The 59,075-nt window shown below is 54.2% G+C and overlaps 5 protein-coding genes across 6 annotated transcripts; 1 reads left to right on the top strand and 4 right to left on the bottom strand.

Annotated features, from left to right (window-relative positions):
* Positions 1-15,295: 15,295 nt before the first annotated feature.
* OSBPL7 (oxysterol binding protein like 7) lies at positions 15,296-25,865 on the bottom strand (the record flags this gene model as incomplete). The annotated part of the gene is made up of 22 exons (XM_079726130.1): positions 15,296-16,302; positions 16,469-16,591; positions 16,802-16,928; positions 17,015-17,159; positions 17,245-17,389; positions 18,285-18,363; positions 18,453-18,516; positions 19,365-19,502; positions 19,646-19,893; positions 20,542-20,635; positions 21,201-21,338; positions 22,015-22,110; positions 22,293-22,387; positions 22,488-22,620; positions 22,705-22,797; positions 23,154-23,257; positions 23,947-24,064; positions 24,160-24,270; positions 24,626-24,739; positions 25,352-25,405; positions 25,557-25,682; positions 25,791-25,865. 22 exons carry the CDS (start codon positions 25,863-25,865, stop codon positions 16,194-16,196), a joined length of 2,529 nt encoding a protein of 842 aa, XP_079582256.1. The 3' UTR covers positions 15,296-16,193.
* Positions 25,866-29,390: 3,525 nt separating this feature from the next.
* On the bottom strand, positions 29,391-35,028 carry MRPL10 (mitochondrial ribosomal protein L10; the record flags this gene model as incomplete). 2 transcript variants are annotated; one of them, XM_079725973.1, is made up of 5 exons in its annotated part: positions 29,391-30,325; positions 31,142-31,286; positions 31,541-31,705; positions 32,941-33,110; positions 34,977-35,028. In XM_079725973.1, 5 exons carry the CDS (start codon positions 35,026-35,028, stop codon positions 30,069-30,071), a joined length of 789 nt encoding a protein of 262 aa, XP_079582099.1. In that variant the 3' UTR covers positions 29,391-30,068. The 2 variants fall into 2 exon arrangements, with proteins under 2 accessions (XP_079582099.1, XP_079582100.1); XM_079725974.1 differs by having other exon boundaries at positions 30,100-30,325; positions 31,182-31,286.
* Positions 35,029-35,510: 482 nt separating this feature from the next.
* Positions 35,511-39,761, top strand: LRRC46 (leucine rich repeat containing 46; the record flags this gene model as incomplete). The annotated part of the gene is made up of 8 exons (XM_079724910.1): positions 35,511-35,520; positions 35,616-35,721; positions 37,043-37,151; positions 37,994-38,040; positions 38,327-38,436; positions 38,626-38,695; positions 38,995-39,143; positions 39,391-39,761. The coding sequence occupies 8 exons, from the start codon at positions 35,511-35,513 to the stop codon at positions 39,759-39,761; spliced, it is 972 nt and encodes a 323-aa protein (XP_079581036.1).
* A 587-nt stretch (positions 39,762-40,348) lies between these two features.
* SCRN2 (secernin 2) lies at positions 40,349-43,555 on the bottom strand. The gene is made up of 7 exons (XM_079725708.1): positions 43,367-43,555; positions 42,882-43,063; positions 42,088-42,287; positions 41,428-41,643; positions 41,166-41,331; positions 40,890-41,070; positions 40,349-40,660 (listed from the first exon to the last, which is right to left on the bottom strand). The coding sequence occupies exons 1-7, from the start codon at positions 43,538-43,540 to the stop codon at positions 40,502-40,504; spliced, it is 1,278 nt and encodes a 425-aa protein (XP_079581834.1). The 5' UTR covers positions 43,541-43,555; the 3' UTR covers positions 40,349-40,501.
* Positions 43,556-50,550: 6,995 nt separating this feature from the next.
* Positions 50,551-51,678, bottom strand: SP6 (Sp6 transcription factor; the record flags this gene model as incomplete). The annotated part of the gene is made up of 1 exon (XM_079725209.1): positions 50,551-51,678. The coding sequence occupies one exon, from the start codon at positions 51,676-51,678 to the stop codon at positions 50,551-50,553; it is 1,128 nt and encodes a 375-aa protein (XP_079581335.1).
* Positions 51,679-59,075: the final 7,397 nt, after the last annotated feature.

Below are 59,075 nucleotides of genomic sequence, written 5' to 3'. Positions count from 1 at the left end.
CACTGCTGTGACCTCTCCCGTTGCAGAGCACAGGCCCCCGACGCGCAGGCTCAGCGGCCATGGCTCACGGGCCCAGCCGCTCCGCGGCATGTGGGATCTTCCCGGACCGGGGCACGAACCCGTGTCCCCTGCATCGGCAGGCGGACTCCCAACCACTGCGCCACCAGGGAAGCCCCACAGAGACTATTTATTTTAATCTCTCCACATAATAAACCTCCATTCTTCTTTGGGCAATTGGAAGGGGAAGTTGTTCAGCTGTGTTGAGTATGGAGAAAATTAGAGGACTTACATGTTTCTTAAACAGGCTTTTAAACAATCCTCCTTTTTCTTTTTCCAAACTTACCTTCTCCCCTACTTCCAGAAGTACCTGGTAACTTCTATACCAAGAGCCTTTAGGGAATTACATAGAAATCAGGGTCGTTACTGGGCTTTTCCCACTGCTAGCTGCATGGTATTATCACTGATCATTTGTTTCCAGTTTCCAAAATTTTGTTGATACTGTCTCCTACCTCAATTGCTATGTTTTCCTTTTAATGTCTATAAATATCTTTTAAAAATAACCCATGGATATGATAAGCAGACTCCACTAAAGAAATGAAGAGTGGTAAGAATTAAAGTAACAATAAGGCTATTTTTTCTTATTTTTAATCACTCTAAAAGAGAATTTACTAAAAAAAAAAAATAGCTCAAAATAGATCACAGACCTCAATGTAAAACTATAAAACTTCTAGAAGACATAGAAGAAAATATTTTTGACATTAGATTAGGCAAAAATCTGCTAAATACTATACAAAAAGCAGAGAAAAATTGATAAAATTGGAGTTCATCAAAATTAAGAACTTATGCTCTTCAAATGATACTGTTAAGAGAATAAAACGACAAGCCACAGGCTGGGAGAAAATATTTGCAAAATACTTATCTGATTAAGGACTTGGACATAGAATATATAAAGAATTCTAAAAATACAATAATAAGAAAACAATTCAATGATAAAGGGGCAAAAGATTCAAACAGATGCTTCAGCAAAGGAGATATATTAATGACAAGCACATGAAAAGATGCTAAGAGCATTACTCTTTAGAGAAATGCAAATTAAAACCACAATGAGATAGCTCTACACATCTATTAAAATAGCTCAAAACAGGGAATTCCCTGGCGGTGCAGTGGTTAGGACTTGGCGCTTTCACTGCTGTGGCCCTAGATGGGGAACTAAGATCCTGCAAACCGTCTGGCAGCCAAAGATAAATAAAATAAAATAAAATAGCTCAAAACAACAACAAAAAAACAAATTTAAAAATCCCTAATAATACAAGTGGTGTTGAGAATGTGGAACCAATAAAGATTTCATCCATTCCTAGTGGGAATGCAAATGACACAGCCACTTTGGGAAACAATTTGCGGTCTCTCATAAAGTTAAAGATATGCTCAACAATTTTTTTTTTTTTTTTCAGAACGCAGGCCTCTCCCTGTTGTGGTCTCTCCCGCTGCGGAGCACAGGCTCCGGATGCGCAGGCTCAGCGGCCATGGCTCACGGGCCCAGCCGCTCAGCGGCATGTGGGATCTTCCCGGACCGGGGCATGAACCTGTGTCCCCTGCATCGGCAGGCGGATTCTCAACCACTGCGCCACCAGGGAAGCCCTTGCTTAACAATTTTTTATAAAGAAGTTAAACATACACTTAAGACTCAGCGATTCCACCCCTCTATATCTATCCAAGTGAAAAGAAAACTTAAGTTCACACAAAAATCTGTACATGGATATTTATAGTGGCTTTATTCATAATTGCTAAGAACTGGAAATAGTCCAAATGTCCTTCAACTGGTGAATGAATAAACTATGATACATCCATATGATGGAAAATGAGTCAGCAATACAAAGAAATGAAATGTTGATACACCCAACTATGTGAATCTCAAATGTCTTATGGTAAGTGAAAGAAGCTGGATTCAAAAGGCTATATATTCTATTTTGCCGTTTATATGACATGTGGAATAGGCAAAACTACAGGGACAGAAAACAGATCAGTGGTTTTAGGGGATGGGGTGTGGGAAGGAGTTGACAACACAAAGGCACAAGAGAAATTTTGGGAGATATGCATTTGTTAAAATGCATAGAAAAAATTAAAATGCATAGAAAATTTAAAAAATGGAACTTTAAAAAGGGTGAATTTTACTGTATGATTACACTGCAATTAAATATTGCTAAAATGATGTTATTTGATTTTATTAGTTACATATTTTATACATTTAGTGGGTGATATGGCAGAGAGAAAAATTATGTATATATGTTCAATCTGTAGTATGTACCTGAAAACCATTTCGTATGTATCTGAAAAGTAGCTTTTTAATTTCTATTTTGTTGGGTCTTAATTCATTTGTTCCCATGTGGGATGGTAAGGTTTTTGCTATCCAAACCAGTGCTGCAATAAACATCTGCTCCTTGTTTGTGCTTTTATTATATGGATACAACTTTAAAATTAGGATGTCAAAATCAAAGGGCACTTCTCTCTATGAGTAGGTGAAAGCAGGGAGTGAAGCTTCTAAGCCTGAGGGACCTGGGGCAGAGAATCTGCTCCCCGACACCGCAGAGTTCTGCATGTCACCACCAACCCCACTCACCCTGGAGGAAATCAAGCTTCTTTCCCATTGCTTGCCAGCCCTACCCTACACTGGCTCAGAAGTTTTAGTAACAACCAACAATTAGTGCATTGCTGCAACTAAACTGATGGTCATAAAGTTTTAATAACACCTGTAAGTACTTTAGTGGTATTATAAAAATACCTTATAAAAATGTACACTAATATGACCACAGTGAGGAAAAATGAATGCATTACATGGAAGCAAATGATCTAAAAAGCAGAATTTATCATTGCCTTTGGAAGTAGGAACATGAGTGATTATTTTCTCCTCTCTATGTTTGCATTTTTCTATATATTAAGAGGATGGTGTTATTTTTAAAATCATGGAATAAATGAAAGGTTGATGAGCAACTTTACAGTGGAGGCCTCAAGTTGTTACCTACTGATCAATATTGGCATCACTAAGAATGGGACACCCTGACATTATGTGCCTTCTGGGGACATGTGATGTGAAGGACTTAGCACCACCTCTGAAATGTTCTTATCCAAGAGAAAATTAAACCTGAATCGAATCAAGCCTTTAGACCTAACTTCTTGTTCACAGGAAATGCAGAGGATAAAGCAACAAGTTAACTGCCACCCCAAAGGCACAGAGAAATCTGGAATATGGGATATTCTACAAGGAAACAGGCCTGGTTTCTTCAACAACATCATAGTAGAAGAAAGGTGAGAAGAGGGTGGACTACTCTAGATTAAAAGAGATTTAAGGGACTTCCCTGGTGGCACAGTGGTTAAGAATCCATTTGCCAGTTCAGGGGACACTAGAGAAAGCCCGTGCACAGCAACGAAGACCCAATGCAGCCAAAAATAAATTAATTAATTAACTTTAAAAAAATAAGAGATTTAAGAGACATCATCAAGTGTAGTGTGTGGACCTTGACTGAATCCAGATTCAAACCAACTATAAAAAAACATTCTTGGAACACTTGGAAAATTTGAAAATGGACTAGATGTTAGATGACACCAAAGAAATTATTATTTTTTAAAGGCATGATAATGGCTGGAGTTTTGAAGAAAATATCCATATATCAGAGATGTATACTGAAATCTATAGGATTGAAAAATATGTGAGGTCCAGAGTTTAAAACAATAATAACAGAAAGAATAGATTAGGCAAGTGTGGGAAAAGTTTGATAATCGCTAATTCTGGAGGATGAGAATATGGGGGTCATTGTGTTTTGTAATGATTTCATAATAAAAATTAAAAATGTATATAATAGGGGCTTCCCTGGTGGCGCAGTGGTTGAGAGTCCACCTGCCGATGCAGGGCACACAGGTTCGCGCCCCGGTCTGGGAAGATCCCACATGCCGCGGAGCGGCTGGGCCCATGAGCCATGGCCGCTGGGCCTGCGCGTCCGGAGCCTGTGCTCCGCAACGGGAGAGGCCACAGCGGTGAGAGGCCCACCTCCTGCAAAAAAAAAAAAAAAAAAGTATATAATAGGTTGTTCTGTTGTGAAGATCACGAATAGTGAATGGGTATCTTGGGATAACATTTCCAGGGACACCATCATACGTGATGCAAAAATTGCTTATCCTCAAGTAGCTTGGATGGAAGTGCTCAAACAGTCCCAGTAGTGAAAACAAGTATAATGATATCAAAGGAGCAATTTGGATCAATAAGTTTCATAAAATGGGAGAGTGACAAAGCAATATTTCTAAACTAGTCTGTAATATATTGCATAATTTTATATAATGACATTTTCAATATAAAAGTGCAAAATTAACAATTTAAATGTTTTCAGTTGTAACAAACAATGTCCGAAATGAAAAAAACAAAAACTTTCATTTCTTTGGGTGGCCCAGTTCTTTCAGCACCTGGTAAACACATCCCTAGGCTTAATTTTTTTTCAAGATTCTTTTAAGGAATATTCTTAATCTTCATTATCTTTTATATCGCATTTTTGGTTCATGTAAAAAAATACATGTGGCATATACCTAGGACTTAAAGTGTAATATTAAAATAAATGCCTATGAATCAAACACTCAAATTAAGAACCAAAACAATACCAATAACTTTGCATCTATCTGTGTCCTCTTTCCCTACCCAGCTGCCTTAGTCTCCCCGGAGTTTACCATTATCCTGAGTTGCGAGTTTATTACTTTTTTGTTTAAAAATTATAATCCAATGTTCATATATTCTTAAACAAGATATTATTTAGTTGTACTTCTTTTTGAGCTTTGTAACTCTTTTCAAGGCTCCTTGGGATTCTAGTCTATTTGGTTCAGGACACGATGTCTCTGACTTAATTTTCTCCAGGGTTGGGGGAAGGGAGGATTCTGGACCCTCCTTGAGACTGGAAGCCATAAAAACACTGGAGTTAATTTCATAATTAGCATCAAATCTTTCCAACGTGTTTGGCAGGATGGCTTGTGAGTTGTCAGCACCCTGGACAGATCAGGGTCGTCTCAAGTGTTCTGCTGCCTTCCCTTCTCCTGAGACAAAAATAACTTCTCCTCTCACCCCTTGGGGTTTTGCAATGCTATCCTAAGTCATCAGTGTTCTCAACTCTGAATCTGTTGACTCTTCTGGTTCTGGATTTTGCCCAAGGCAGGAGCCAAAGAATTTGTGCTGGGTCCAGGCTTGGAGTTAAGATGATTAAGGCTTCCGTCTCTTCCACCTGATATTTTTCTTATATATAAAAATATGTAAGAAAATATTTTTCTTTTCTTTTAGTGTTGACAAGATGATTCTCTAGTGCCTGAAAACATACTTTTCCCCATGTAACATTCACATCATATTTCAGGCAGCAACTGACCTCTTCAAAATCCTGTCAAATCACAATGTGCAAAATTAACCTGATTCAAAAATATTACTGTTTGCTGACCTCACACCCATTAAAATGGTTATTATAACCAAAACAGAATAAAACAAAAAATAGCAAGTGCTGGGGAGGATGTGGAGAAAGTGGAACTCTTGTGTAATGTTGGTGGGAATATAAAATGGTGAAGTCACTAGGGAAACCAGTATGGCAGTTCCTCAAAAATTAAAAATAGAATTGCCATATGATCCAGCAGTTCCACTTCTGGATATATACTCGAAAGAGTTGAAAGCAAGATCTCAGAGAGGGACGTCCCTGGTGGCTCAGTGGTTAAGAATCCATCTGCCAGTGCAGGGGACATGGGTTCGAGCCCTGGTCTGGGAAGATCCCACATTCCACAGAGCAACTAAGCCCATGAGCCACAACTACTGAGCCCACGTGCCACAACTACTGAAGCCGCACGACTAGAGCCCATGCTCCACAACAAGAGAAGCCAGCACAATGAGAAGCCCGCATACCCCAACGAAGAGTAGCCCCTGCTCGTTGCAACTAGAGAAAGCCCACATGCAGCAACGAAGACCCAATGCAGCCAAAAATAATTAATAATAATAAAAAAAATTTCAGAGAGACATTTGTACACACTTGTTCAGAGCAGCATTATTCACAATAGCCAAAAAGGTGGAAGCAACTTAGGCATCCACTCATGGATGAATGGATAAACAAAATGTGGTGTATACACAAAATGAAATATTATTCAGCCCTAAAAAGGAAAGAACTTCTGACACTTGCTACAACATGGATAAACTTTGAGGACATTATGCTAAGTGAAATGGGCCAGTCAAAAAGGACAAATAGTGTATAATTCCACTAATGTAAGGTACTTAGAATTGTCAAATTCATAGAGACAGAAAGTGGAATGGTGATTGTCAAGGGCTGAGGGAAGGGGAGAATGGGGAGTTATTAATCAATGAGTACAGAGTTTTAGTTTGGGAAGATGAAAAAAGTTCTCAGAATGGATGGTAGTGATGGTTGCACAACAATGTGAGTGTACTTAATGTCACTGAACTGTACACTTAAAAATGGTAAGATGGTAAAAAAAAAAAATGGTAAGATGGTAAATTTTATGTTATGTGCATTTTACCACAATTAAAATTAATATAATAAAATTACTATTTGCATTTTTAAAACTTAGAGGGGAGGATCACAGCAATCCTCAAGTAATGATTTATAAAACCTTAGGAAAAGCCAGCCATGACAATCCTGGGCATATAGCATATGTGTTATTCAATTATGCTCACTCTAGAAATATTAACATTTTATTTTTTATTTTTTAAAAATATTTATTTATTTGGCTGCATTGTGTCACGCAGGCTCTTCGTTGCAGCACACGGGCTTCTCTCCAGTTGTGGCACGCAGGCTCTAGAGCACGTAGGCTTAGTTGCCCCGTGGCATGTGGGATCTTAGTTCCCTGACCAGGGGTCGACCCCGTGTCCCCTGCATTGGAAGGTAGATTCTTTTTGTTTGTTTGTTTGTTTTTTATTTATTTATGGCTGCGTTGGGTCTTCGTTGCTGTGCGTGGGCTTTCTCTAGTTGCGGCGAGCAGGGGCTACTCTTCATTGCGGTGTGCGGGCTTCTCATTGAGATGGCTTCTCTTTTGGAGCACGGGCTCCAGGCATATGGGCTTCAGTAGTTGTGGCACGTGGGCTCAGTAGTTGTGGCTCGCGGGCTTAATTGCTCCATGGCATGTGGGATCTTCCAGACCAGGGCTCAAACCCGTGTTCCCTGCACTGGCAGGCATATTCTTAACCACTGTGCCACCAGGGAAGCCCCTGGAAGGCAGACTCTTAATCACTGGACCACCAGGGAAGTCCCTAGAAATAATAAACTTTTAAAAATAAACAAATGGTATCCATTAATAAAATGTGAAACAAGAAGGAAATGAACAGCTCCCGGAAGAGGAAATTCACATTTGGGGAAAATATTGCAAAACAGAAGTACTCTTTCCTTTTTCTTTTTTACTTTGTGTTGAGGTACAATTATACACACAGTCAAGTGCACAGATTTAAAATGTATAGCTTGGTGAATTTAGAACATTTTCATGGGAATCCCTCTCAGCCAATCCTCTCTCTGTAAAGGTCATCACCAATTGGTTTTTATTTTTTTTATTTATTTATTTGTGTGTGTGTGTGTGTGTGTGGTACGCGGGCCTCTCACTGTTGTGGCCTCTCCCGTTGTGGAGCACAGGCTCCGGACGCGCAGGCCCAGCGGCTATGGCTCACAGGCCCAGCGGCTCCGCGGCATGTGGGATCTTCCCGGACCGGGGCACGAACCCGTGTCCCCTGCATCGGCAGGCAGACTCTCAACCACTGCGCCACCAGGGAAGCCCACCAATTGGTTTTTAACACCATAGAACTTTCCATAAATGATGTCATTCAGTACATAGTATGGCTTCCTTTGCGCAATATTATGTCTGTGATATTCATTCATGTTATTGTAAGTAGTGATACATTCCTTTTTCATTGTTCTATTGTTTTGTTTTCCACTGTATAGGCATACCACAATTTATTTATCCATTTTCCTCTTGATGGACATCTGGAATTTATCCACCATTTTGGTAATAATGAATAATTAATGTTAGGAACATTCTTATACATGTCTTTTAGGGAAGACATGCATTCATTTCTGTTGGGACTATGGCTAGGAGTGGCATTGTTGGTCCTAGAGTATATATATGCATTTTTAGCTTTAGTTAATATTGACAGTTTCCCTAGTGATTGTATCAATTTACATTCCCACCAGTAATGTAAGGGTGGTCTACTGTTCTATTTCCTTTCCAGCACTTTGTATTATCAGTCTTTTTTTTTTTTTTTTGCGGTACGCGGGCCTCTCACTGTTGTGGCCTCTCCCGTTGCAGAGCACAGGCTCCGGACACGCAGGCTCAGTGGCCATGGCTCACGGTGGGCTATATTTTTTAACAATTTTTTTAGGACTTTTAAAAATTGAGGTGTAGTTGATTTACAATATGATATAAGTTTCAGGTGTACAACATAGTGAGTCACAATTTTTAAAGATTGTACTCCATTTATAGTTATTATAAAATATTCGTTCTAAAGCAACTATACTCCAATAAAAAAATAAAATAAAATAAAGGCAATTTGGCAGGAATAAAGATAGATAAATGGATAAATGGACTGAATAGAAAGCTCAGAAATAAATCAACACTTACATGGGCAATTGATTTTCATTTCAAGTCTTTTCCACACATATTGCTAAAATAATTGGCTGTCCATACATAAAAAATCAACTCCTATTTTATGTAATACTCAAATGTTAATATAAGATGGATAATATACTTAAATATACATACCAAAACTATAAGGCTTCTAGAAGAAAATGAAAAAAAAATATTCACTATATTCCCTGTGCTTTACAGTATATCCTTGTAGCTTATTTACTTTATACATAGTAGTTTGTACCTCTTAGTTCCCTACCCCTATCTTGCCCTTCTCCAATTCCCTCTCCCCACTGGTAACCACTAGTTGTTTCCCTCTATCTGTGAGTCAGTTTCTGTTTTGTTATATTCATTCATTTGTATTATTTTTTAGATTCTACATATAAATGATAATATACAGTATTTGTCTTTCTCTATCTCACTTATTGCACTAAGCATAATACCCTCTAGGTCCATCCATGTTGTTGCAAATGGCAGAATTTCATTCTTTTTTATGGCTGAAGAGTATTCAATTGTGTATATATATATACCACATCTTCTTTATCCATTCATCGGTTGATAGACGTTTAGGTTGCTTCCATGTCTTGGTTATTGTAAATTGTGCGGCTATGAACATTGGGGAGCATGTACCCTTTAGAATCAGTGTCTTTGTTTTCTTTGGATATATACTCAGGAGTGGAATTGCTGGATCATATGGTAGATCTATTTTTAGCTTTTTGAGAAACCTGCATACTATTTTCCACAGAGGCTGCACCAATTTACATTCCTACCAACCCTATAGGGTTCCCTTTTCTCCACATCCTCACCAACATTTATTTGTGGTCTTTTTGGTGATAGCCATTCTGACAGGTGTGAGGTGACATCTCATTGTGGTTTTGATTTGCATTTCCCTGATGATTAGTGTTGCTGAGCATCTTTCATGTTTCTCTTGGCCATCTGTGTGTCTTCTTCGGAAAAATGTCTATTCAGGTCTTCTGCCCTTTTTTTTTTAATTTTTTTTAATTTTTATTAGTTTCTGCTTTATAACAAAGTGAATCAGTCATACATATACATCTGTTCCCACATCCCTTCTTCTGCCCATTTTAAAATCCAATTGTTTGTTTTTGAAATTGAGTTGTATGAGCCGTTTATATATTTTGGATATTAACCCCTTATGAGTCATATCATTTACAAATATTTTCTCCCATTCAGTAGGTTCTCTTTTCGTTTTGTGGATGGTTTCCTTTGCTGTGCAAAAGCTTTTACACTAGGTCCCATTTGTTTATTTTTGCTTTTTGTTTCCTTTGCTTTAGGAGACAGATCTTTATTCTTTTTGTATTTTCTAACTGTCCAACAATGAACATGCATTATTTTTAACAGGGGCGGAGAGGGGGTAAAAACAAGCAAACAAACAAAACACCAAAAAACAAAACAAACACACAAAAAGACGAAAAAACCCACGCGCTATATTGCTGTCGTTTTAAAGAAATAAAAGGAAAACCCGACGACCTAGAAAGGGAACTTGGTCTCTACTCCTCTCCATGACAGGGGCTCTAGATTATTCTACCTTCAGACACCTCTGCCTCCCCGCCTCTTGTCCTCACCCCTCGCGGCTCTTCCGGCCCGCGCTGCCCCTTCTCTGTCCTCCCCTCGGGCAGGACTTCCTTTTCCAGGTGATCATCCCCGGGACGCACCTCATACTCGTTGAGGTGGGGAGGATGAGTGGTGAGGCTGCTGGGGGAGGCCGTCCGGGACTGGGCTCCCGGGCCTGCCCTCTCTGCAGAGGGAGCGCCGCAGGCGGGGGCCCGGGTCCCGCAGCGCCCGGTGCGCGTGTTGGGCGAGGCGACCGGCGTTCGTGCGCGCGGAGGGAGGGCACGGAGACTCCGGCCGCCCCCGCGGACCCCGCGCCTCCCCGGCGCCCCGAGCCCCGCAGCCCCCGGGGAAGCGCAGAGGCGACCGAGGACGCGGCGCACCGCTCCTTCCCGCCCGGCCCGGGTCCCGCGCTCGGGCGTCTCCGGTCCTCGGGCTCCGCCCCGCGGTCACCGGGCCAGCTGCACCCGAGCGGCCGGGTTGGGAGGCGCGGCTCTGTCCCCGGGTCTCCTGTGAAGCTGGGTGTCCACACGCGCCCGGGCCACCCGACACCCCGACCACCCCGTGTCGGTGCCACAGGTGAAGGTGAAGGTGAAGGTGAGGCCTGGGGCAGGTGCCCACTTCCGTCCCTTAACCCTCATCTTTGTCAGCCAGGGGCTGACTGCCCTTCCAGGACTTTCTGGCCCCTTTTAGCTTGGAGTGTCTGACTCAGGTGGGACAGGAGTTTCTCAGAGCCCGAGGCTCCTTAACTGGCGAGGGAGGATCAGTCAGCTAACAGTCACAGGGATGCCGTGTTCCGTCCCAGGCACTGATGGTGAGGGGCCCACAGAGGTGGGGGTGGTGGCCCTTCCCCTTGACCAGTGCCTGAACCACCCACCTTTTGGGGAAGATGCTTTGTATCTTCCTTTTCTTGGAAAAAGTATTGGGAAACTTAGGGCACTGACTGGTGTCTGCATGCCCACCCTTGAACTCTGCATCTTTCTGTCTCAGGGAGGACTAGCGCTGCACTGGGAGGCCCCAGGTGTTGGGGCAGCAGAGCCGGTGGTGACTCTGGTCCAGGTCATCTGAAGCCACCCTTGTCCAGTGCCCCACTGCTGTGTCCCACAATCTCCTTTGACAAAGGAGAGAAACTGGGCCATTATCATTATACCCCCCCCTACAGAGGGAAAAACGGAGGAAGGGAATAAATGGCAGAGCCAGACCCAGAACTCAGACCTCCTGGTTCTTAGTCCAGTGCTCTCCCCTGCCCACCTTGCCTCGCAGGTGGTGGAAGGGGAGTGTGCCAGCCTCTGATGGACTAGCTTGGAGGAGAGAAGCTGCCCTAGGCCTGGAGTATCTTGCTCGGTGATAGAGAAGGGAGCTAATGGGACCAGCCCTCCCTATCTCCCACTCTCTAGCTCTCTCGAGGGGTCCTAGGCAAGATGGCTTCCCACAGCAGCCAAGACTTCTCTGCTAAACTGGCACTGACCTAGCTCCCTTCGCATCCCCAGTCTCATCCTTCCCAGGAGGGCACACGGATGCCCCTCACACCCCACACCCTCCCACACATGCATACACCCTTGAAAAACACAACACAAGGAGTCTTTCCAGGCCCAGAACAGGAGTACAAATGCAGGCCTATATATCATGTGTTAAACACTTAAACATTATAAACCAAGCTAACAAATATGTTCTATTTTCCAAACTTGACAAAATATAACTTCATTATGACCTGAAAGGTCAGGTTCGAATTTAGAATTTCCAGACTCTTCCAAGTTCCTCGCCAGTGTAGGGAGACCTGGCACTAGGCCAACAGCAGATCCTCATTTCTGTCATGGGTGGGACTGCTCACACTGGTGGGCAGTTAACCCTTGATAGGGTGTGCCTGGAAAAGATACCTGCTCCGTGGCCTAGAAGCCAATTGGTCAGGAATTCCGTCCACCCCACAGATCTGCAGCCCTGTGGGAGGGGCGCTGTCAGAGGAAAGCCAGAACCAGACTTTTCAAAGCTGAGGGCCCTGACAGGGGCACCTCTTGTCTGGACTTAAGGATGGCCCTCTTCCTACTCTACATTCTACCTGCCTTTCTCTTTGGAAGTTCAAAGTTAGGGTAGAAGACTAATTCAGAGTTTCCTGACCCAGTGTATGATGGGTCTGGGGGCTACAGAAGCAGGAGAGGTGTTAGTAGAAACTTAGTGGAAACTTAGCAGAAAGTTCTCTCATAGGGGCTCTGTGTGGTGGAGGGGTCTTGAAACAGCCCCCGGGGACACTGTTACCTGGCAGTGAGGAGGCACCAGCAGAGTGCCTCCCCCAGACCACCTGGGCCATTTCTGGGAGTGGTTGGGACACCTGGGTCTCCCAGAAAAGGGGGTTTCTTGGCCCAGTGAGTGTTCTCTGAAGAGTAAAGGTGAACAGCGGCTGGATGAACTGCTGATAAATGGTGTCTGTGCTCTCATTTGTCACTGATGAGCAGGGAGCCAGCCACTGAAGATTCTTGGGGGCCTGATACTCTGAGCGAACAGTGGATGCAGCCAGCCACTCACCAGGTGGGTTCAGGATGTGCCTGAATGGGTCCTTTCAGGAGACCCAGGCGCCCTCTTGAGGATACTTGACGAATCTCACTACCTCCATCCTGCATTACAGGGACTCTGAAGCCAACTCTCCTCCCCATTCTCTCTCCTTCTGGCTCCTGTCCAGACCCTTCCAATTTCTTCTTCCACCTACAGCCTCCCCATAGTCCAGCCCACCCATCATTCTGAGAGGCCTCTTATGTTAGGAACCAGCAAGGCCCAGCATCCCCAGTGCCCTGGTATCATGGGGCATAGTGCCATCGGACTTACCCATAGGAAAGCACCCCTCCAAATACTTTAGGGCCTGGAAGCATCTTCTAGCAACCTGAGGATTTTGTACCATGTGATGACATATGTTAATGAGACATGGGTAGTCTCATTAACCCCAACTCCTAGGGCCAAGCTCACCCTGCCCCAGAGCCCCAAGCTGAGCTGACTCTGGTGTGTTGGGGATCTCAAGAGCTCTCAGTGACCCCTCTCTGCATGGGGGCAGGTGAGGAGAGGATGAGGCAAGAATCAGGGTGGAACAGTCCCTGAACTCTTCAGGCCAGGTGGCCGGGTTAAGAGTCTGTACCAGGGGCTTCCCTGGTGGCACAGTGGTTAAGAATCCTCCTGCCAATGCAGGGGACATGGGTTCAAGCCCTGGCCTGGGAAGATTGCTGCAGAGCAACTAAGCCCCGTGCGCCACAACTACTGAGCCTGCGCTCTAGAGCCCACGAGCCACAACTACTGAGCCCATGTGCCTAGAGTCCGTGCTCTGCAACAAGAGAAGCCGCCGCAGTGAGAAGCCTGCGCCCCGCAACGAAGAGTAGCCCCCGCTCACCGCAACTAGAGAAAGCCCGTGCACAGCAACAAAGACCCAACGCAGCCATAAATAAATAAATAAATAAATAAATAAATAAATAAATAAATAAAAATATAATCTGATCCTGCCTGCAATCTATTCTGAGTTCATATTCGGGAAAATTCTAAAAAAAAAAAAAAGAGTCTGTACCAGGAATAGGTGAGCAAGACTTAGCCCAGAGCAGCCTGTGAGGGTCCCTCTGAAGTCTCTGCTGCCCTCCCTGACCCCCTAAGGGGCACAGAGACAGGTCCCAGGGGGAGAGCACTAAGCCTCACCTCCTTTTCTGCCCATGTGGGAACCAGAGGGTCTCTGAAGGGGGAAGTCACTTGTGCAGTGGGTCCTTTCCAGGAAGAGGGCATCGTTAAGCTAATGACCAGCCACAAGGGGCCCCCTGAGCTTTCCCTAAAGAGGATCCCAGGCAATGTGACCAGGGATCTTTAAGGTGCCTGTGAAGAAGGGGAATAGTGGGGCCTTTCGAGGACAGACCAAAACCAGCGGACTTGAAGTCAGGCATCAACACCTTTGCATCCTGAGCAGGCGTTGGTCAGACCCTGAGGGTAGCCTCATCACTGCCCCGATGCTGCTTTCCTTCTCCCTGTAGCAGAGCCAGTGGGAAAACCCCACTCACAGCCACCTGGGCTGCATGCCATTGGGGAGCAGGGAGGTGGGTGCCTCCAGCTTCAGGGGATCAGGTCCGGACCCTGTCCTCCAGGAGAGGAAGTGAGGTGTCCCCTGAGAGCTGCAAATAGCACATAACGACTCCGCCCAAACCCCTGCACTAGGAGATGACCAAACTCTAGCACAGCTTCCAGCAGCCTGTGTCCCTAGGATGACCCCAGTCCCCTCAGATGCCTGCCTGAGAAAGCTCAACACTGCCAGCAGAATTCACTGCTTGTTCTAGCCAACACCTGACACAGGGCCCTGACTTCCTTTTCTTCCTTTTCTTAGAGCAGGGCCTGTGTGTGCAGTGCGGTGGGCTGAGGGGCTAGGAGACAACTAATGAAATCAGGAGCCTGGACATACGTTCTCCTCTAAGACACAAAAGCAGCCAAATGAAGGACCACGGGGTCCCTGAACAGAAAGGCAAGGCACTTGAGCAAGATCAGAACAGCTTTGGAATAACAGAGCCAAGGCAGTGCGGGAGGGGGGAAGTGCCGCTCGCCCTGTTCTCCCATCCCGTCTAGTCCCTCCCCCCTCCCCCCTTCCCTTGAAAAGTCACTGAGGGCGTGAGAGGGTGAGCACAGACCTGACCGAGGATGCTGGCGGTGGGGGCAGCTTCTGTGCCAGAGGGGGACAGGGACCACGCAGGTTTCTGCCTGGTTAAGGAGTCTGGGTTTTCCCCTGAGGCGCTCAGAAGCAATGGATGTATTTGAAGCAGGTACGAGGTGCCATATTTCTCTTTTAAAATATCACCCTGAAAGCCAGCATTAGAATGGAAGTGACTGGAGGCTCCAAGGATACTGCAGTAGTCCAGGCAAAGGTTGATAAGGGCCCAGCCTAAGCCAGGTGCAATCACGAGAAGGGGCCAGGGAGACACTGAGGTGGAATTGACAGGGGGGGCCAGAGAGACACTGAGGCAGAACTGACAGGAGGTGAGGATTAAGGGAGAGAGATGACATTGGGTCTTTAGCCCAGGTGAGTGGGGAGCTATGGGCCTTCACCGGGCTTCGGCGCACGTGTTTTTCAATGAATGGTCACAGGCCAAAGTTTGGGACAGTCTTTACTGGAGTTTGGAATGTCATAGCAATTCACCTTAATCACAGGCAGACTGGTACAATGAGCAGCAATGCTGGCGGACCCCCGGCAGGGGACATCCGGCCTACACGAAGAATCCTGCTCGCCCGCAAGCAGTACACAGGCACACGCACACACTCTTCTACACAAACCAACACTCTCATGAGTGCCCGCTCACTCCGGGTGGGTCAGAGGCCAGGCGCCCCTCCTGCCCTGTCTGCTCTGGGGGATCCACTGAGCTGAGACTGAAGGGAACCACTTGAGGACCAGGGACGAAGGAGCTGGCAGCTGCAGGCGTTTTGCAGTTTGGGAGAAGGGGATCCAGGAGGATAGGAGAGATTGCCGGGGCCAAGCGAAGGGAGCCCCTCTGGGCCAGGGCATGGGGAGAAGATGCTGGGGATGGGGCACGGGAGGGACGGGCGTGGGAGAAAAGGCCATCCGCTCTCCTTCACTCACTCCAGCCTCACAGCTGGGGCCAGAGTCCTGGGCATAGGAATCCTGGGGAATGTCGAGGGGTCCCCTGTGTCCTAGGAAGGCACTGAAATGGGGAACAGATCCTGGAGGGCCTGGAGTCTCCCCCAAGTACCCCAGGGGGTAAGGAAGGGGGGTGACAGAGCAAGGAGGGTCTTACATGCTGGTTGTCTGGGGCAACAAGACTGGGGAAGCACGAACACTGCTTCCCACCCCAAACAAGGGGTGGGGGATGGGCTGAGATGCAGCCCCTCTGGCCGGCAGAGGGGATAGGGCCAGAGCCAGGGCTTCCCCTTTGCTCTCCAGGGCAGTGAGTGGGAGAGCCTGGCCTCGCCCATGTGTCCGTGGGGGGGTGGGGGCAGGAGGGGGGGACCGGGGCCTCCTGCCCCTGGGGCCTGGGCTACCAGAGCACGGCCCCGTCCAGGTTCCCGTAGCCCGGCTCGGCCCGCAGCCGCCAGTATGTGTTGTTAGTCACCCACCACTCCTTCCCGCTGCTGTCTGTCTGCCGCCTGGGGGAAGGGGGCCGTGGAAGAAGAGGGGTGAACATCCAGCACTGAGGCCGGGGTCCCGAGACGCTGCCTTACACTGCCGGCCCCACTCAAAGCAGGAAGGGGCTAGTGGGGAGGAGGAGGGGGCCTGGGCTGCAGAGAGACCTGCCGAGGGGGGCAGAGGCACCTGAAGAAGCGAGCCTGGTGGACAATGCTGTTCTCCTCCATCACTTTGCGCCTGTCTCGCTGAAGCTGCTCAATCCTTCTCTTCTGGGCCTCGGCGGCCTGTATGTTCCCCTCCTCCAGGTACCTGAGCATCCAGACTGCAGTCAGCGGAACTGCCTACTCTCAGAAGCCCCCAAATCCAAGGCCACTGTGCCTGCCCGGTTCTGCCCCCAAACGGGTCCCATCTCCCTGAGGCAACTCAAGGAAGGAAGGACACAGTCCCAGGTCTGGGTGGAAACCCACGTGGGGAGGGAGGAGCCCGGAGCTTCCGGAGCGGCACCCGCCCGGCACTGACCTCTGGTCTGGCCGGAGCCGCGTGTCTGTGGAAGGCAGGGACCGCTTCAGCTCTGCCGTCAGCTCATTCAGCTCCAAAGCAAACTGAGTGAAGCCGAAGTTTCGCTCATAGTTTGGGGGCATTGAGTCTAGGGGGAAGGCAGGGGGCTGGGGCAGGTGGACTGTGCACAGCTGCCCTCACCTCTGCCCAGCCCGCCCCAAGCACCCCGCTTACTGGGTTTCCAGATGCACTGACCGCCCGGCGGGGGCCCCCGGTACAGCCCCTCGGGCCACTTCCCGAAGAGTCGGTGGAGGACGCGGCCGCTCCGGCTGAACACGGCGCCCTGCACCTCGTGGACGTTGGAGCTCCAGTACTTGGCCTGGGGTGGGGGTGGGACAGGGGGCTTAGGGAGGTGTCCCCTCCCCTTCCCCGGGGCGGACAGGTGGGGCAGGGAGGCCACCCACCTTGCAGAAGGTGATCTTGCAGTGGCAGGAGCTGTCCTGCGTGTTCCGGATGAGCACCTCCCCGTAGTGCTCAATCCAGCGCTGGCCGCTCAGGATGTTGTGAATGCAGGACGTCACCTTGTTCCACTCAAAGTGGTCCCCAAACCTGAGAGAGACAGAACATGGCGGGGGGCAGCTGGCCGGCCCTGGGGAACGAGTGCCACCCTGAGCCGGGTCTCATCAGAGCAGGTCGTGCGGGTCTGGGAAAGGAACCCTGGGGTCCTGGTTCCAGCTCACGGTCCTTCCGTGAAGGCCGACATATTTACGAAGCAAAGCAGCTTCACAGAAAGTATTCAACTAACATGTCTCCATCTGCTGAGAAAGCTCCCGAGTGCCTAAGTCACAGGGGTAAAAACATAGGCGGGGTCCATGTCCCCGGGATGTATGTCTGTTCACATATATCAGCCTGTTTACTCCCCACTTCTGTCGAATATTACTTATTACTCTTATTTTATAGACGAGCAGACTCAAGGCTCTGAGGCGTCAAGTCTTTTTGCCGCTTGTCTAACTATTAAGTAGCAGAACCAAGACTCCCACCCAGGACTTCTGACCCCACCCCTGCACTGGCCTCTGGCTGCAGTTCCCCACCTATAACGTGGCTAGATGAGGGTGCTTCAAATGTGGTTTGTGAGCCGTCCTGAAATCACTTCAGAATCATTTTAGGCTTGTGTGTGTGTGTGTGTGTGTGTGTGTGTGTGTGTGTGTGTGTGTGTGAGAATGGGTTACAGTGCACTGGCTTGAAGTCTCAAATGCATTCCTTCCTGTGAGTCATGGTCAAAAAGTGTGAAAGTCACTTGATCAGATGGCCTTGATGAGCCCTTGCAGCTCTAAGACTTTTCACCTTTCTTTATTGACAACTGCTGTTAACCCAGGTATAAATGTACAGACACTGCCCCACCCTGAGCAGCTTCACACCAGGCCTCTCTCTCCTGTCCCTCCCACCTCCCCATCCCAGCCCGGGGAGGAGGGCCTGTAGGCTGGGCCTGGCTGCCCGCACTCACCTGGGCAGGCTCACGTTGACCATCCCCACAGGCACAATCTCCAGGGATTTGCCCCAGAACTTGTTCTTCCACTTCATGTCTGGAGTAGGGTGGGGGAAGGAGAGGTAAGACCAGAGAGTGTTCCAGCCCCTCCCCCTTCTGCGCTTCACCCCCAGCCCCATCCTTTACCTTGCCAGAATATGAAGTTCTCAGACTCCGCATGGCACGCCGAGATGGGGGGGTGGTGGGAGACCTTGATGAGCAAGGAAGTTTTCTAGAGGCTGCTCCTGAGGACCCTGGGGTCTGCTCCTGACCCCAGGCCCCCAACATCCCTCACCCCATCCCCAGTTACCCAAGGAACCAGAAGACCAGTTCGTTCCAGGTCTCTTGTCTAGGTGTCCTTGGCCACCACCCAAATTCCATCTCCCTCTCCTTTCCCACGAGGCCCCTACGTTCTCCCTTCTCCCTCCCTCCCCTCTAGGGCCCTCCATGCCGACCCTGTGCATGGTGCCCTCCAGGGACCCTGCCCAGCCCTCTAGCAGTGACAGGTGGGGCCTCCACCCATGCCCTGCCTGAAAGCCAGCCCTCCCATGAGGACCCTCTTCCTTAATCATCTTCTCCCCCAGAGCTGATCATCACCCTGCGATCTCCACAACACACCCTTGGAAAACCTCGGCCTTGCCCTCGTTAGAGCAGCTCCCCACGTGGGACCTTGAACTCAGGGACCCCACAGCCTGCCCTCCGTGCCTCTCCCCATCCCCTGGTGCCCACCACTGCCTGAGTGTTCTCTACAAAGTGCAATTCTAAGCATGTCACTCTACTGCTTAAAACTCTCCCGTGACTCCCCGTGGCCTTCAGGATTTAAAAACCAAGCAACCAATAGAGCTGAATAACCTCCTGTGAGCTTCCACAATCCCAGCTCTAGAACACGGTACAGTACCTCCTTGTTTGAAGTCTGTCTCCCCAAGGAGCGGGGAGCTCCCCCCTTGACTGCCCGACTGTCGGGTGTTCTCGCCCACGACCTGGCCCCTCGAAACCCGGGTGTTCCCCGGCCTTGGCCACATGGCTGCCCCGACCAGCCCACTCCTTCCAGGGCCTCACCTGCTCACTGATGAAGCGGAAACCTCGGTCAGGCCGCTCGCACTCGTAGGTCTCCCCCAGGACAGGGTTGAAGGGCTTGCAGCCCGCCCGGTGGTACGTGGAGGAGTAGGCTGACACTGCGAAGGCTGCGATGTACACCTGCGGGGGGCGGGGCGCCGGGGGGTCAGAGATGCCGCCCCGCCCCCCCCCTACCATGAGCCAGGAAGGGGGGCCTGGGGTCGGCCCGCTAGACCGGATCCTGGGAGGGGGCGGCAGCCTGGGCGGGGGCGGGGCGGACCCACCATGCGCTCGCAGGGGTCGGTGGTACGGCTGGCCTGGTCCAGAAGGCTGCTGTACTCCAGCTCCTCGCAGAGCCGCTGCAGGGTGCTGAGCGGCTCATTGAGCTGCACGGGCATCGACACCTTGGACAGGTCCTTGCCGATGTTGTTCCGCAGGATGTTCCACAGGCTCACGTCGGCCCCGGGCCCACTGGCTGCAGGTAGGCATCGGCGGCGGGGTGGTCCCACGGCTCCTGCTGGAACACAACCCCGGGGCCAACCCGCCTGTCACTCTGCCTTGGGCACCTTGCATCCAGGCCCATGGCCTCCCGAGCTCCTGAGGTGCTCCTAGGTCTGCTCGCTCCCAGGCCCCAGGCTCGACTCACTATGGGGCAGGCGGCTGGGGGCTAATTCTTTTTTCGGCGGGGGGGGCGATGGGGCCCGGTGGGGAGTGGTTAATTCTTGATGAGCTCCTGGGGATTCAGGTGAGCCGCAGAGTTAAGGGCCAGAGGACAGTTCCCACTGTTGGAGACAGAATCCCTGCACCCCAGAAGCCCTTCCTGAGTCTCACCCTTGGCTTCTGCTCCGTTTCATATGCACAGAAACCAGTGTCAAAATTATTCAGCCCATTTTATAGATGAGGAGACAGGCTCCAAGAAGGAAAATGACATGTACAAAGCCACACTGCTAAAAAGCGGGCCCTTCTGCTTATCAGGCCCATGCAAGCCTTCGCAGAAGCCCAGAGCGGAGGCTAGCCCCAGGCTGAACCTGCCCCACCCCCAGGGCCGCCCCTGGAGTCAGCACCTGAAGCCATTAGCCCACCAGTACTACAAGGGACTACTTCCCAAGGGGCCTGGGCCTGGACAAACCCCGTTGCTGTGCCCATCTCCAGCCCTCCCTCCCGCCCGTCTGGCTGGCACCTTTCTGATAGCGCTCAGCTCCCCTGAGGTCGAGGACCTCCTCGGACAGGCTGGTGGTGACTTCACTGGTGCACGACTCCTCCTCCTCTGAGCCCTGGGCCAGGGACAGATGACAGGCTGGGCAGACTAGGCCTCCCCCAGGCAGCTGGACAGTGCCCAGGGCCTGGCAAGAATCTGCCCAGCTAGCCCTTTGGTGGGAAGGGGAAGAGAATATATTTGGGAGGGTCTGAGCCCTAAGACACTGTCCTGGGAGGCCTGGAATCATGGTGTGCCCTGCCACCTCGGGAGGGAGAGGGCCTGGCCTTACAACTAGCAGGGAGACAGCTCAGGGACTTGGCGGGACACTAAGGGAAGGGAAGCTGGGGATTACTGGGATTCAGAGTCAGGAGGGTGAGCGTCAAGGGAGTGCTAAGGCTGAAACGAGGTCACAGAAAGATGGCGGGGTGCAGCTGAAGGCAGCAGGTTCAGTAGAACCCATGGGGATGGAGCACATCAAACTGGAAGAAGGGTCCCCAGCAGAGATTTCTAAGCAGGGCCACACAAACCCAGCAGATCTGGACGTGTTCCCAGGGAAGTGGCCGAGGTGGTCAGAAAGGACTTGGGAATCTACAGGTTCCAGTCTCCCGGGACCCCACCCCTCTATTCCCAGGGTCCCTCACCTCATTCTCAGAAGAGCTGGCAGAGAGGAGAACCTCACAGGCATCAAAGAACTCCGTGTGGGAATCAGCGAGGGAAAGGACGCTGCTCTGGGACAGCTGGGGGGTCAGCTCTCGCCCCTTCATGTACAGAGCTTCTTGCTGTGGGAGCGGGACAGGTGTCAGGCCCAAGGCCCAGCCGGGAGAGTCAGGCAGGGCTCCCCTGGCCTGACAGCTCCCTTGTGAGGGAAGTGTGACTGGGGACTTTTTCTATCTGAGTCTGAGACCTGCTGAGCAGAAGATGCGGAGGCGAGCGAGTGTAGTGGGGTAGGAAGGCCTGGTGGAAAGATCCTGGCCTGGAAGTGAGGAGACACAGGTTCCATAATAACTGCTTACACTGTCTGGGCACTGACTCTGAGCCTGGCTCCAAGCCCTTTGCGTGTAGCAACTCCGTCAATCCCAACATTCACCCTACCAGGCAGATGCAATTATCACCCCCACTTTGCAGATTAGGACACTGAGGCTCTGGGTCATGAAGCCAGCATACAGTGGAGCCAGATCCAAACCCATGTAGTACGGGAGCCTGGGCCCATCAGTTAGATCCTTTGAGTCTCAGTCTCCTCATCTGTGAACTTGAGGGTAACAATCACTGCCTCACGGGACTCTGACTTAAAAGTAAAAGCACTCTGCACGCTGTTAAGAAATGACCCACATGTGGCTGCTGCCTGCGTTCCGTGAAAGGGGCTGGAGTTTCAGGTCTGAAAGCCAACCACGCCTTCACTTCTGCTGAGAAAGAAGGCCCAGAGGAATGGTCCCCACAGCCCACCCCGGCTCCCACCTCCTCGGGGTTGAGGGAGCTGAAGGAGTCTGCAGTGGTGTCGGAAGACACGGACAGCGAATGGAGGCGCCTCGGGCCGGCTGCGGCCTCAGAGACCTGCAGGGAGAGGGTGAGGGCACAGGTGCCGGGATGGGGCGGGTGAAGCCCTCCCCAGCCTGCCAGGCACAGCCTGCCTCCTCCAACCTCCCTTCCCGGCCCAGGTCCGCGACCACCCCCAGGCCTGCAGTCCTCGGGCTCGGGCCCGCTCCTCCCACTGGCCACCCTGCCCCCAGCCTCACCCCCAGCCTGGACGGCTCCGAACTCTGGTGCAGGTCCCTCAGTCGGTCCCGTTCAGTGGTGAGGGCGGCCAGGACACTGCTGAGCGAGCTGTGCACTGTGGGGGCAGGCCGGCCATCAGACTCCCTTCCTCTCCCTCTCCCTCTCCCCCTCCCTCTCCCCGCCTGCCCCCAGCCACCCCCAGGGCACGCACTCACCCTTCTGAGCCAGGGCCCAGAAACTGCGCTGCACGTGGGCATAGTCTGGGGGTGGCAGCCCGCGGGGGCCCGAGGGGTCCCGGGACTCCCGGTAGCGAGACAGGTTGGGAACAGAGCCGTGGAGACGACCCACCTGTAGGCGAAGGGGAGGGTTTGAAGGGCGCAGCCTCCTTCAGAGCCTCCCACCCGGCATCTCGGGGCCCACACCCCAGCTCACCCGCCCGATGGTGTCGTCCTTGGCAAAGCTCTGTGTGCACCATATGCGGCTGGTCCGCTTCCCCTTCTTGGGTCTCTCGGTCGTCACCGAGGCCTGGCAAGTCGAGGTGAGGGAGTTTCAGTCTCAGGGTGGGGAAGACCACCAGAGCCGGGAGAGAGGCAGACGGTCATGGAGGAGGGCGCACAGACACCAGCATCCCGGAGGCAGAAGACCGACAGCCTGGCAGCCGCCCGGGCACAGGAGGAAGGAGGGGTCGCTCCAAAGGGGCAGAAAGACAACCCTGAGGCGGTCTGGACACGGTGGGGAGGGGCAACGGGGAGATGGTGGCTCTCCAGGAAACCGCAGCATATAAGGGGGACTGGGGACCTGTCCGGGGAAGTGACGGAGATGAAGACAGCGAGAGCGGAGAGAGCCCTGGGCGGGCCCCTGCCTCCTCCCCTGGACCTTACCTGGTGTGTGGGGATAACAGGGGCTGAGGGGATCCGGGGCAGGGACTCCAGGCTCTGGAGGAGTCTGTGGAGTTCCTGGAGCTTCCCCTGACACTCAGAGAGCTCTGTGGGAAGGATGAATGAGGAAGTCCCTCTCCCAACACTGGCCAGGCACCCCCCCCCCACCCCGAGTCTGCCCCTTAGCTTCCCTTCCCCCTCCAAAGACGTCACCGGCAGCCACGGAAATCCCGACACTGGCTGCCCTCCCCCCCACTCACGAGCCCAAAGCAGTTCCCAGCTCCCACCCTTTGGTCTGGCCTCACGGGAGTGCCCGCACCCCAATCTGCACTCTGTCCCCAGACCACACCTTACCTCGGCCGCCTCCACACAGGCCAGGGGGCTCCCACTCTTGCTCTCCCCCCTTGGTTTGCATTTCCCTCTCCCAGGCCAGCAGCGCAGCCTGCAACTCCAGGAATCCGGTTCTAGTCCACACCCCTTGCCTGGCACTACTCCTCAGGACCCCTCCCTGCGTTGGCATTCTGGATCTTCTTTTTCATGAGTCCTGGCCCTGTGTCCGGGTCTGTCTATATGCCTAGAGCACGAGCCCCACCATTCTCTGTAAGCCTGAGGCTCCCCAGGGCAGGGCCCTAGGAGACCTGATCAGCCTAGAGGAGGAGGCTGCCTCCCCCATCAGACTGGGGCTCCCAGAGGCAGGGATGGAGGTAACATTTTCTCCTCCTTGTGACTGCTGATGCCACCTAGATGCAATAGCATGGGCCCTCCCCACGGAGGCGCAGTGCCAGGGGCCCCTCACCATGAGAGCAGCGGTCTAACCCATCACTGTCCCTCAGCCAGGAAGACACCTTCTCCCGAGGTCCAACCCCTGGCAGAGCTGAGGCACTACCCGCTGCCGGAAGCTGGGCACCAGGAACCTGTGGGGTGAGTCAAGGGTCAGGAAGGTGCCTGCCTCCCTGAGTCTCATCCTGAATCCCCACATCACCTGTCGCTGACCCAGGGCCCGTCTTACCTTCCGGTGAGTGGTGCTGGGCAGCAGGCTTCGGGGCACATCCAGGTGCTGGGCCAGGCGGTGGGCACGCAGCTGAGCCACCCAGCTCTGGAACAGGTCCTGGGATTTGATCTGCAGAGGTGATGGAGAAGGGGAGGGATGCATGAAAGGAAGGATTCCTTTCTAGGGGCAAGAAGTTGGGGCTCCGGTCCACAGGCAGGCAGGGTCTCTCCCTATAGCACACAGCTTGTGCAAAGGTCCCTCGCGGGGAGGCAGGAACAGCTTCTGCAGGTGTCCAAGCCTTCAGCTCTGTTCCTGTTCACACAACAACCAACAGGGCCAGTTTGCCATTGGCTATTGTACATGGTAGGGACTCCCTTCTGGTCAAACTCAGACAGACCCTCGACTCCTGTCCCTCTCTCCTGCGTGCCCCAGTGCCTCTGACAGGCTGGGGGCCAAGCCACCACCTGGCTCCCAGGGATGTCACCTTGAGGTGGTAGATGTTGTCTTCAGTGTCAAGGTCAATGCGCTGGGCCTTTTTGTTGATGGACATGACCGACAGTCGGACATCAATGGAGCCATGGAGCTTCCCCTTGGTGATCTGGGGTGGAGAGATCGGAGGGGGAAGGGGGGACTGGTTTCAGGCCACCAGGGCCACCATCACTGAGGTCATGCTAGGCTCAAGGGCCAGGGAGCAGGTTCACCCTCATGCCCAAGTCACAGTATCAGCAGGACTTGTCAGTGGTCCTCCTGCGCGCAGGACACCCCGCTACGTCAAGTCACAATCTGAGCTCTAGGCAGTCACAGACTGAGGAAAACTTTTCCCACCCTCAGGAGTCTGCGAGGCTGAGAAAGGAGCACCTCCTTGGAGAGAGCCTGGGTGTCTAGGCCTTTCGTTCCTTGTTCCTGCAAGAGCAGAGGACAAGGACGAGGATGATAAGGCTCCCATGTCTTGGGTACTTATTTTATGCCCGGCACTGTCCTGAGAGCCCTCACCAAGACAAAGACTCTATAAATGGGTGGCTGCACTCTGTCCACCGTAGAGATGAGGAGCTGAGGCCCGGGGAGGTAACCTGCCCGAGACCCCACACCCAATAATTGGTGTCCCTGGGATTCAGACCCTGCTCTGGGGGGATTCCAGAAGCCCCCTGCTCGCGCAGGGCACTCTGGGGCCAAACTCCTCCCTCGTCCCCCAGCCGAGGCCCTGACTCACATCTTGCCGAGTCGTTGCATAGTGAAGGATCCCATCCTCGAGCACAAAGTATCTCTGTGACGTTGCCCAGAAGGGACCGGGCCCGGGGGGCAGAGAGGAAAGGATGTGGGGAGAGAGCAACCGTACAGACGTTTCTTCCGACACACGAACACCCTGTACCGCCCGGCGCCCCCATCCGGCCCTTCCCTTTGCCCTGCCTCCTTACCTTGTGCCAGCCCTTCAGAGGCCACTTCCTCTTCTTGAGCAGGTGGCCTTCCTGCCTCTCGGGTATGATACCCTCCGCCCCCAGCCGGCCCCGAGGCTCCTCCACTACCTCCCACAGCTCGGAGGTCTGCAGTCCAGGACAGAGTTGGGGAGCGGCCAGTGAAGCGACCACCTCTGCCTTTTTCCCCTGGGGGCCGAGCTCGGCGCGCCCACTGCCTGCTCCCCACCCTCAGACCTGCTGGGCATTGCTGGGCTTGGCGGACTGTGTGCTCTCAGCCAGGGAGGGAGGGTCCCGCTCTTGGAAGTCCATGGGGAAGGGAGTGGCCACTCCCTGCTGAGGACGTGGAGAAGAGTGGAAGGGGAAAGATGTCACCTTGTCCTGAGGGGGCCCTTGAAGCAGAGAGAGACCCTGTTAGCACAGACTCGGCTCTCACCTCCCCCGCCGCCAGCCCCTCTTGCACCCTCTGGGGTGAGAGCCCCTGAGCGCATCTTCTGTTCACCTGCCACGCCTCTCCCGAGCCTGTCCCCATCCCACTCTGGGCAGGTCTCCGCGCCCGCTGCCCAGAGAGGTGGAGCGCGCAGCAGGCCGGCCGGCGCCAAAAGAAAACCTCTGAAAAGTCAGCCCTGCCCCACCTGAGGCGCTCACACAGTCCCCAGCTCCAGGAAACACTCCTGTGCTCCCTCTGGAGGATTCCCGGGCGGGTAATCAGGGGTGAGGCAGGGGAGGGAAGGAAGAGGCTCCAAAATACGACAGAGGGATCCAGAGACTGGACAGTGAGATCTCAGCCCAGCTCCTCTCCCGCCAGGACCCCTGACCCCAGCACCACGGCATGGAGACTCCTCTGCAATCATCCCTTTACAGAGCCCCCCAGCCTCTTGACCCCAGCGCCCCACCAATTGGCCTCCATATCCTCTAGTTCCTGGGCTCCCATTTTTCTGCCTGAGGAAACTGAGGCCTGAGACGGCCCGCATTTTCCCCTGTGCCTCCCATCAATAGCCCCCTTAGGATGCCCACCTCGGACTCTCTGTCCCCCCGTGCCCCAAGCCTCCTATCTTTCATCCCCGTCCCTGGGGCTCCTGAGAAGTGCCATCCACCTGGAGAGAGCAGGGGACGGGCCATTGGAGACACATGCCGAGGACCGCACAGGTCCGGCAGCACTGCCCACAGGCGCCCTTGGCACCAGCCCTGGCCATCCTGGCTCCACGGGGAGATCAATAATGCATGAGGCTCTGTGTGTGTGAGACGGGGGAGGGGACTGGAGGGGCAAGGTTGGCCTGAGGCTGGGGAAGCAGCCCAGATCTTCCGGTGGAGCTGAGGCCAGGAGGGGACAGGGACGTGGTGGGGTGCGGGTGGCCCGGAGGTCAGGGCAGAGGGGCCCAGGCTACCGGAGGCTGACCTGGGGGGAAACTCCTACATTCAGCCCCTGAAAGTTAACAAACTCTGCCAGTGTTCTGGGTGTCTCTGTGCCCTTCTCCTGGCCCCGTGGGATCCTGGCCCCTCACTGCTTGCGGGCGGAGGGGAGGCTCTGTTAGGAGAGGGTGCAGGTCGAGGGGAGCCAGGTGGGCGCCCCCTTTCCACCTCCATTCCCGCCCTCATCTCTGGAAGAGCAGACCCACCAGCTTCAGGTGAATGTCCCCTTCTTGGGGAATGTCAGCTGCTGCCAGCGCGGCCCCCTTACCCCAGGGTCCATGGACGCCAGTGCTCCTTGGCCCGCGCACCGCTCCGCCTCTGAGTCACCGTCTCCGAGCCGCCAGCTCCCGGCTCATGGACCTGAGCAGTGGCGGCAGCTGCAGCAGGAACCAGGAAGGAAGGAGACGTCGGAGCCTCCCCTCCAGCCGGATCTCCTCACCTCCCCCTCCCGCGGCCCCTCCTCCAGCCAAACTCCGGGCAGCCGCTCAGCTCTGCCCCCTGCTCCCCGGAGGACTCAGGGCTGAGCCGACTCCCCAGCGCCCAGAAAGCTTGGGAGTGGGAGCAGTCCCCAGTGGGCACAGCTCCAGACAGACCACAGAGGACTAGGGAGCTGCTGGCCCCAAGCTAGTGCTGCTGAAGAATTTGCTCACACTAGCATGGCCTCGACCCCAGTTAGTACCCAAGGCCATTTCCTTATTAACCCCTGCCTCTCGTCTTACGTCTGAAAATAGATTGTGGAATTGGGGGCCAGCAAAGCTTTCAGGTTGACAGGGAGGGAGGGATGCCCCTATGGGACCACAACTGACAGTGCCAAAGGCAGTCAGCAGGGCAACGTTCGAGAGAACCACAGTGAGGCTGTCATTGGGGGTGATGTCCCACCAGGTCAGGACCCATGGGGGCCAGAAGCACCTATGTGGTAAGACACCCCCCACCCCCCAGCCTACCAAGTCTCTGGATGGGGGGCAGGTCTGGGCCAGTAACCACCTGGCTGTTAAAAGGCTAGCTGCAGCCAGCTCTGGTACCCTTGGCCTCCCTTTCTGAATACCTTTGCCCTTCTGCTGGAGTACTGGGTGCAGCTGCTCAATTCTAATTAAAAATTACCTCTCGAGAAAGGTCTAGAATTCGTTCAAATGAATATGAACTGGACTGACAGCTTTAAGTGCAGTGCAGCCGCATTCCGGAAAGAAGTGGGTTTAATGCTGTGGCCTCAGGCAACGCCAGCAGGCGAAGGATGCAATTCGAGGTTCTTAACTTTGATTCCCAATGTGACATAGGCCACTTCCGCAACCAGCTGTCCCATGGGCCTTGGCTTACACACCTCTCAGGAGACGCCTGCTCTGTTCCATTCAGAACCTCAGCGGTCCCTGCCACCCCAGGAGGGCGTTGTTAGCACCTGGCAGGGTCCCGGGAGTCAGGGAGAGCACTGGGCAGCACTAGCCAGACCAGCTCTGGCATCCAGGAGCCTCAAGGGCCTTTTAATTCAATTCCTATTGATTGAGCATCCCTGGGCGAATGGCACAGAGCTGGGCACTGTGGAAAGTTGGTCCTGAACCGGGGAAGGAAAAGCTGCTGCAGATCATCATTGCCAGAGCAGTGTCTGCCCAGGACTAAGGAAGCTGTGGCACTGCTCCCAGAGCAATGATCAACAACCAACTCCCCACATCACCCGTGTCCACCCGGAATGCGCTCCAATCAAGGACAAGGGTAGGCTTCTAGTCATACACCGCCTCTCCATTAAAAACCTCCAGTTCCCTGAGACTTGGATGAGGCCTCCTACTCAAGAGCCCCCTGACCGCCTTATTAAAACAGAATCCTGGCTTTCCCTCAGCTCCTTTTTTTTTTTTTTTAAATAAATTTATTTTATTTTTGGCTGCGCTGGATCTTCGTTGCTGCACGCGGGCTTTCTCTAGTTTCGGCGAGCGGGGGCTACTCTTCGTTGCGGTGCACAGCCTTCTCATTGTGGTGGCTTCTTCTGTTGCAGAGCACGGGCTCTAGGTGCGCGGGCTTCAGTAGTTGCAGCACGTGGGCTCAGTAGTTGTGGCGTGGGCTCTACAGTGCACGCTCAGTAGCTGTGGTGCACGGGCTTAGTTGCTCCGTGGCATGTGGGATCTTCCCGGACCAGGGCTCAAACCCGTGTCCCCTGCATTGGCAGGTGGATTCTTAACTACTGCGCCACCAGGGAAGTCCCAGCTCTTTTGTCTTGAACCACCTGAGATGTGTCAGATACTGGACAAAGTGGGCAGCTGCCTTCAAAAGGACAAGCATTTAAGCAATGCCGTTTGTGGGAGCAGGTACAGGGAGGTAACAGGCTTGGACAGGGGAAGAGGAAGGATTTCCTAGGAAGAGAAGTGAGTCGGAGATGACCTTGGGAATAAGTCTACAGGGAGGATAAGCTTGTCAACAGCAAAACACAGTAAGTAAAATGCATTTCACTTTATCATAAAGCAGTGCTCCAAACTTTTCCACGACGTGGCACACCCCGAGGGCGCAGAATTAACACCCAAGCACACTTGGGACCCTAATGAAAAAGCTCTAGTGTAGAAAACCAGGGCAGCATCTTCAGAGCAGGAAGAGCCTGGTTCAGTCCCTGTGCTGCCTCTTACCAACAGCATGGCCTCGGGCGGGCTATTCAACTTCTCCTCCCCTTAGTCGTCCTCTCTGTGAAATGGGGATAACATGTGAGAAATACAGGATCTAGCACGTGTAAAGGGAGCCTGGCATAGAAGGCTCTCAACAGATGCCACTCTCAGCACAATTAATTACTCAGTTGAGCTATTCTGGCACATTGGAGCCACGAGGGGATAGGCTGGGAGGTGCGTGCAGCAAGGGACAGTGAACAGAGAAACCAAAGGCTTCTCTGCCTTGGACCTGGAGAGCGGAAAGAGACCGCTGCTATCAGGTCCCAAGTTGGGAAAACTAGGGACAAAGACAGTGATTACGAGCCGCCTCCGTTCTGAAATGGGATCCCTCTGCATCTCTGGGTTGCCATGTACTGGAAGAGATCTTTGTCAGTGAAAGCCAGGTAACAAACGCCACTCCCCACCCCAAGTTCCGCATATCTCCGACAGCCAACAGGGCAGAGTGTATTTATGGGCAGGCTGGCTACGAGTCCGGAACAGGGTCGGGAGGATCCGGCTGCCCACTGGCTGGCACGACAGGGTCCTCCTCGTGTTGCTGTCTGACGTACTGATCCAGCAGGGCAGTCAGCCGGAGGGGCTGGTGCTGAAGCAGGGAGTGGGTCTGGGCCGTGAGGAGGGTAAGTCCTCCTACCAGCTCCCCCTGCACCAGGGCCAGGCTGGGGAGCTTGGAGTAGTTGATGAAGCCCTGCCTGCTGAGGATGGTGTCATCAATGCAGCCACCTGGAAGAACACAGGATCAGCGAGGCTCCCACAAATGCTTTTCTTCTCCAAAAACAATGGTCCAACCCTAGGAATTTGCTCTCCATTGCCCTTTTCTACCTCCCAGCCTTCCCCCAAATCTGGTTCCCACTTGTGCCCCGCCCCACTCCCAGTTTCAGATCAACCCTCTCCCTTCCTTCCTAACTCTTCCCTAGAAAACCCTTACATAATACATCTACCTGGTCCAAGCCCCACTACATCACTGTTTCCTAAACTTCCTTGAAGAACCATGGAGTGTGTGTTTGGGGCGGGGGTGGGGGGGAGAGCCTGTATTATAAACACGGATTCCTGCCCCCCAACACAGACCTGTGAAATCAGGATTCTCTGAAAGAAGCACCTCCAGGGATTCTCAGCATCAGGGAGTCTAGGAAACATTGCTCACTGTCCCTCAGCACCCTTCACTTGGGCTGTTTGTCTTAAGTATCTTTGTCTTTGTGGGTTTCAACACCCACTACCCCCTTACTAGACTCAAGGTGTCTGAACTTCCCCTCCGCACCCTTCACTTGGGCTGTTTGTCTTAAGTATCTTTGTCTTTGTGGGTTTCAACACCCACTACCCCCTTACTAGACTCAAGGTGTCTGAACTTCCCCTCCGCGGAGTGACACACACAAGCAGCCCTCATCAAATGGTGCTACTGACGCAGGCTCCATCGTGAGAGGGGGTCCCCTCCAAGCATGTCCACAGTTTTACCCACACAAGCCTTGAAGAGGGCACCAGGCTGCTCTAGCACCCACTGCCCTTCACCCTCACCCCCAACTGGCAGGGGGGCTTGCTCACCCAACAGCGGCAGGAAAGGCACACTCTTCAAGATTCGCACCATCTCCTTGACCTTGGGCTCTTCACTGACCAGCAGCAGGTTGTGTCCCACAAAAAGAGGCAGCAAACTTGGGTACTTGGAATCTTCCAGGAAGGACCTCAGGATCTGGAACAGCAAGAAAGAAGGGCTTACTGGGGTCGAGTAGGAGAAAGAGTCACCCACCTTGGTCACAGGCCACACCAGGCTGAGGGCTCAAGCCGAGGGTCTGCTCAAACCCTCATCACAGATTAGGCCCCGGACTAGAGGGCTGCCGTGGCAGGGAGGAGTCGGGAGTGCCGTATCTTGGGAGAGATGCTGGGGTCTGAGATGGGGGTGAGGGAGGGGAATACGGCACCCCACGCCAGGGGGCCGGTCTCTACCTGGTTGGGGAAGACCTTCATCAGGATCTTGTGCTTCCGCAGCCGGTGCCACAGGAGAAGCTTGTCCTCCGCGCTCAGAGCCACATTCTGGCAGACAGCTATCATTCGGTTGTCTCGGAAAACTGCTGCTATCTCCTGATGGAGGAGCCGGATGAGGCCTGTCTCCTGCAGTCAGAAAGGGGGGACCAAGGGGACGTAAAATGCCCCGACTCCTTACACCCCTTACTCCCTCAGGGACAGGCGCTGGAGCTTCCAGTGATGCCCTAACGAAGATCAGGGTACAGGCAGGAGAGTTGGGCCCCTGACTCTGAGACATGTTCTATCTCCCACTCCATCCTTTCATTTCCATTTGATAACCACAGGCTTACAACAGTGTTTTTATTCTTTTAATTTTTAAAAATTCTATTATTGGGACATCCCTGGTGGTCCAGTGGGTAAGACTCTGCGCTCCCAATGCAGGGGGCCTGGGTTTGATCCCTGGTCAGGGAACCAGATCCTGCATGCATGCTGCAACTAAGAGGTCCACATGCCGCAACTAAAGAAGCCCACAGGCTGCAAGGAAGGTCCCATGTGCTGCAACAAAGACAAGGTGCAGCCTAAATAAGTAAATAAATATATATTTTAAAGTTTTTGTTATTATACTTTTTGGCTGCATCGTGTGGCTTGTGGGATCTTAGTTTCCCAACCAGGGATTGAACCCGGGCCTTCGGCAGTGAAAGCATGGAGTCTTAACCACTGGACTGCCAGGAAATTCCCTACAGCAGTGTTTTTAGAACCTGAGAACGCTCAGTCCCCTTGAACTGGACAGCAGTCTGACCCAGCGAACATTATTTTGATAATAATACTGTCAAAATCATTTAATTATCCCTGACACTGTACTCATGCTGAATTATTTTACCAATTATAAGATTACTTTTTCAATGTTAATTCAAAATTGAGGTATTTTCACAGAACAAGACTTCATTTTCTCAAGAAAGTGTTTCTCAAAGTTGAGAACTTGTGGAGCTGAGAACCACCATGAAGTTACCAATTCTCCACTGGTCTTTCTGTCCTTTTTCAAGGACAAAAAACCTCGTATTGTTCCTCTAAGAAAACATGGAAGCTTCAAGACGGGAGTGATGCTCTCTCCTACCTCCGCCTGTGTGGAGAGCTTTCACACACACATTTTTGGAGACAGGAATGAAGGAAATCCAGGGGCCCTGTCCAACCACGGAGCCCAAAAGGCCGACGCAGAATCAAGTGCAGATTTCATCTGAAAGTATCTGGACTACAGGGTCAAAGTGGGGAAGAAATGATGTGGATGACCATGTCCTCGAGTGCTACTTCATTATGGCCACAGAGACAAGATCACTTTAATCCACCATCCCACCACCAGGCGACATGCCCAGCCTGTTTCTTACCTCCTGGGGGGGCCTGGGAGGGGACGGGAGGCATCTGGGGTTGACAGCAGGTTTGGGGGGGATATACTGAGTCACAGCCATCAGCTTCTGCCGTTCAAAGTGCATCACACGACGGTGACGGGTAACAGCCTTGGAGCCATAGCGGACAAGCTGGCGGGTGGGCAGCTGGCCTGGGAGAAGAAACAGCCATATGGTGAGAAGCAGCCTCTTTGTCTGCACCAGATGGACAAAACCCACCCCCTAGGCACAGACAACCAGAGTTCACAGAGCTAGCCTCAGCGCTGAGTGGGACAAGGAACTCTGCTAGAAAGCCTGAATCCCCGAACCTTCTCTTCTCTTTAATTGGTGACTAAGGTCAGGCGCTTGATCCTTGGAGGTGCCCATTTCTCCAGCTCTTTATGCACAGAGATAAGAAAAAAATGAGAACAAAGGAGAAAGTATTTTGAATACATTTTAAAAAGGAGGAGAGAGCTGGGCAAACATTTTCTTAAATGACCGAACAAAAATTTTAAGTTTGAGAGCCATATGGCCTATCGCTACTACTCAACTCTGCCACTGTATGATGGAAGTAGCCACAGACAATATGTAAACAAACAGATGTAGCTGTTCCAATACAACTACGTAGGAAAGATGGTGACCAGCCCTGCCACAGTTTGCCAACCCCTGCTGTAAGCCAGTGGTTCTCAAAGTGTGCACCACCAGCACCCCTCCCCAACCCAACATCAGCATCACCCAGGAACTTGTTAGAAAATCAAGTTCTCGGGCCCTGTCCTAGATCTACTGAGTCAGTAGCTCTGGAGCGGAGCCCAGAAAACAGTGTTAACAAGCCCTCCAAGTGATGCTGATGCTGGCTAAAGTTTGAGAACCACTGTCTACGCATTGTTCCTTCCCCCATGATTTGAAGCAAGAAGAAAAGTTATACTGTCCTCACAGCTCCCCCAAACAAGTCTCCCTCCTCTCTATGCTTTTTGTTTACAAGCATCGCTGGAGAGCACCCCTCAGAAGACAAGGGAGCCACTCGAAAGCCCTAAGCCAAGGTAACCGCTTCATGCTCAACAAAAGGACCCAAGCTAGAGCTTCCCACTTTCAGCCCTTCCCAAGGCCGGAATGGGATCTCAGAGAAAGATGCAGCCAGAAGGTGGCTCTAACAGAGAGCATGGAGGTGTGCTTAAGTGAGAGGTTTTCTTGCCAGTGGCCACAAAACCTAACTGTTAAGTTACATCAGATGGAACAAGATTTTTCAAAAATTTTTGCAGTTTTATTGAGATATAATTGACACACATGGAACCAGATTTTAATCTCTCTTCTGCCACTTACTAGCTGTGACCTTGACCAGTCACTCAACTGGTCTAAACTTGAGTTTCTTCATCTGTAAAGAGGGGAAGATAATGCCTTCTTCAAAGGACGCTTTAAGGTTTAAATGAAATAATACATGTAAAGTACTTATCACTGTGCCTGACCTATATTACGTACTCAAAATCATTCATTAAACGAATATCTATAGCATGCCTATTAATGTCAGGCACCATGCCACATGCTGGCTATGCTGAATGAACATGGGCTCTGCCACTACGGAGTTTATAGTCTAATAGAGAAAACAACAAATAAAGAAATGCTAAATTAGATTGTGATAAGGCGAAGGGGTCAATAAACAGGGTGAGAGATACAGATTTAACAGGGGAAACCTTTGCGGAGGGAAGGCCTGAGATGATATTTAGGCTGAGACCTTAAGGAATCTCTGGAGGCAGAAAGAGCTGGGTGGTGGGCTAGAGAAACCCCAAACAAGGCAGGGGGACCGGGGCGTCGAGAATAAATACTGTGGTTGTCGCTGACGTTTTTGCTGTGTTGTCGTTATTACTAGAGTCTGGACCCACAGGAAATTAGATGGGGGAAGGAGGCCGGCGATCTAGCTGGGGTCAGGGGTCATCAGGAGGTGTCTGGGATCAGAGATTTCGGGAGGGGATTAGTAGTAGAGGAGGGAGACGAGTAGAGAGCATCGGTCGGAACGCGCCGAGAAGACGTGGGCCGCTCCTTACCCGCCTGGGGCAGGAGACCCCCTCGCAGCGTCCCAGCCACGGCCGCAGCCATCACCACCGGAAGAACGGCCGGGAGCCTAGCGAAACGGAAGGAGCTAAGGATTGTGGGTAGTCCCAGGGCCGGAAGCGGAGGGCGGAGCCGCCGGCTGGAGCAGCAACATGAATGCGCCGAGCCCGCACCGGCGAGCCCGCCCTCCCGGATGACCCATCTGGCGTCCAGTCTCCTAGCAACGACGCTAGACTCCTCCAACCGCTCTTTCCATCCGCACGCGCCACCATCTACCTACAAGCCCCCTGTAGGCGGCCAGTAAAGCCCCTATACACCCCTCAAACTCCAGACCCTCCACTTCGATTTACTTTCGTCTTCTCTGCCACCCCAACAATTTGCTCTGAATCAACCCCTTTCCTTTGTCCCCCAATTCTCTGAGCTTCTCTCTCCTCATACCATCCTGGGTTCCTCCATTCCCAGGGGCTGTCCAAGCTGCTCCGCTCCTCTTCGTTCCAATCCCTCCCCAAGCCAGCAGCTTTTAGATCATGCCTGGAGGTGAGTAGGGAGGTGGGATGTCGGGTAGAACAACTGACTAACAGGAGAGTCAGGCCTCCAAGAATAAGGAAATGTAACAATTGGACTCTTCACAGCTAAGCCTGCCCAGAGTCCAGAGGAAGGCGGTGTGTGCATTACTGAAGCCCTTATCACTAAGCGGAACTTGGCCCTCCCTGAGGATGACGACCTGTCAGAGAAGATGTGAGTGCATGGGAGGGGAAAGGGGTGCTGGAAGATTGAAACACACAGGATGACCAGTCTCCTGAGCTCTACTGATTTGTCAACTTATCTTTCTTTGTCCCTCTCTTAACTCCACACAGTCAGTCAGTGGCAATGTCCAACTTATTCTCCCTCCTTAAAAATCATTCTATTTCTTTTTCACCATGCCCACTCAATAGCTTTAAGTCAGGGTCTTAAATAAGTCATCACCTCTCAACAAACTCCTAGTTAGTCTCTCTACCCCCAGTCCAGGCACCCTATACTGTTGCCAAAGTGATCCTTTTAAATGACAAATCTGATAGAACCTGACTCCCTGGTACCTCCAGAATAAAATCCAAACACCTTAGCCTGAGTTGACCTCTGCTGCCTTTTCAGCCTTATTTCTTGCCACTCTCCATAAGTCTGTGATTTCTCTAAGACCCCGTATTCTCACATCTTAGCACCTTACTACTCAGAGTGGTGCTGGGACAAGTGGGAAGCATCTGCATCACCTAGGAGCTTGTTAGAAATGAAGAGTCTCAGGCCCACCTACTGAATCAGAATCTGAACTTTAACAAGACCCCCTAAGGGATTCATGGGTACATTAAAGTTCAAGAAAGTCTGGATTCGCACATACTATACCTTCTGCTTGAAATGCCTTCTCCTCATCCCCTCTCACCTTCCTCGCTAACTCCTACTCATATGTCACCTCCTCCAGGAAGCATTCCCTGAACACCCCAGTCTGAATTCAGTGTATAATCCATGGAATTCCTTAGTCCCTTGCACATGCCTCTGTCATCCACTTGTCATAGACGTTCGGCCAGCTTCCCTAGTAGTGATGGGCAGGGACTCTCTCATTTGTCTCTGATGGGCACTTAGTAAATGTTTGGGGATTAATGAACGGGTGGGTGGAACAAGTGATCTTCCCTCCGTGGACCACTCAGAAGGGAGGTGAGGAAGGATCTTCCTGCAGAGATTGTCTCCTCTCTGTCCCAGCCCCTGCCTCCCCTACCCAAGCTGGCTGGAGGAAGTCTTCCCCTGCCCCTGCAGGAACCAAAAGCTGCCATCACCCAGTTTCCCAGTCCAAGGACCCTTACTCACCTCTCACTCTTATCCCTCCCAGTGCTACTGACAGATACCCAGGTCTCCAAGTCAACCCAGGTTCCCCGATCTAGACCCCGCCTCATGAGTCAAGCAGGTGTCCCTGACATCTGATCAGTCACTGAGCCATCCACCCCCTCCTTGAAACACCCTCCCCTCCATCTTCCTCCTAAGAGACCACAGAAGTGGCACTGTTAGCCAACCCTGCTGACCGTTTGCCCAGGTTCCACACGCTTGCTGAACTGCAGACTGTCCGCCTGGACCGGGAGGGAATTACCACTATCAGGAACCTAGAGGGCCTCCAGAATCTTCACAGCCTCTATCTGCAAGGGGTAACTTCCTGCCTCCTGCCCTTACTCCTCCCTGTGGAGAGGACTCCATCCCCTGTGGGCCATGCCTGTCTACTCTGAAAGGAGCCAACCAGGTCATCTTGCCCATTTACTGGTGTTCAGACAGGCAGACCTTCATAGAAACTGTTTCCAGATCAGTCAGGAATTATCTTGAGTTGAAAGACCAATCCACCCAAAAGAGATGCTGACCATGCTCTTGAGTCACTGTTTTTCTGTCAGACAGTTCTCTTGTTCGAGAAGTCCTTCTTGGTGTCTGCCCTAAATCTCTCATGTTATATAGCTCAAGCCCATTTCCTGTTTTGAAGAAAAGGAAGAAGGAACCACGAGATTCCTCAGCATCCTTCAGAACCTTGAAGGCTTTTTGGTGGTGGTGGTAGTGGGGGTGGGTGGTTGGTTGATCTCCAGCCTCCCTCAGGTTGAATATACCCAGATCCCTTAACCTTCCCCCACAGAAACTTGACAGACCAAAGTAGTATAGGTACACTGTCCCCTCCATGTGTGTAATCCACCACCAAAGCCCTTTCCCTTTCCCTGTTTCCCCTTGGTTTCCTTCTCTGATGTCCAGGTCACTCTTTGGTTGTGGGGTGATCAGGGTACTTAAATCAAGTTTAGCCCAGCCCCAAGTTTATGCCCTCAACCATCCACCTGGAGAAAGCAAATCATCCCAAGGTAGTGACAACCAGTTCAAGAAGTGGGGTGATCATTCCCAAAGTGCCAGATCTCCAGCCTCAAGAATAGACATGGTCTTGGGTCCTTGTCCCTTTAAAAGGCCCCCCATTCAGCTGACCTCAGTTTGGTTTCCCCAACTCGGTTTCCTCCTGCAGAATAAGATCGAGCGAATTGAGAACCTGGCCTGCATTCCCTCCCTACGGTACGTGGTGCCAGGGCTCAGGCCGGGTCGGGGGAGGGAAGAAGAGGGAGGGTGAAGGGGAGGAACCTGGTAATACCCCAGAGAACTGGCTCAGATCTCCCCAAGCCCAGCTGCTGGTCAGCCGAGGACCCTGCAAGCCTAGCTCTGCTTCCCTCACCCCAGAAGGCCGTGTGTGCCCACTCATCATCGGGCTGCCTAGCCAGGGGGCCCCGGACGCCTGGTGCCCCCGTCCCCCGCTTCAGCTGTTCTGTGATTCAGCTGTCTCTCCCCCTCCCTTCCCCTACAGCTTCCTGTCTCTGGCAGGAAACCGAATCAGGCAGGTGGAAAACCTCCGCGACCTCCCACACCTCCAGTTTCTGGACCTTTCTGAGAACCTGATAGAAACACTGAAGCTGGGTAGGAACGCCCTTGCCCTGACTCATGGAATAAGTCCCGGTGGTGCCCTCCCTCCTCTCTGCTCTCCCTCCCCGTGCTTGCATTATCGGCACATCCTCCGGGGCTCTGGGGGGCTGTGCCAAGAGGCAGTGGCTTTAGAGAGGAAGGTGGGTGTGAGAACCTCATTATTCCTCTCTGTGCTGTGTGCAGATGAATTCCCCGAGAGCCTTCTCATCCTCAACCTGACTGGGAACAGCTGCACCAACCAGGATAGCTACAGGTGAGGAGGAAGTGAAGGTGGGAAGAGAGGGGTGACGGCCTGCACACCTGGGGGCACCGTCCCTGGCACCTTCTCCACCCTCACTCCAGCTCGAGTTGGCCCCCTTTGGCCTTCCCACCCCCCAAAACTCCACTTGGGGCCTGCCCTCAGCTGGTTGGCCTGACCACAGGCCTATGTTCCAGCTCGAGAACACCTCCCCTCCTGGTGTGGTTGCTGTGGCTTGTGTCTGTGCATCCTCCCAGGCTCCACGCCCAGGCGTGCCCTCCTGGGTGGTAGCCTCTGTTCTTTCTGCCCTGCAGGAAGCTGGTGACAGAAGCCCTGCCACTGCTCCTGGACCTAGACGGGCAGCCTGTGGCAGAGCGCTGGACCTCGGACGAGGAGGATGAAGCCTCAAGCGATGAGGACGAGGAGTTCCCAGAGCTGAGAGGCCCGTTCTGCTCAGAGCGAGGTGACCCTGCTTTCCAAGGCTTGCAGCCTCCCCAGAGCACACCCCTGCCTGCCCTGTGGGATCTGGGAGAAGCTAAGACAGCGGAGGTGTCTGGGGAGGTGGTCCCAGGGCCAGACCGGTCTGGGCATGCAGGTGACTCGTCCTCCCCACCCCATCTTAGGCTCCTCCCATTAGGGACGGGAGGGGAGAGTTTGTTCCTGCTAAGCCCGGGGCTCCGTCCACCACCCACTGTCCTGGCCCCTCACAGGCTTCCTCAAGGAGCTGGAGCAGGAGATGAGCAGGCACCGGGAGCACAGGCAGCAGACAGCCCTGCTGGAGCACCTACTGAGGGTGGAGATGCGGCCCGCCCTCACCGACCTCCCACTGCTGCCAGGGGCGCCCATGGCCGGGGACAGCAGCCCTTCCGTCACTCCCAGGCAAGGGAAGGAGACATCCCCGGAGCCCGTCTCCTTGCCACAAGCCTCCTCTGCCACCAAGAAACCATGCCTTCTGGCTTCCAGGAGCCAGCAAAGCACTGTTCAGGCAGGGAAGGGGGCCAGAGCGGCCGCAGCCGCCAAGGCCTCGCCGGCTGGGGCCCCCAGCACGACCAAAACTGTGACCAAAAGAATCAAGAAGTGAAGCGCAGCCCATCGCTACCAGCAAAGCCCCAGGAACACGGAGGAACGAGGAGTGGAGTGGGTCTCCCCTCCCCCTCAGAGCCCTCGCCTGTGGCAGGAGCCTGCCCCCAATAAAGTATCTCCAGGCCTCGCATGTGTCTTCCGTGTCACTTGGGAGAATCTCAGGGGAAGCTGTCAGTAAAAGCACCCAGAAACAGTGGCAGGAATACAGAGCCTGATTCTAAAGAATAGGGTCTTGCAGGAACTACCCAAGGGACTGGCACCCCGTCTCAGGCCATCTCGCGGTGCACACATCTCACCGCCCCCCCTAGGGAGTGCCCTTCCGAGGTCCAAGTCAAGGACCAAAAAGCCGTGGTTCTAACCCTCCCCACGTAGCAGCCACCTGCTGTGCCAGGCATGCATGCTCCTCCGTGTACACACACCCACGCGCCTGGGGGCCACCTCCTCTCCCCACAGGGCCCCCCAAGACCTTCACCAAGTCAGAAGAACGCACCGCCCAGCAAGGCACCCAGAGGCCCTGCAGCCACCTCAGGGCTGCCCTTTTGCCCTCTCTCGGCTCTCCCACGCCCACTGGCCCTGGACACTGAATGAGGAAATAGAACACATTTATTAAGGAAAAGGCTGACCTGGCCACTCAGAACAAGGCGGAGGCGGTGAAGGGTTTGCTCTCTCCCTCTACCCCAGGGGTCCTGTGCCCACTGCAGCCCGCTGCACCCCAGGCCAAGCCGGGAGGAGCCGGGCTCAGGCATATGCCCGGCTCTCCTTCTCCACAAAGGCCTGGAAGAGGCCGCCCAGCTCCTGGGGGAGTGGGGCCCGCTCCCTGGCCAGCAGCCTCCGCACAGCCTCCAGGCCTTCCTGCTCCAGGTCCCGCTGCTTCTGCCGGAGCTGCTGCCCCCGATCCTGCCCGGGAAAGGTAGCGCTTAGTCCCTGGGACCGGCTTCCCTCCGGAAGGGGGGCGTGGCTGCCGCCTCACAGAAGCAGGAGAAAGCCCAGAGCACGCAACGTTCTCCTGGAAGCTGGCTTTGAAGGGAGACACTCCTCTCCCCAGCTCTGCCGTCTTTCCTCCACTCCCAGGTCCCCTCACGTTTCCAGAGTCCCGGATGGGGGTGGGGGATTCCCTGGGGGTTACCTGCTCACTCTCCATCAGCCCCAGGGCCACCTGGTGTCCGCGGTACAGGGCGTGCCGGCGATCCACCCGAGTCTGGAATCGAGGCAGGCTCCGAACAGGGTCCTGTGCTCCAAAAGTGGGGGACAGCACCTGGGGGACCTGGGCCGCTCCCACACCGAAGATGAAAGGTTTGAACACTGACCTGATGGGACAGGGACGGAAGGATTGAAGGCCATCGCACCCGTCCGTCTCCCCTGCCTGGCCCGTTCTCCCCAGCCGCCTTCCCCATGCTCTCACCGGGACGGGTCTGGCGTGGCAGTGAGGAAGTGGACGCAGGGCTGTGTGGGGTCCTGGGGCAGCACGGACACCATGCTGGCCGTGGTGCGGAAGCCTCCGGAGTCCATACAGATGCCACTCTCCTTGCTCCTGAGGATGCCCATCATCGCCTCTGCCGTGATGCCCCCTGCCAGGGCAGAAGGGGGCCCTCCGGCCTCAGACTAAGCCCCGTGAAGCTGTGGGAGGGGAGGGAGGCCGGCCCCCACCCCATCCACTCACTGACCTTGCTGTTGCTGCAGCAGCTCCCGCCCGGCCCGGAAGCGGGCCTTGGCAGCCTCCATGCGCACAGGCTGCTGGGTCAGGGAGAAGATCTGGGCAAAGTCAAAGGCACCCTGCCCACCCCACCAGCCCTGGGCCCGGGCGTGGGGCCGGAGCTCAGGGTGTTCTGCTGAGATGTCCGTGCCGATGCTCAGCTGGTTGGAGATGTTGCGGGCCCCCTCTGCGGAGGAGACAGGGAGCCGCTCGTTTATCGTTAAGCCCCTGTCCTGTGCCAGGCTTTCAGCTAGGTGCTGAGAACACAGTGGTGAAGGGAACAGACAACCCTCGTGGAGGGGGAGACAGACAAACCGATCACAGAAATAACGGTGAGCTTGCAGCTGTGGTGAGCATCAAGAAGAGGAACCTGCTTGCGTTTAAGGGAGAAACCTGGCCACCAGGAAGTCCAGGAAGGCTCCCCAGAGGAAGCGGCAGGGTGGAGCACAAGAGGACTCAACCAAGTGAGGGGCGAGGATAAGTTCCTGAGGGGACTCATTTCCCATCTCCCTGCATGCCCCCACCACCCGAGACATTTGCTCCTGGATCGGGCCTTCCCTGCCCCCAGCACTGTTCCCACCCCAAAAGGGGAACACCTCTGGGAGGCAGGCCCCAGCGCCAGGCCCCTCACCCTGGATCCTCTGCGCAGCCCACAGCCTCCCCGCCGTCTCCAGCACCCATGCCTCAGTCCGGTCGGCCAGCAGGAAGGTGTTGTGGTAGCAGAATGGCGTGGGGTCCTCCCGGCAGCTGCCCCCCTGCCCGTAGCGCTCCAGCAAGCCTGTGATCACGTGCAAGGCCTCCTGGGCTGAGCTGCCCCGTTCTAAAGCCAGCCTGGCACAAAGAGAGTCCAGGGGACAGAGGGCGATGGGGTATCAGTGGCTGGTGGCAGAACTTCAGTGGACAGAAGAGGCCCAGAGAGGTTTGGTGACAGGCCCAAGTCACAGAGAAAATCGGCCAACATTGGTTGTATTAAGCACATATAGGCCAGTGGTTTTCAAGCTGTGCTCTAAGGGGTTCATGAAAAGGTCTGAAACATATTCTTGGAGAAAGAAGTGCCCTGAGCCCTCCAACCTCTTCAATCAGAGCTGCTCCATGTTTAGTGATTTTACAAATCAAAATTCTCCCTGAGATTTCATTTGAAAAAAACGTTACTTCTACTGAAAAAAATTTTAAACCACTGTCCTATTTCTGGGCCAGCAGAAGCCCAGAGATGGCCACAGTTGGGAGCTCCTTACCAGACTGTGGAGATGGGGCCAAGAGAGGGGCGGGGCAGGGGCAGCCTCCCTGGAGATGATGACAAAGTGGGCAGAAAGGGGGAGGCGCTTGGGAACCAGGCTTGGGGGCAGGGCAGGGAGGATGGCCTGGGTCAGTACTCAGCCCCAGATTTCTGGTGTATTGAGGGGATGAGGGAGGCAGGGTCCACACCTGAGTAAATCCATGCCCAGCAGGGCTTCCCCTGTCCCAACTGGCTCCTTGGTCCACACCGCCTCGTTGCCAATGCAGACACCATGCTCATTGGCGCCCATCTCAGCCCCCCACAGCCAAGAAGGGCGGCTCAGGATTGCAGCATGGGTCTTTGACACCTGTTCCACCTCAATGTAGGTGCACTGGAGATAAGGGAGGAGAAAGGGAGAGTCCACTCAGAAAGGAGGAGGTACCTATAAAGTGGTGGCACTTATGCCCATCACCTTACACAGCCCTTCGTGGAAGGTCTTATTCCCATTTTACAGGTGAGGGAACTGAGGTCGACAGAGCCTAAATAATAGGTTAGGTCCCGGTCGGTAGACTCAAAGCTCATGCTCATTTCACCACATCTGGCAGCTTCCCGGGTGGGGCGAGCAGAGGAGGAAGGTCTTAGAAGAATGCTTAGTTCTGCCACAACTCCCAGCACCCTATAAGGCCTAACCCACCTGGAGCCGGCTCCCAGGGACGTGAGTGCCTGCCGGTACAAACACCACCTCCTGCACCTCTTCCCGGGGCCGGTCAGAGTTCTTGGCAAAGATCACAGCTGGGATGGCCGAGGCCGGGGGCACCGAGACAAAGCAGTCGCAGAAACAAGGGGTGTCAGGGCTCCACGATGCCATCTGCGGAGAGGTGGAGATGAGTGTGTCCCTCTCGTGCCACCTCTCCATTATCCTGAGCGGGGCGCAGTCCTAGGGAGCCCTTCTCCCAACACGTGCAGACACTCAGGGAAGACACTGCCGTCGGGTTTTGGACGCTCAGCACCGCACGCACACTCAATGCCCGGCGTGCGCGACGGAGACGCCCACTCTCTCTCCAGGCTCCAGGCTTGGGAGTCAGCAGACGGGCGCAGGCCGCATGCTCCGAGGGCCGTGCTCCACCAGAAGTCCTGACCCTTCAGGGCAGTCGCGGGAGCGTCTCCCTCGCTGTCCCACCCCTCTCCGAGAGTCGCACACCACTCTCCTGTCTGCCAGTTTCTCGCTTCCCCAATACTGTATGCTCCTCACCCTCTCTCCCTCCAGGACCCGCAGCCTAGTCCTGAGCGCCACTGCCTCCGCTTCGGGTAAGGTCGGTCTCAAGGGGCGGAGGCTCCTAAATGACCTGGAAGGCTTTGGGCCTGGGGGCGGAGTCGGAATCGAGCACTTGCAGTTCCTTGGTTTTCCACCAGAGCGCGCGCCAGCACCACTTCTTGGAGCGAGGCGGCCTTCGGAGTCCTGCTGGCTGCCTGCCGTACCCCGCGCGCAGCTTTCAGGCCAGATAAAGGCTGCGACGAATGCACTAGCTCCTCCAATGGGGTCACGGTCGGGAGAGGGAGCTGGAGGGTGGAAAGGAGCCCCCGTGAAAGGGGAGGAAAGAAAAACTTGGCTGATTTGTTAGAGAACGGGGAATGCTAGGGCATCCGGAGATGACGGAAGAACTTCAGCTACTTGTGACCCGGTTTGAATTACAAAGGTACAACGCCGGGCTGGTGCCCCCTCCCCCGCATCCTCTCTCTGCCCTGTCCCTCCTACTCCTCCCCATCTCCCACCTCCCACTCCCCAACCCCTCGGAAATAAGATCTAGAAGAGTGGTCACACAGGAATAAAGACGCAGACGTAGAGAATGGACTTGAGGACACGGGGAGGGCTTGAAGGGTAAGCTGGGACGAAGTGAGAGAGTGGCGTGGACATATATACACTACCAAATGTAAAATTGGTAGCTAGTGGGAAGCAGCCGCATAGCACAGCATAGCACAGGGAGATCAGCTCAGTGCTTTGTGTCCACCTAAAGGGGTGGGATGGGGAGGGTGGGAGGGAGACGCAAAGGAGATATGGGGATATATGTATACATATAGCTGATTCACCTTGTTATACAGCAGCAACTAACACAACATTGTAAAGCAATTATACTCCAATACAGATGCTAAAAAAAAAAAAAAAAAAAAAAAGAGTGGTCACAGGTCAGGAGGTGTAGGAATAATTTAATGCATTTTTTTTAAGGCACATAGGCACAAAATCCATCCGACCTCCAAAAGGCCAATTCTGCCCCACAGTGCTCAAACTCACTGGAGGTTAGCTTTGAAAGGAAATTTGGAAATTTCTAGTCCAAAGATTTGGAACTGAAACAGCAAAGGAGAAAGCCTGGCCAAGGGGGCACATATCCATGTGGAGGTAGACTCCGAGCCCAAATGTTCTGCTTCCCAGGTCATTTTCCTCTATAAACCATCTCCATAACCAGCATTTAAGCTAATGCATCTCACACCCTTTTGCTCTACGGAGCCCTCCAGGAAAGGGGGGAGGGGAGACACTGCAGATTATATACTTCTCCCACATCCACCCTGCCAAACAATCAGGGCTGCTGCTCGGAGCCCTGGCCACAGCATCCCAGCCTGTGGTCACTCCTGGGATGGGAATGAAGCCTGAGGTCGAGGTTTCCCCAGGAGGCAGGCTGCGGGCAGGTGTGCTGGGTGATGGCCGGGGGGAAACCTGCCAGATAAGGCTGTTGGGACATCTGAAATCTGAGATATTTTCTGATTGCCTCTAGATAAACAAGAATGACTCCCAAGAGGGTGCTGTCTCCAGGGAGATGGACTTCACTTTCAGAAAGGGGACTGCCACTTGCACAGAAGGTTGACCTAGAAGCTGGGCTGGAGGCAGAGGAGATCACTACCCGGAACTGTGCAGACTGGCATCTCATCCTGCTCCTGCTAGGACACAGCTCCGCGGGGCTCTCCGGGCAGGTCACCTTACCTGCCAGGGCCTCAGTTCCTCCAGTAGCAAATGAAGGCATTGGACTAGATCAGTGGTTCTCAGCCGTGGTTGGTATGAGGAGGGATTAGTTTTCAACGACGCAACTCCCATTGCACAACCCAATATAATACTTTGCTTCTCAAAGTGTCCACCGATTGCCAGCATCAGCGTTATCTGGAAGCTTGTTAAAAATGCAGAGTCTCAGGCCCCACCTCAAACCTACTGAATAGGAATCTGCATGTTAACAAGACCCCCAGGTGTAACGTTTGAGAAGCGCTGCTCTACTGCACCCCCAAGGGACATAATTGGGTGGGATGTTGGGGAGTGAATTGGAACATCTGGAAAAACTCCATGGGTGCCCCTAATATGCCCTCTACCGGGTGGGAGCAACTGGACTATTTGGTGCCTGAGATTCTTTTCAAACCTACACTGCTCAGATGCTGAGCAGTCAGACTCGCAAGGATTAATGGGAGGTGAAGGCTGCTTCTGGTGTGATGTATGGGGTGGGGGTCGGGAGGTTGCCATTGGACGTCATTCCAGAAGCAAACATCAAGACTGTGTGGTGATAAACGTGTGAGTCCCCGAGGTGACTGGCCTGAAAGCCGGTTCACCTCCTGAACTTCCCCAGCTGCCCGCTGGGGGGCAGGACCGGGCAGAACAGCACAGCCCCAGGCTGCAGTCCCCAGGCTGCAGGTTCCTCGGTCACTTTCCCATTCCTGACTTCACTCAACCACCCTAGAGGGATTCTATTCCCACTTCCACAGGAGAAGGGAGGGTGGCTCACAGACGTTGCCCACAGGGCCAGCCCAGGTGTTTTGATTTCCCAAACTCCTTCTCAGTCCCTCCAGGACTGTCCTGCCAGGGGTGCCAGAACTGAGGGGTCAGAGGTGGCCTCGGGCTCCATTGGGGTGGGGGAGTGGCGGCAGCCAGGCAGCACTGCCGTCAGAGCGAGCAAGTGAGCGTCAGAGCCCCACCAAAGGCCCCCGATAAGAATGCAGGTCAGGGCTTCCCTGTTGGCGCAGTGGTTGAGAGTCCGCCTGCCGATGCAGGGGACGCGGGTTCGTGCCCCGGTCCGGGAAGATCCCACGTGCCGCGGAGCGGCTGGGCCCGTGAGCCATGGCCGCTGAGCCTGCGCGTCCGTCCGGAGCCTGTGCTCCGCAACGGGAGAGGCCGCAACAGAGAGAGGCGGAAGGAGCTGCAAGGGGAGGAGGGGCGGTCCCAGCCCTGCCCAGACAGGCCCAGCCGGCCCCACAGCTGCCCTTGTGTCCCTGGGGCCAGCAATGGGGAGAGCAGGAGAGGACTCGCCAGACTCCTGGGGTCTAAGTGCCCCAGAACCAGGAAGACAAAAGAGGAGCCCCAGGGAGCGGGGGGGGCCTGAGGTCACCGTAACTTGCCTGTCCCCCCTCCACCCAGGCGGACAGAGACAGACGTTTGGCCCCTCAGCTGGTCTGCTTTCCTCTGTGACCCCTAAATCATTCTGACGCCCCCATTTAAGAAACTTTGTGACCCCAGACTCTCCCAAACAAGTGGTGGAATGGGCCAGCCTGGGTACCAGATTCGGCTCTGAGAAATGAGGTTAGGGTTAGAGTGGGGGAAATAGGAATCCCACTGGGGTAGATGATAACTGTGGCCAAGACGTAGGATGGAAAAAGGTGAAAGAACGTAACAACCTACGCTGCCCCCTCGGAGCCCAAAACGGATCCTGTGTCAACGTTCCTAGGTTTGGGGCTCTGGAGCCATGAGGCTTTTACTCATCTGATGTGTATTAGGCACCAACTGCGCACCGGGCGTTTGAGCAGCCTGGGGAAGTGTGCATTTGTGCATATCCGGGGGTTCCCGATGGGTCCAGTGAGGAACTTCTGTGCACACCGTGGTTGCGTAACTGTGGCAGGTCTCTAGCTGGGAGTTGCACTAGGAACCTTTCCCTCGTGCTTTTCAGCTGGGTGGGAGCCCATCAGATAACCTGGCTGCCTTTCTTCACCTTGTCCCTGATAGGGATCATCCTGGGTGAAGAAATCGCTCTCAGTCACCCCCACCTCTCTGAGCCAGAAGGCCTGACTGACAGGCACACACCCACGGGGGTGGGGTGAGGGGCCCAAGGGGCTGGCCATCTGTGGGAAGGCAGGGAACCGGCATTCTTGGCAGGGGAGGCGAAAGAGGGGGCTTCCATGTGGAAGAGGAAGGAAATATCTAGAACCTTTTCATCTCCACAGGAGAAGACCAGGGACGGACAGTCAGCCCAGCTAGCAACCCCGAGGGAGCGCCACCTCCTTCTGCATCAACAACCTCCGGGCAGGATCAGACCCTTCAATCAGCTCAGCTCTGCCCCCAAACAAAGGGAGGTGAGGCTGCCCAGGGCTGCAGGATCAAAGAGAAGTGTCCACCCCACCCCGCAGCCAGCCTGGTCCTTGCTGCTGAGACACCATGAGTCAAAAAGGAAACCGGAGCTGGAAGACAAATGAAGCAGTGATGTGGTTGATGACTTTATTATGGCATAAAAAACACAGGCTGTTTCTTCCTCCTCCTCCCCCCCAAAATGGGTTCACAGCACTTCAAGAAAAAAAAATCCTACATTTCTCCTCTAGGGGGCTGCCTAGAAGGGGGCAGACAGCCAAGCAACCTAGATCTATAAAAGAGGGGAGCAGAAGAACACCTATCCAAAGCCCTCACCAGCACACCTTAGAGCTCGGGGCCTCCACGGGGGGAATATCCGCGCTGTCCTCTCCCCAGCACACATTTGGGAGTTCCCCTGAGGACGGTCACTGGGAAAGGCTGTCCTAGTGGCAAAGGGGGAGGTGGCTGGTTTCCTCAGAGGGAGGAAAACGGCATCTCACACCCACAGCGCCCTCCCTCACTCCCCCTCATCCACCTGGCCAGGCAACCTGCAGGCACTGCCAACTCTCTTCTGCCCCCAGCCCTCTCAGCAAGGAAAGGGACCTCTGGTCGGATTAGCAGGAGGTAGGGGAAGAGGGAGCATAAAGAAACGACATTACTTCTTAACGTACCCCAGGCCCACGCGTCCTTCAGGGAGAGTCACCCCATCCCTCTTAAGAAGGGCTCTCTTCTACACAAACATATTCCCACCCGGATCCCAGCCCCACTTCCCAATAGCACCCAGTCCTTGGACTGATATCCCCAAGGAAGGAAGAGATGCTGTGGGCCTAGGCTCCAGGACCTCGGCTGGGGTGAACAAGATGGGGTCTCCCTGGCTGGAGACCCCAGGCTCAGTAGAGAAACACACACACACACAGAAACACACACATACATAGGTACACACAACATGAACACACATGTCCTAATATTAAATAAAATACCCTTTGCTTATAACTTAAAAACTCAATACACAACTAATCCTTGCACAGGGCTCTGGGTGGAGAAAGAAAGGCAGGGAAACGGGAGGTCGGGGGGAATCTTAAGGCCTCTACCTGGAGCCTGGGAAAGCCCACTAGTTCCAGGCTCCTGTGGCCTGTCGGTCCCTGCCCCCATCAGCTTTTTTCCTTTTGCCTGGCTCAGCCTCTTCTGGCTTCCCCCCTCCCCACGTTCCCCACTCCAGGATCACCATCAGGATGTATTTCTAGCATCTAAAGAAGGGAACAGGGACAGTGGACATCACCTCAGAAGGCAGGCCCCTTCCAGTGACAGGACAACTTCCTCATATGGACGGGGGGGGGAGCCCCACAAGACGTGAGATGGGGAGGAGCCTCCTAACACACTCTACAGGAGGGGCAAGGCTCGTAGGCAGCACGAAAGGGGAGGGTCGAGCTAAAGAAAGAGTGGGGCTTAGCTTCTCTGCAAGCAGATGGCCAGGCAGGGACAGAGTCCTGCGCTCTGAGCAGGAACCGCTGGAGGTCCCTCTGCTGGGACAACCCCACCTACCCTCACCCAACCGAGGGAACCCTCTTCCTTCCATCCCTAAGGGGAGGGCAAATGCCAGGCACCAAGGGTGAGGAGCTACATCAGTTCTGGAGCAAGGGCTCTTGGCTGCCTTGAAGGCCTGCCTGGGGTGACAGGTGAGAGTGGACTACTGAACTTTACTTTTATAAAGACCAAGAGTTAAGGACTGAATCAGAGTTAGAGAGGGAAGGGCTTAGTTCCACTCCCTGACCAAATCCCTTTCTCTCATTTTAGAGGAGACTTCCTTGCTCAAGCTCCACATTTAGCTCCCACCTCCACATCTAGCTCCCTCCTCCACCCCACAGTTCTGGCTGGAAGCTGTCGCCCATTCTGGCGCTCTTCCCTTCTTCCCTCGTGGCTCCATCAGACGGGGTCTGGAAGGCTTAATAAGGAGGCACATCAGAGACTTTATTTCTGCGGTGACAACCCTCCCAGCCAGAGAGAAACTCCTCCCTTAGGGGAACCCCCAGCCTCTGCTACCCCATCTCAGCTCTCCCTCCGGAAACCCCGGGGTAAAGCACTCTAAAGGGGATGAAAGGGACCCGGGCTGCAGCGCGGCTCCAGAGGCCCTTTTATGTCCGGGTTCCCAGGCGCTAACGACGTGTCCAGACAACTACCCCGAGCGCCCGGGGCGGCCCCACTCCGCTCTGCTCCGGGGACGCGCCGTATCCTCCAACCTATCCCCTCGGCCCTCCAGCCACCGTAAGGGTAGTCCACCCCAACCCCCCAGCCCCGGGGCGTGAGTGAAAGAGCGAGGAAGGGGAGAACTGATGGGCATGCGCAGCTCCTCCCCGCCCAGTCAAACGCGTCCGTCCTGTCCAGCCCCAGAGACTATGAAACCCCTAGCGACCCGGCTCCCGGACCCCCGCACCACTTTCCCTCCCTCTCAATAAATAACCACCTTCTCTTACTCAAGCCACCCCCACAAGGGCATCAGGCCAGAGGGCTCTCTTCTGATGGCCCCAGGGGAGACCAACGGGGAGGCGGGACGGGGAGGCGGGACGAGGAGCTCAGTTGGAGGCAGCCGTACTGCCCTCGGCCTCGCGCTTGCCTTTGCCCCCGGGGGGCTCCGCTCCGCCGGCCTTGCCCTCTCCCGCCGCCGCCCCGGCAGCCTCCTCTTTGGCGCCCTCGTGGGTTTTCATGTGTTTGGCCAGGTGGTCGCTGCGCATGAAGACTCGGCTGCAAACTGCGCAGGGGAACTTCTTGGTGCCGGTGTGGGTCTGGAGGTGGCGCTGCAGCTCGTCGGAGCGCGTGAAGCGCTTGCCGCAGAAGAGCCAGTTGCACACGAAGGGGCGGTCGCCGCTGTGCCAGCGCAGGTGTGCCTTCAGGTGCGATGTCTTGGCATAGGCTTTCCCACAGCCCGGGATGTGGCAATTGTGCAAATGCTTCTTCTTGCCCCCATCGGGCCCGCACGGAGCCCCCAGTCGCTCCGCCTCCAGGCAGTTGGGGCAGCGGCACACGGTCTGGCCTGAGCTGCGGGGCACTGACCGCCGGGAGCCTTTGGGCCGGGCCGCCCCATCCAGACTGGTATCCAGGCCCTGGGATTCCGGGGCGGCCGCTTCCAAGGCCTTCGCCCCGTCGGGAGGCCCGAGGAGGTGCTGCCCTCCGGCGGCTGGGAGGAGATGGTGCGGGTGTGGGTGGGGCGGCTGGGCACAAAGCTGGTGGTCTCCGACGTAGCCCTCCAAGCCAGCCTGAAGCGCCCCGGGGTGGCCAGGTGAGGTCAGCGCGCCCTGCGTGTGGGGGAGGTCCATCCAGCTGGTGCCCGGATGAAGGTCCCACCAAGAGCCATCCTCGGTGCCTGGGTGTGTCGGCCGGAACCACGATTCGTAATGGTGTGACATGTCCGGCTGCAGGAGCTTGGAAAAGGGTCCCGGGGCCAAGGGACTGTCGCTTTCCAGATCCTCGCAGGTTACCCGAGAGGAGGCCCCCGGCAGCTCATAGCCCTGTGAGAAGTCCACCTCTGGGCCCAGCGGGAGGCTCTGCAGCTCTCCAGGCTGCAGCGGGGAGGGGTAGTCCCCGGCCTCCGGGCTCGTGTGGCCCTGGTATGTTTGGAGAGGCTGCAGGTCGAGGCGCGGCGGGGAGGCGGGAGGCGCGTCCGAGTGCTGGCTGCCCAGAGAGCCGCAGACGGCGGTTAGCATTGCCGGGATCCGGGGTGGGGTGGGGGACAGGGATGGTCAAGGGCACCTCAGGTGGGACCTAAAGGAGAAAAAGATGAGGTAAAATGAGGAAAGTAACCGTCTCATTTCCCGTCCTAGCCCAGTTCCCTTCCCCGTCAAATGCTTCTTTCCCATCCCCAGGTGAAAAAGAGGAAGGCATGTCTGGGTGGGGACTAAAGGTCAGTTAAGAGAACTTGGGAGTGCTAGGAAGGGTTGAGGGTGTGAGGTGCAGAGGATGGTGGAAGTCTACCTTGTGCTGGGTGATCCCTCCTATAGGACCCAGCTCATCCTGGAAGTTGGGCTGGTCCCAGGCAAGTAGGTCAGTCGGATACAACTAGAGTACAGTGCTGGAACCATTGTAGCTGCCCAGCCCAGTGGGAGGGGCAGTGGCATTGCCCCATAACCCCTGCCCCCATGCCCGCCCACCCGCAGATCTGCTGCCAGCCCAAATGGAGAATCTAGGCCTATCTCAGCTTCCCCAGTTTAACTCAGGACACAGTTGGGGAGAGGGAGGTGGTCTAACCCAAAGCTTAAAGTGACCTGACTTCCCGAAGCCCAGAGCAGGTTCTGAGGTTTTGGAAAAAGAGCTCTCCTTCCATCCCTGAGGCATGCTCAGTGAAGAAGAGCCTTTCACTGCTCTCCACCACTCACCCCAGCTCCCTGCCTGGCGGGGTTGCCTCAGCCCCACCAAACCCACTCCCATGCCCCTTTCCCTCTGGCAGGGACTTCAGCTCCCTGGGGTGCAACTGCAGTGCCGGTTTCCAGGAGACTTCTCCCCGCCAGAGAAACTAAGCCCCCCTCCCTGTCCTGACCTACACCAGTGCCCAGCCCGCTTTCTGGCTGCTACCCCTGCCGTCCTCCAATCTAGGGGAGACCAGATGTGAAGCTCGGAGGGGTCAGCCAGAGAAGAGCTTACCAGCACGCTCAGGAAGATAAAATTGCCACCCCCTTAAGGGATTCAGGGACAGAGCGGGGGAAGCAACAGGAAAAGCCAGAATCACACAGAAATTAAGAGGAAGAATTACCCAAAGAGATTACATAGGGGGTGCATTCTAGGCCTGGATCATTTTTAGGAGCTCTCCAGATGATTCTAACATGCAGCCAAGTGTTGAGAACTACTGCTCCAGGCCAGTTCTCTTATTTTAGAGAAGAGAAAACTGAGGCCATATTTGGAGAAGTCACTTGGAAAAAAATTTATTCATTCAGTCAGTAAATATGTACTGTATATACCTCTGTGAACCAGAGGTATATACAGTATAGTCCTGGTCTGTTTCTCTTTCCCTAAACCACCGGGAACCTAAAGAACCCCCCACCCCTCTCTGGACCACATACCTGTTGCTTGAAGTTCCCCCTCGTCTCACCACCTCTCCCTAAGGTCTGGGAGCCCTGCCGTGATGCCTGGAGTATGTGGGTTTGGGTGCCTGAGCCTTCTCTGATGATGGGGGAGGAGACACAGTGGTTTAGGGCAGGGACTTTTCCTTCCTAAATCAGGATTCGGATGACCCTACCACCTTCTGCTTCTGGGACCAGGGAGGTCGCCCTGGTGGTCTGGGAGAGGGAGGGAGAGGGGGATTGGGGCGCCTACTCAGGCTCCTGCTGCCTCACCACAAGAAAGGAACAGGGAGAAGCGGCAGGAATGGAGCCTCAGGCCCAGGCGGGGCAGCCCAGCAGGGGCTGGGCGGGAGCAGAGAGGCCTGGGACCCTAATAGCTTTTGGCGCCTGGGAACGGCCCCAGGGGTTGGGGGCGGGGGGTGGGGGGAGGCTAACGATCCAGGCTCCAGAGTGGCCTCTCCCGCCACAGGGCCAGGGAGCCCGATCCTGGGATGCACTCGCCTGCTACCGAGATCTCGGGAAGGGAGACAGCCGGGCGCGTACCCCTGCGTGCCGCTCCCCAAGGCGGGAAGGCTGGTAGAGACACCCTCCTTCCCCCTTCCGCCGGCTGCCTCTCCCATCACCGGTGCTCAGGTGGTCAGGACTTCTGTACTCCCGGTCCTCAGGGGTCCAATCCTCCAGTTGTCCCAGTCGCTCCAGTTTCCCCAGTCTCCAGCCTCGCCCGTCCGCCCCGTTTTCACTCCGCCGGGGCTCTAAGCCCCTCGGATTCTTTAAGACCACCTCCCCCGAGGCCAGAGGAGGCTGTAGCGCGTTCCGGGCGCGTCTTTCCGAGACGATCCCCGATGCGCGCACCCCTCGCCGCCCGGACCCGGGCTCCTACCTCGAGGCTGCGCTCGGGCGCCTGGCACGGCAGGCTGGCGCCCTCCCAACGGGCGCTCTCCAGCGGCGAGGGGCAGGAGCCGAGGGCGAGAGGCAGGAGCCGAGGGCGAGAGGGGGCCGCAACAAGACCCGGCGGCTGGCGGCGGCGGCGGGGCGGAGAGAGGCGGCGGGAGGGCGGAGGGCGGAGGGCGGGCGGGAGCCGGCGAGCGAGCGAGCGAGGACAGCTCCGCCCGTGACTCACCGCGCTCTCTGCCTTCATCCTCGGCCCTGCGCTCCTTTTTCCCGAATTCGCGGCCCCGCCCACCTCACCTGTGGCCGCCTTTAACCCTTGAGGGCTCTGCCGCACCAGAGGCCGAGCCGGGCCGGGCCAGCGGGGAGGGTCGGGCGGAGGGAATCGCTATCTAGGTGGCACCCTGCCCCCTCCCTCGCTCCTCCCTGGCCCCCGCACTGCTGGGGCGAGGGGCCTGGGCGGAGTGTTTCCCAGGATCCGGGGCCCGCCCCGTCGGGTGGAAAACTGCCCTCGAGCTGTCTCGGTTTGGCGGGCACCCAGGACTCTGACCCTGCGGGAATGGAGGAGGGGGCGGGTCCTGGGGGTGACACCGAGTCAACCTAGGGCGCCGTTTGCCTCCACGGCCCTCCACCCACCCGCCCCAGTCGGGCAGCGCTGCCCCAGAACTGAGAGAAAAGAAGGAAACAGGATTGAGCGCCAAGGATGTGTCCGGTCTACCCCCCAGACCTAGGCCGTGAGAAGCGGGTCTTGGCCGCTGCCCCCCTTCACCCTTCCTCCCGCCGCTTCCTTCCACCACCAGCACCTTCCCCGGTCCTTTCTCTCTCTCTTGCTGCCCGGCTCTCTTTCTCCGGCCACTCACCTTTTTTTGAGTAACCTCCTCCTCTCCTCTTCCCATCCGTCTGGCCCGTCTCTACCTGCGCCTCAGCCCTCACTCTCCATCTACCCTTGGGCAGCAACCCCAGCGCCTCCCAGGTCCGCCTCTCCAATACACCCGAGCTCTCTTTGGTCCCAGAGGTGCTCAGCCTACGCCCTGCGCCCGAGGAGCCACCCTCGCCCCCGCGCGCCCCCGCGCGCCCCCGGCTCTGAAAGCTGGGGCAGGCGCCGGGACAGCCCTGGAAAGGACACTTCTGCAAAGATTTGCGCCACCCCTTGCCACCATTCCTTCCCGATTCTCATCTGAATGTCTAAACCCAAGGTTCATAATTTTGGGGAAGGGTCTTGGATTCCTTTGAGAAAAACAAATGCACGTACACAGTGCAACCCTTTGCAACACAGTGCAGAATTTCAGGGCGTTTGCGGCGCCCACCTAAAAACTTCTCTCAAGATCAGAGTTGGTTGAGATATCCAGCGCGGTGGGTAGGGGTGTTCCCCTCTCTTCCCCCGCCAGGAATGGCCTGTGCGACCGGGTACGAAACTCCCTTCCCGGTGGGTGCCTCCCTGAACCGGCCGCTTTGACCTCCTGAAGTGACTCTTTTGTTGCAGGGGGCACTCTGATCAACTTCCTAATTTTTTTCGTTGCCTCGGTTGGCTTTCCCTACGGACTCTACCATCTGCTTTTTTAATTTCGTTTTTGTCTTTACAGTCTATTTTGTACAGCCCGAGCAGAATTTAGGCTGATTCATTTTCGCAGGTACGGCCCCGATTCCACCACCGTTGGTTGACCTGTCCTGAATATGAAGTGCGACTATTAAACGGCTAAACTGATCTACAAGCCACTTGAAAATCGATCTTTTTGTGTGTGGTTCCCCCCACCAAACATACACATTCTCATATCCAGAATCAGGGTCTGATTCATCTGTGCGAATCCCTCTTTTATAAGACTCAGTTTCCTCATCTGGACAACCTGACTACAAGTTGGGAGGGTTTCCTGAGGCTTAAAGGAATTGATGTGCTTAAAACACTTAGCCTGTGGGGCCCCTGGTAAGCTCATAGTAAAGGGAAGATATCGTTGGTAGCGTTATAATTATTAAATAAGTCGGTTCCCAGCAAATGTTTGTTGGATAAAAGTATATTCACAAAGATCTTTGGGCTAGACGTTGACAGACCAAAATTCTAGCTCCAGCCCTGCATTTGATCATAAGCTGATCTGGCAGATCATAAGCTGATCTGGCAGATGAGGTTGCTCTGAGCCTCAGTTTCCTCGTGGGTGAAATCCGGTTAGAGCAGCCGCCCTGCGGGGTAGAGGACAGGCACTTGGGAAGACGCGAGGTGCCTCCCAGATGTCAGGGATTGCACTTTCAGATCAGTCAGATTGCATTCCCGACTCTTGGACCCCTGAGATGCAGAATCTCAAGAAGTGCTCTGGGTCTTTGTGTCCACGGCTAAATCGACAGCCCTCTCTGTCCATATGGTTTTATCTCCGTGCACTCAGCCTGCAAATCTTGACTTAGTTGGTTTTGCACCTCAGTTCACAGCCATGTCCGGAACAGAGTTACGGGCTCACATTGCAGAGCCTGCTACTCAATTCCTGGGTTAAGTCTGATTCGACCCCTAGGCATTCTCTTCCTCCTCCTCCTCCTCCCTGCAGCCCGCTGGCCTCTGGCTGTTCCCCAAAGCTGCAGCTCTTAAGGTGCTAACCCCTGAGCAAGGATCTGACTCTCAATGGGAAACCTGAGCCTCCTCTCCCATTTATTTATAGGCACCAGATTGTCTTGTCTTCCTAGATCCTTCCATCTTTTCCTGGAAAGAAGAGGGAAAGGGATCCAGCCCCTGGACAGTAGACATCTCACTCCACTTTCACCCCAGGCCCTCTTTCACCCCACCTGGTCCTGACCCGCAGCCACCCGGGTTTCCCAGAAGCAAAGACCCTCCATCTGCCTGGCACTCATCAGCATGAAATTCAACCGCAATGCAGTTGTCTCAGAAAACTCAGCTGTTCTGACTTCCTGCGCTGCCCGGGTTTCTGCCTCTGACTCAGGGCATTTTCTTTTCTTCCAGATACCCCTCTGCTTTTGCTCCTTTGATTCCAGCCCTTTCAATTTCCCACTTTCTAGATGTTTCCTTACTTAATGGTGCTCATGATCTGTTGACGTGACTGCCAAGATCACCACCGCCCACTGCCATGTTCCTATCTCACCTCAAAGTTGAACCATGAAGCCCACTGAGATCTGCCCAGGACTTGGGCCCTTTCTACTCCTTTCCCTCATTCCACTAAAGGGGTAAACAGACAGATTTTGCCACAAGTGTCTGCCTCCCATTCTTGCCGCCCCTCTGCTTCTCATGCCTCATTTTAGTCAGCAATCCACTTTGTACCTGGAGCAGCCTTATTGGTCTCTATGCTCATAGTAACCAGCATTTATTTATTGGGCACCTACTATGTTCCAGGTGCTTCACACAAATATCTCTAATTTTCATGGGCATGCAGCAAAGTAGTTGTTCTTATCCTCCCATTGTACAGATGAGGAGGCCGAGGATTAAAGAAGTTAAATGACCTGCCCAAGATTACAGAGCTGTTAAGAGACAGAAGGAAACTGAGTCCGGATCTGTCAGGCTCTAAAGCACACGTTCTGCCTGCTGTTCCATCCAGCCCCACTATGGCAGCAGTGATGGCCCTGGCAGTCCGGCTCCCCTATATCCTGAAGGTGGAGAGGACGACATTTTTAAACTATTCCCCAGATCAAAGCCATGAAGATCCTGTTACTAAGATAGGACAAACTGGTCCCATCTTGGATTGGATTGCTGAGGTCTCTTCCAAACTTCAACTGTCCCTCCATGGAGATTGCACTATAAGAATATCTATATTCAGGGCTTCCCTGGTGGCACAGTGGTTGAGAGTCCGCCTGCCGTGGCAGGGGACGCGGGTTCATGCCCCGGTCCAGGAGGATCCCACATGCCGCGGAGCGGCTGGGCCCGTGAGCCATGGCCGCTGAGCCTGCGCGTCCGGAGCCTGTGCTCCGCAACGGGAGAGGCCACAGCAGTGAGAGGCCCGTGTACCGCAAAAAAAAAAAGAAAAAAGAAAAAGAAAAAAAGAATATCTATATTCTTATAGTGCAGAACGAACACTATAAACTGTTCTCCCCATAAAAATTGTCCAGTGCAAACCCTCATTTTGCTAGTAGGGGAAATTAAACCCCAGAACAAGGAGGCAAGTAGCTCAAAGTCACACAAGTTAGAAGCAGAGCAGGGACCAGAACCCCAATCTCCTGACTCCTGGTCTCCTAGGTGCTCACTCTTCTCTTCTCCCATCCCCCACTTCCAGGCCGCACTCGGCCAACTGCAAGCTGGTGATCACGGACAGGAACACCTTCCTCATATCCCCTCCTCTCCCCCACACTCTTCAAGGCTCCTGGGAGACTGGACAAGGTCCAGAGCTGGAGCCAAATGGTTTTCTTTCATTCATCCTTCATTCACTGAACTAACACTTACTGAGGGTCTACCCAGGGCCAAGCACTGCTCTGAGCGCTAATTCTATTATAAACCCAAATGGCCCTAGCATCTCAACCGCTCTTGGTCTGAAAGATGAGCCCAGCTGAGGCTAGTGCATTTATGTGTGTGTGTGTGTGTCTCTGTGTGTGTGTGTATCTACAGATGTGTGTGTACCCACCATGCCTGTGTGTAACCACCACACCAGTGTGTACCTACCCACCAGTGTGTACCTTTGGGGCTTGAATGTGGGGTGTCTGTCCTCTCTCCTCCATCATAAAGGGTGTACCCCACAGGCCATGCACAGTGGTTTCTCCCTTATGACTTCTGCAGATATGCTCTCATGCATGAACTTCCATGTGGTGAGTGTGTGCCCTGTATGTCTGTTATATTAGCCCATCTTTGTCCTCAGAATGAAGCCCCCAGTCATCTATTAACCGGTGAAACTGGTGAATCACCACTCTACTTCTCCCTCAGATCTCAGCCCAGTCCAGAGACCTCAAGGAACCCTCTTTCTTTCTCCATGCATCCACTATCTCCCTCTTAGGTCCCCCTCCCCAGTACAGAGAGAATCAAGCCATTTAACCCCTTCTCAATGATCCCCACTTTAGAGTGAAGACCTGATCCTCTTGTCCCCTGAACTGGACAGGGAACAGCCCCTCTTACCAGTCCATGGAGCCCAGAGTTGGCAGCGGCAGTGAGGGGCAAGTGGGGGTGATGGAAGAGCCAGGCTTTATAAAGGAGGCAACAGTCAGAGCCAGAGTGGGAGGTGAGAGACTCGGGCAGGGATGCTGCC

Source organism: Hyperoodon ampullatus (genome assembly GCF_949752795.1).
Source record: "Hyperoodon ampullatus genome assembly, chromosome: 19".
NCBI lineage: Eukaryota > Metazoa > Chordata > Mammalia > Artiodactyla > Ziphiidae > Hyperoodon > Hyperoodon ampullatus.
Note: the sequence above shows the minus strand (reverse complement) of the source record. Positions and strands in the feature narration are given on the sequence as shown.

What these genes read in the sequence shown, in the direction of transcription:
- SCRN2 (XM_079725708.1), bottom strand. Translation starts at nt 43,540, where the DNA reads ATGGCATCGTGGAGCCCTGACACCCCTTGTTTCTGCGACTGCTTTGTC. An exon ending in CTGGGCATGGATTTACTCAG is followed by an intron (nt 42,288 to 42,881) that starts GTGTGGACCCTG and finishes TCTTTGTGCCAG; the next exon opens with GCTGGCTTTAGAACGGGGCA. An exon ending in GCCACGCCAGACCCGTCCCG is followed by an intron (nt 41,071 to 41,165) that starts GTGAGAGCATGG and finishes CTGTCCCATCAG; the next exon opens with GTCAGTGTTCAAACCTTTCA.